This window comes from Rattus norvegicus, chromosome 3 (assembly GCF_036323735.1).
Source record: "Rattus norvegicus strain BN/NHsdMcwi chromosome 3, GRCr8, whole genome shotgun sequence".
NCBI lineage: Eukaryota > Metazoa > Chordata > Mammalia > Rodentia > Muridae > Rattus > Rattus norvegicus.
This window is the reverse complement of record NC_086021.1, coordinates 167583959-167656047: the sequence shown is the minus strand read 5'-3', so window position 1 is coordinate 167656047 and position 72089 is coordinate 167583959. Positions and strand designations below refer to the sequence as shown.

At 49.1% G+C, this 72089-nt stretch overlaps 1 protein-coding gene, 1 long non-coding RNA gene and 1 other non-coding gene across 3 annotated transcripts; 1 reads left to right on the top strand and 2 right to left on the bottom strand.

The window, feature by feature from the left end:
- Positions 1-7007: 7007 nt before the first annotated feature.
- LOC120101470 (uncharacterized) lies at positions 7008-12836 on the bottom strand. The gene is made up of 2 exons (XR_005502021.2): positions 12497-12836; positions 7008-8713 (listed from the first exon to the last, which is right to left on the bottom strand). It is a non-coding gene; the product is annotated as an uncharacterized LOC120101470 (long non-coding RNA).
- Positions 12837-17422: 4586 nt separating this feature from the next.
- LOC120102121 (U4 spliceosomal RNA) lies at positions 17423-17564 on the top strand. Its single transcript, XR_005503131.1, has one exon. It is a non-coding gene; the product is annotated as a U4 spliceosomal RNA (small nuclear RNA).
- Positions 17565-29614: 12050 nt separating this feature from the next.
- On the bottom strand, positions 29615-70383 carry Arhgap40 (Rho GTPase activating protein 40). Its single transcript, NM_001398688.1, has 15 exons — positions 70207-70383; positions 54096-54292; positions 49712-49929; positions 49121-49196; positions 48464-48609; positions 45834-45999; positions 41270-41361; positions 40664-40741; positions 40146-40305; positions 38337-38419; positions 37002-37205; positions 33860-34000; positions 32690-32865; positions 30964-31019; positions 29615-30055 (listed from the first exon to the last, which is right to left on the bottom strand). Exons 1-15 carry the CDS (start codon positions 70338-70340, stop codon positions 29964-29966), a joined length of 2019 nt encoding a protein of 672 aa, NP_001385617.1. The 5' UTR covers positions 70341-70383; the 3' UTR covers positions 29615-29963.
- Between the last annotated feature and the right edge of the window lie 1706 nt (positions 70384-72089).

Here is a 72089-nt window from a genome sequence, read left to right as displayed (position 1 = left end):
ATCAGAAGTGACGCTATTTCCCAGACTGGGGATGTGGCTTAGTGGTAGAGTAGTTGATGAGCATACACAGAGTCCTGGGTTCAAACCCACCGCTGTATGAACTAAGTATGGCTGTGCACAGCAGAACTTAGGAGCAGGAGACAGGAGTTCGAGACCATTTTCAGCTACACAGTGAGTTGAAGGACATCCTGGAATACTTCGAGCCTGGCACTATCTTAGGAGCTGTATCGTTTCTAGGGGCCCAACAAATACTCAGTGGGTTTGGGAATCACACCTGCCTCCAGTCTGTGACCAGACTGCCTCCCTCATCACGCTTGTGAAACCATCATTCGTAGTCTTCAGTATTTGGTCAACCTTGTCCTGAGTCTGCTGTCATAGCTCAATGGAGACCATTTGCCTAGAATCAACCAGGCCCTTGGTTCCACTCTCAGTACAGCAAAAAAGGAAAACAATTATTGGTAGGAAAGTGATCATTAAACTAAGTCTCTGTTACTTCCTTGCCAGGGGAACTGGGCCTTTTCCAGTGAAACCTTGGGCTGTGCATTCTTCTAACAGTGAGTCACGTGAGCGACTCCCTTAGGTTGTGTCTTATTGTTGTGAAGAGACGCCATGGCCAAGGCAACTCTTATGAAGGAAAGCGTTTATTTGAGGCTGGCTTAGACTTAAGAGGCTTAGTCCATTATCACCAGGCATGACAGGGTGCAAGCAGACATGGTACCGGAAGCGCCAAGAGTTCTACGTCTGGATCTGAAGGCAGCCAGGAGAGGACTGTCTTTTGTAGGCAGCCGGGAGGGAACTCTCTTCTTCACTGGGAGGAGCTCGAGCATAGAAGACCTCAAAACCTACCCATACAGTGACACACCTACTCCAACAAGGCCACGCCTTCTAATAGTGCCACTTCCCACGGGCCAAGCATAGTTGAACCGCCATAGTGAAATTCTTGAGTTCACTGTCAACTGGAAACTTCAATTCTTTTGCAAGTGGGTTTGAGTCAGGTAAGTGTTGTTTGATCTAATCCATACAGTGTGCAGTGTTAGTAGGTTTTACTGGGGCTGGGAAGTGACTCAGTGGTAGAGAGCCTGCTCAGCATAAGGCCTCAAGTCCAATCCCCATTATTTCAGAGAGAGAGAGAGAGAGAGAGAGAGAGAGAGAGAATTTTAAATACTCCTACTTGTCACTGTCTTCCATGAATTAAGAAATTAGTCCCCCATAATTCAAGTTCACCAAAATCTCCCACCTCCCAAGATCAACTCTGAGATTCACTACAAAATCAATGGTTTGGGGTTCACAAAACGATCAACGGTTTGAGGCTGATGTCTAAGTGTTCAGAGCATCCTCCCAGAGTTGTCCGAGTGTCGGCACACGCCTGCCGTTGCAGTGTTCTAGAGGCAGATGTGATTGCCAGCTCAAGGTTAGCCTGAGCTAAAACTGTCCCCCTAAAAAAGCTGAAACCAACCAAAAAGGAGGGACAGGCATTGCGCATGGAAAGAACCATTAGCTTTAATGTCCTAGCATAGCACCTACCAGGGTGTTTCTCCTTGGCCAGAAATGAACCTGTGAAGGAAGCCAAGGCCCTGGACGCCACGGGTCAGGCGTTTGCCTCTGAGAGAGGTGGATTCGATCAAGAGAGCCTCTCACCCAACAGTCAGTGCTTCGGACAGCTCAACCGCAATTACAGGAGTCTCCGTGGGAATCTAACCAAACGGAAAAGCATTTTTACATTATCTTTTCTCCACTTCATTATTTAAACAGGCGCCCCTGTTCATACACACGCCTTCTCTTTACCCTCTTAAGCCTTGTCTAAGACTGTTTGCCTCGCAGTCTGCAATTCCCCAGCAAAACGGCTCGCTACAATCCAAGCTTCACAAATGCCAATTTTAATTAAAAGTGCAATTTCGAAATCTACCTAAAGCTCAGATAGGAGGAGGCGGCGGGTCTGCTGCCTAGTGATCCTCCCGGCTGCTTTGTTGATTGAAATGGGTGCTGGGCTAAGTGCTTTCTCACATCTTCACCAAAAAGCGGACAGGAAGTTGACATTTACACCTTTATACCAGCAAGGAAAGTGATATATTAGATTCACTCCTATTGCAACAAAAACCCGAGTACGGCTTAAGGGAGGTGTTAGGCTGAAAGGTCCCCAGTGACAGCTCTGTTCTGAAGCGTCAGCCTTTAGGGCTCTTCTTTGGCTGCTGCTGATGCAGGGGATAGTGGGGTCAGTGAGGAGTGACGGAGGTGGGGGTAGGAACAGGGGTGGAGAGGGTGGAGATGGGGGTGATAGAGGAGGATGTGGGAGATGAGGTGATGGAGGGAGTGAGAGATGGGGTGATAAGGCGGCGATGGTGGATGGGGTTATAAGGGAAGGAGAGGATAACCGAGGTGGAGGGGCATGGGGTGATAAGGTGCAGGACGGGAGTGAAGAGGTGGGGGCGGAGGTGATGGGGAAGGGTGGAGTCGGGGTGATAGAGAGGAGGTGGGACTCACCATGTCCTTTTTGAATCTGACTTCCCAGTCAGTTCCCTTTGCTTCTATCCAAGGACCTGGAGTGGGTCCTAGTCTAGCATGAGTACATGTAAGAAAAAGTTCTTCAAAATCTCACTTTAAATGCAGGCTCCTTGAGTCCGCTTCTAGAGATTCAGACTCGGTGGCTGGCATATGGCCACAGAACATGGGTGTGGTGTGGGGGGGATGTAGGGGGATGGAAGGTGTGTGTGTGTGTGTGTGTGTGTGTGTGTGTGTGTGTGTGTGTGTGTGGCTGTGGCTGTGGCTGTGGCTGTGGCTGTGGCTGTGGCTGTGGCTGTGGCTGCGACTGTGTGTGGAGACAGAGGAAGATGTTAAGTGTGATGGCTAACCTTGGTTGATGGCTCCACTGTATCTAAAAGACAACTAGAATCCAAGCCGCTGAGCATTCCTGTGAGGGATTTTCTTAATTAGATTATTCGAGTTGGAAGAACCACCTTAAATATGGCTTAAAAGAAACCACACCTTTTGGGAGCAGACCATAGACAAGGGCTCAAGAAGGAAACCTCAGTGTTGCCTGCTTGCCCTCTCTGGCAAGTTCATCTCTCTAGCTCTGGTGGCATCCAGTCCTAACTGGGGCTTTATTGCTGTGAAGAGACACCATGGCCACAGCAACTCTTATAAAGGAAAACATTTAGCTGGGTCTGGCTTACAGTTCCAGAGGCTCAGTCCATTATCGTCAATGGCAGGAGGCATGGCTACGTGCAGGCAGATGCGGTGCTCGAGAAGGAGCTGGGAGTTCTACATCTGGATGCACAGGCAGCAGCAGGAGACTGTGTTCCACAGTGGACCTAGTTTGAGCAAATAAAACCTCCAAGCCCATCCCCACAGTGTCACGCTTACTCCAACAAGGCTACAGCTAACCCAGCAAGGCCATACCACTCACTACGGGTCAAGCATTCAAACACGTCAGTCTATTCCTAGTCAAACCACCACACATTCCTTTACCAATGTTAGACACTGTTTCTTGGGATTCCAACATGAACTGAAGACCAGCAACTCTCCAGGAATCTGCCTGTCCTTCAAGGCCTGGTTGAGGCTGTGAGACATCCAACTTCCCAGACTGAACAACTACAGATTCTCGGTTTCTCCAGTGTGAGGCAGCCTCTGTTGAAATACCCAGACCACATCATAGTCAATGCACTTTATATACATTGGATCTCACCGATTCAACTAGACTGGGTAACCAGCAAATTCTGCTCCCATCCCCATCCCTCAGGGCTGGGGTTACAGGCATTGCACTGCTATGGTGGACATGGCACAGTAGTAGGATCCAAACTAAGATCCTCAAGTTGCTTATCCCACTCTTTACCGACTGAGCCACCTCCCCAGACATGGAGCTTGGATTTCAGTGAAGTACCTAGTGATTTGATGAAGGAAGTCTTTAGATGATACTCGGAGAAAGTCTGCTTTAATACCTCCCAGGCAAGAGAGCTTAAGGCTCTGAGCTAGGGCATGGGTCTAGACATAACCCTATGCAAGGGACCCAGGAGCAAGACTCTCTCCAGCTTTGACACTTACATTCTGGTGTCTACAGGAAACTCACTGTCCTGTCAATAAAAATCAGAGATAGTACACTAGGTGACAGATTAATGATGGCGGTTGTTTGTTTTGAGGCAGAATCTCCAACCCAGGCTAGCTTGGAACTCACTATAAACCAGAAGGTGATCTCACACTGCCAACCACCCTGCTTCCATTTACCAGTGATGGAGCCACAGGTGTTCACAGTAATATTGTGGTGTGTGTGTGGGGTGTGTGTGTGTGTGTGTGTGTGTGTGTGTGTGTGTGTGTGTGTGTTGTATTGGGGAGTGGTGTTGTATTGGGGAGTGGATCCTGGGCTTCATGACCACTAGGCAAGCATTTTGCCAACTGAGCTATGTCCTCAGCCCTGGGATCATTATCTAAACATGTTAAAAAAAAATCCTCCGGCAAACCAGTAATGTAATGAGAAATCATTTGACAGAAAGACAGAAAAGAAACGAGTTATCACTCCTGGAGAAGAAAATATAACAATACGTAGATACAGGAAAAGATAACCACCATAGTGGCTGGGCGTGAATTTAAAAACCAATAATAGTTTTGGCATTGTCTGGGATTTTTGTTTCTGCATGTTTTTCCTCTTTGCTCACTTGCTGGTGATATTATATCAGGCAAGTGGGAGGGTGTGGGGGACTCCCCAAGAACTGATAACACCCCGTGTTGAAAGGTTGTAGATAAATAAGACTCTCCTGTGTCTATAGTAAATGTGTGAAGGACTGTAATCTTTGAGAGAGCAATCTGTCAGGGTTCATTAAAATCGAAATGTGAATTCTTTCACTTAGCAAGACAGCTTTGGGTATCTATTCTGCAGAAAGAAAGGCTTCAGGAGACATGGGCATGTGCAGTGGACATCTACTGAACATTGACTGGGCTGGTGGGAACTGGAAATTACCCAAGAGTCAATAAGCAGGGACTGGCCTAGTAAATTCTTCTACACCCAAACCCAGAGATATTCCACAGCTCTTGAGCAAAGAAATTGATTACTCAGAAAAGTTAATCGCAAATCATGTCCACGGTAGGTAGGAACATAGAAATATCAAATCACAGAGAAATTAGTATAATGTATGCTCTGGCTAATTTTATGTCAACTTGATACAAGCTAAAGTCATCTGAGAGAAGGGCTTCCATAAGATCGGACTGCAGGGGGCTGGGGATTTAGCTCAGTGGTAGAGCGCTTGCCTAGGAAGCACAAGGCCCTGGGTTCGGTCCCCAGCTCCGAAAAAAAAAAAAAAAAAGATCGGACTGCAGGCAAGCCTGTAAGACATTTTTTTTGCATTAGTGATTGATGGAGGAGGACCCAGCCTACTGTGGGTGGGGCCATCCCTGGGCTGGTGGTGCTAGGTTCTAGAAGAAAGCAGGCTGAGCAAACCATGAGGAGCAATCAAGTAAGCAGCATCCCTCCATTGCTTCTGCATCAGCTGCTGCCTCCAGGCTCCTGCCCTCGGTAAGTTCCTGCCTTCACTGCTTTTGGTGATGAACTGTTCTATGGAACTGTGAGTGACATAAACCCTTTCCTCCCCATTGCTTTTGGTCATGGTGTTTCATTACAGTAATCATAACCCTAACTAAGACAATGTGATACCATTTAAAAATAAATAAGCCCTGGGCTGTGTTTATATGTATGTGGGGTTGGAGCAGGTTGGCATGAAGAATATATACTGATATATTTTATGGGATGCCTGGCTTTTGGGGGCTGTGGGATCTGAACTTTGGTCCTCATGATTGTGTACTAAGCTCTCTTAACCTCTGAGCCATGCCTCTAGTCCTAATTTGGGTTGCTTTGTAAGACAAGGCCATGAGGGGGCAGGACACGACACTGCGATCTATATTTATGACTACATTGGGTCACTTGTTCCAGAAGAGCAAATAACTCTTATAAATAAACTATGTATAGCTTATCAACAGCCAAACAGCATAAGGCCTGGATTCAAGTAACCACTTAGTTCCTCTGAGCTCTGCCTTCCAGTGACGTTCATGTTCTTCCCCAGGTCTGACTCAAGCTTACTTGTGTCAAAGATCCTGAGTCACCCAGAAACAGAGCTTCATGGCAAATGCCCATCCTGGTTGTGGTAGTTAATTGCCACTGTTAGCATGGTCAGATTTAGAATCGTCTAGGTGATTATTAAGAAGCACTTACTGATTTGTCACACGAGTGTCTCTAGATTCCCCGTTGGGGTAAATCTGCCCTCAGTGTGAGTGGCACCATCCCATAGATTGAAGACATGGGCAGAATAAAGATGGGTGAAGAATGCCAAGAGATGGCCTCTGTTCCCTTTCTCTCCTTCTTGGCCAATCATGACAGGAGCTAGGATGCTCCACCATGCTCTCCCTCTATGATGGACTGAACCCTCTGAAATCATAAGCAAAACTAAAGCCTTCTTCTCATCAGTTGTTCCTGTCAGGCACTGGTTCACAGTGGACAGTAATTAGTGTTCCAGTGTATTCCTGTAGACCCTGTCAGGAGAGACAGGACCCTGTAGTTTGGTTCCACGATTACATTGCACATTTAGGACCTAACCTGTTCCAGAGACTTGCAGGTCAAAAGCCAAGGCAATGCCATAGCTCCTCGGGGGCTCACTGATCGTCAGCTGGCTCCTTCCTCAGTCTGTGAGATTCTGGGATCTGAGACTGTCTGGAGGCTAAGCCATGCATATCTCACGGAGATGGTTTAAGAGGAATCTGAAAGACTTCAGGTCTCACGAGTGTGTGTGCTTTCAGTATTTTTACCATTTTATATGTGTAGATATTTTGCCAGCACGCAGAACTATGCACCACCTTCATGTCTTATGACTGCAGAAACCAGAAGAGGATGTTGGATCCCTGGGACATGTTAGCTGTGAAGCTCCATGCATGGACCCCATGAATGTGGGTCTTGAAGAAAACAGCTTGTGAACATGGAGCCATTGCTCTAGCTCCCATTCCTTACACAAGAAATATTTCACAAATATAGATAAGTTCAAAAATTTAATTGTACACAGTTCATCCAATAATGCTAAACACCATCACAACTATAAACTTAGGTCAGTGACTAGACCCTCTTCTGGGTCTGCCCATGGGATCCTCCTCTCCTATGTCCTCTTTATCTCTCCAGAAAAAGTCACATTCTGGCTTCTGAAGTCAAGAGTTCCTTCACTTCCTTTTAGAGTCTGCTGCCCCTGTGTACATTCCCAAACAATATTTGATCGATTGATTGATTGACTGGTTGATTGATTTGCAGCAAGTTTGCATGCAGGGCCTTGCACATGCTAGGCAAATGCTATACCACTGAGCTACATTATTAATAATATTTCAGGCTTACTTGCCTGGTACTGGATACAGTTCAGCTTGTGTCACTCGAGTTTCTTGGTGTTGCCGTGAGGAAGACTTGTCATGTTGACGTGTCATGTGCTCCATGTTCCCACTGCTCTGCCATGACCACAGTGTGTCATCCCGCCTGTTTCAGGGACTTTGGTCATTTCATGTAACGTCTCCTGCTGTGTACATGTCCCTTAATGTGTTTTCTGCCCCTAGAGAGAAGCACAGCTTCTGTCAGAGGGCTTGCACACCTCTGACTTTCCTAGACAGTCTCCAGCTGGTTTCCAAAATGGCTGCATGGCCCTTTGTGGGCACATCCGCAGCAAATGAGAATTGTCAACAACCCAGCATCTCACCACAGGCCTTTCGGGATGATCTTTACTTCAAAGTCTTTGAAAGTGTTGGTCCTACTTTCTAGAACATTCCTTTTATCTAGGTCACAAGGACTCCTCTTCCCAGAAGAGCTGGGGCTCCTTTAGTCTATATCACTGCTACCCTTGGCTCCCATAGCTCTCCACACCACAGTAGGTCTCATGGTGCTTAGCTGCAGCCCCTTTCCTTCCACTCTGCCTCCCACTAGCCTTGGGACCCCTGAAGACAGAACGTATGTTGCAAAGTTGTACAGGGGCAAAGTTGGTGTCTGGACCATAACTGTTGAACAAACTGTTGAACGGTCCCTTCCTTCCCCCAACCCATGACTCTCTTCAACCACTGGGAGGCCAGGTGAATATTAAGGCTTTTCAGAGAATTGTTGCCAAAACAACAAATAATAACTCCGGGGAAATTAATTGTCAGATCTGCTCTTTCATTAGTGGCTCATCAAAGGACTGTGAGCCCCCAGGGGGACTCTTAAAACTAAGTAACCGATCAGCATGAAAGGAGGCATCTTCTCCCCGAACGCCCCCTCCACCAACACAACATGCAAACAGACACACCTCCTGTGAATTGCCGGGCCTGGCCAGTTAACACAGTTATTACCAACTCCCCCTTAGTGAATTACAGGCAAGAGCCTCGAGAGAGCTTTCAGAGTTCTTCAAATGGATGTTTAAAAGCCTGCGGTTGCTCAGACTGGCTTAGCTAATGGCATTTATTACTTGGAGAACAGGGTATTTACATAAAGCTGGATTTTTATTAGAGTGGTCAGGTGGTTCCTGAGAGGGAGGGTGGAAGGAGAAGATGGAGAAGCAAGCATTCTACTTCGGCTTCAGCAGACGCTGTGGAGCACTGATCCCACGGGAAGGCTGGTCCTTTTCACATGCCAGTACAGAGACAGAGCCTAGGGATTGAGTGTGGGGCCCTAGGCAGGAGGCGCTGGAGTGCAGGATCAGCACCATGGACAGCTCACAGGGCAGGCCAATGACTCCTGCAAACAAACACCATTAATGTTAGCTCTTTGATGATTTCACACATAATACATTCCGGTTACTCTATTTAATCTCCTCCCACGCTTATCAATTCTTACTGCTCACCACCAATCCCTTTCCCAGATTGAGGACTTTCAGTTTTGTTTTGTGACCCATTTAGTATAACCAGCGCCATCTTTGTGACCATTGGATCAGCATTCTCCGTTGCACCTTCAGGAAATCACACAACAAAGGCAGTGCCTCTTCCTCTCCCTGAATCTATCAGTAGACAACAGTTCAGCAGGGTGGGCAAGGGCCCCCTAAACTCTCCTTCCATCTGTGCTTTGCTGCTGATGGGCCCACTCTTGTGCAGACCCAGGGCAAGTCACCCACAGTTGCTGGGAGATCATGGTTGCAATGGCTGTGGAGTTCCCAGAAGATGTCAGGTTTTTAGTTTAAAGGTTTAGGGGCGGTTCCTCGCTTCTTTCAACCATAGGCTGGATTATTGCAAACCGTGAGCCACTGGCTTTGCCAGCAGTTGGGGGGAGGGGGGGTGAGTTCTGTATACTCCAGAGCATAGCGAGCTTCTGCTAACTGTCCACTGCTATGTGGGGCTTAAGAGATGGCTCAGCGATTGAGAGAATATAGTACTTTTGCAAAGGACTGGAGCTCAGATCCCAGGTTGGGTGGATCACAAACAGTTCCAGGAAATCTGATACCCTATTTCACAGGCACCTGTATTCACATGCAGATACTCAGAGAGAGAGAGAGAGAGAGAGAGAGAGAGAGAGAGAGAGAGAGAGGGAGGAGGCAGGGGAGGGGAGGGAGCGTGGGAGGGGGAGGGGGAAAGGGAGGACAAAGGGAGGGGAGAGGGAGAGAGAGAAAGGGAGGAGTGAAGGGGAGGAGGAGGAGGAGGAGAGGGAAGGGGAGAGGGAGGGAGGAGAGAAGGTGAGAGAGTGAGGGGGTGAAAGGGAGGAGGAAGGGAGGGGAGGAGGAGCTGGAAGGAGAGAGAGAGAGAGAGAGAGAGAGAGAGGGGGAGGGAGGAGGAAGGGAAGGGGAGAGGGAGGGAGGAGAGAAGGTGAGAGAGTGAGGGGGTGAAAGGGAGGAGGAAGGGAGGGGAGGAGGAGCTGGAAGAAGAGAGAGAGAGAGAGAGAGAGAGAGAGAGAGAGAGGGAGGGAGGGAGGGAGGAGGAAGGGAAGGGGAGAGGGAGGGAGGAGAGAAGGTGAGAGAGTGAGGGGGTGAAAGGGAGGAGGAAGGGAGGGGAGGAGGAGCTGGAAGAAGAGAGAGAGAGAGAGAGAGAGAGAGAGAGAGAGAGAGAGAGAGAGAGAGGGAGGGAACGCCTTGTTATTTATTCCTCATGAGTCTGTATTCTTAGGAAGTTCCTCTCCTGGACTTGCATGGATAACCCGTCCAACTGCAATCAGCTGCCAGATCACGTGGGGCTGGAGGGTCAGATCACGAGTATGGATTTAATGAAGTGATGAAAGCAAGGAGCCTAGAAGAGGGGCAGGTGTTCGTAGGTAGGCAGCACTGAGAAGAACCTTCTAGAAAGAATGAAAACAAATGACACAGCAAAAGGGCTGTCGGGAGCCATGGCGGTTGGTAAGTGGTCCAGGTGACTCTGGCAGAAGTAAGCAGGGCACCGGATACCTGGTATTATCCCACAGAATGAAGGGGCTGGAGCAATAAATATTTACGTAATTGCCACCTCTGGGATGTGATGCTGAGCAGGTGCAGTGATGTGCGCTTCTCTCAGCATCCCCAGTCTACACATGAAAACACTGAGGCTGCATCCCCATTCTACAGATGAAAACACTGAGGCTTCCCAGAGAAAGCAGTATGATTCAGAACCCAGGAGTTCTGGCTTCAGAGCTGGCAATTTTGATTACAGTGCCCCATAGCTTTTCAGAGCAGATAAAATACACATACCCGACAGCACACACACGTACAGAGACCACAAACATCCACCCAGAGCTGGGAGAGACAGCACACACCTGTGATCCCAGCACTCTGGAGACCCAGTGTTGTGTGGCTTTTCCTGGGGAGAGGGCGTCAACAACAGTGTAAACAAATTATCTCATTAAATCTAGCTTAAAGGACCAATAAGTTTAGGGGGTTATTTATGGGAGTATGTGGCGGGTGAGGAGTTACCTACAGGGTCATGCACGTCTCAGAGGCAGCTGCATCCCTGAGAAGCCACCTCAGGAAGATGATCCATTAAAAAGCCACATTAGCACAGGAGACGATTCACAGAGCCTGTATCCCTGGAGGGCCCTACCCAACTGCAGACAGCAAGGCTGGCCAGAGAGGTCAGGAGCTGGCAGTGGTGCCTAACCTTGCTCACTCTGTCCACCCTACACCAAACCTTGTGCTTCTCTGATGAGCCTGGCCCTGGCCCTCCGTGGTGACTGAGCCCAAGAAGAAAGCTCTTCCAGCAAAGACACCCACAGTCTCCCACTGTCTTCCCTCAGAGGGAGGGCTGAAGTCCCCGAAGCCTGACAGTTTTTCTTTGCTGTTGCTTTCTGTGGGGCAGGAGCTGAGAGCCTTGAGCTCGACTCATATGTCTCAGAGCCCTTCTGTGTGGAAGCACACCGTCTGTCTTCCCTGGGGTATCACTCCCCAGAGGCTGGGTGTGGTGTCTAACACCGTGTGTCAGTATCTAACACTGAGTGTCAAAATGTGACCCAAACCCTTCCTGCAGGCTCTCGTTGGTCTTCCTGATGTCCCCGAGTTCTTGAAGTTTGTACGCAGACTGCACACATCCCAGTGAGACTACTACAAAACATCCCGGAGCGCAAGCAGTTAAAAGGAAAAGACTGTTGAAATGTGTCTTCTTTTATCTGTCTGATTCTCCGACACAAACTGACAGGCCAGTAAGGCTTAATTCAAATGAAATGCACGTAGTCGGCTCTATAAAAATGACTTTATCACAGCAAGGAAGAGCGATTAGGAGAAATAAATGTGTGTGTGTGACTGAGGACAGGATGCCCAGTGACAGGAGATGGAGATGCTTCAAGCCTAGGCTGGACTGCCGATGCTCCAGGATGCTGTCCCCCTCACCCCTCAGAGGCAGATAGCCACAGCCAATCCAAGCCACACTTGGCAGCTGCCCCTCGACACAGGAAACAGCCATCTGGGTTCCCCTGGCCACCCTGGCCACCCTGGCCTCCTGATGTCGTTGGTGCAGTGAAAGCAGAAAGGAAAGTGGTGTGTGAGTTTGGATGCCAGCTGTGCCTGGAACAGCTATGTGGCCTCAGGAAGGTTGCTTAGCCTAACCTCGATGTCTCCGCTGGGAAATGGAGCAAATGATAGCATCGCGGACCTCATTGTTCTACTTTGCCACAAAGAGTAAGTACTTAACACACATGGAGTAGCGATGGGGAGGTGGCTCAGTTGACTGAAGCCCTGGGTTTCATCCCCAAGACTGTATAAACCTATTGCGGTAAAAATAACAAAGCTGTGGAACCAGTTCCCGCCTGCCCGTGTGTAACCTGGTAGTCTCTAGTTCCGGCTCCAACCGGCCATTGGAACTAGCACTAATTCATCTCAGATTAGCATCTCTCCCCGTGGCTCTCTGCTAGCCATGAGCTCTCTGTTCCAGCCACCAGGTAAAATCAAGACTCAACAAACTGTAACCCAACAATCAGATTTACATGTTAAATTCTCAACCCGCAACTCATCCACACAATAAACTTACAACCAATTGATAAGAAGATAAACCACCCACCTAGATAAGATATAGTTTGCCTCTCTAGACAGACAAGTCTTGTACACACCCACCCCTTAAGAACAGTCATAACAACCTGTAGATGCGCAGAGAGAAATCTTAACATCTGCCGCCATGTTCTCTTGCTGCCTCCTCCTCGCTCAGGCTTCCTCTGCCTCTCTAAAACTTTTCTCCCGCCCATCCTTCCTTCTTGTCCAATGGCAGGCCTTGTTCTATCCTGCACTTGCCTTCACCTGCATAATGACATCAACCTATGTGAACCCACTGTGGTAGCAGATGCCCATAACTGCAACGCTAGGGAGGTGAATGCAAAAGGGTCAGAAGTACAAGGACATCCTCAGCTACATATCTAATTCAAGGCTAGCCTGAGCTATATGAGACCCTGACTCAAAAAACAAAACAATAACAAAACAAAAAAAAAACAAACAAACAAACCCAAAACAACAACAACAAAACCGTGATGTTCCTATTGTGAAAGCCAGGTTGGATAACAGTGCTAGCCTTTTTAGTCATTCTACTACTGCCCTTCCTGGCCTGGGCAAGGCCACTCTGAACCTATATTAGCTAGGAATGCTTGCAGTGGGGCAAGCACACCCCCAACCTGCTCCCCCAAGCAACAGCAGCCATGCAGGAAGCTGCCTGCCAGCAAGACAGTTGTGGGGGACTAACATTGGCAGGTCAGAGACTCCTGGCACTTGGTAGCTGTGTGACTTTAAGCAATTCTTCTACCTCTCTGAGCCTCAGCACCCAGCAAGCCTCATGTCATAGGGTAAGGACTGATAAGCTATTGCAACAAGCAGCTCAATCCTGAGAAGGAAGACTCGATAAACACCAGCAACTATCTATCCATTATCCTACCTGTCCCCTCTCACCTCGAGTCTAGATATTATGTATCGGGTTGGTTTCCAAAGGACCACATGCTCATGAAAGTATCATACAAAACATGAAACCTAGTCGCCCACCCTCCCTGCCTCCTCCCTGCTCTCTCCATCCCTTCCTCAGATGCTAGATAATGCTACCTCAGACCCAGCTAAACCGCACAGAACCAGAGAACTGAAACATCTGTGGGTGGTCAGTGCTGTGACAGTGTTCAGACCTGGCCCAGAGCAGTGCCTCCTCCCTGTCCCTTGTCCCTGAGTGTCATCCTTACCCCTCCTACCCCCAAATGACCATGATCTATCTAGAACATAAAAGTAACCAATCCCATCTCCTCTTGACTGACCCATCCCTCCTCCATCCCCTTCCTGGGATGCCTGGTACTCTGTGCAGAAGTCAGGGCCCTTCCTGAAGGAGCCCCCTTGGTCCCCAGCTGTGGGTCCTGAGGCCTGGGTCCCACAGGTTTTATCCGGGCCTCAAATGGGAGTCCGCACAGAAAGAAGGCGCCTGACTCTGGGTCCTAGAGAGCATCAATCTAACGCTTTTTCCCAGAGGAAAAGAGCGGGGATGGGGATGAGATGGCAGCCAAAAACAGAAGCAGGGTAACAGGCTGCACATAGGCTAGCCTGATACTAATGAGGACCAAAACAAAAACAAACAAACATGCAAAGGGAGCATTGGTCCCTGATCATCAGAACCCCTCTCCGAACCCCCTTTGAAGCATGAGAGTTTCCCCAGGGGAAAAAAACCGGGAGTAAGGTCTATCCTGAGGCACAGAGCCTTCGGAACACAGTGTAGGTCTCAGCCCCTGACAGGCTTGAGGCCAATGTCGAAGTCCACACCACGGAAACCACGAAATCCTAGGCACACTCATCATACTTCATCTGTTCCTAGGCAAACTGCCTCTTTCCTGTCTCATGGCTGGAAAGCGTGGGCCCTGCAGACCCACCCCTCCTTCAGCATAAACGTCCCCTCCTCTCGGCAGCCTTCCTGGCTAGCCCGTCAGAACCGAACTCTGTTCTTTCGGATGTCTTCTTTACTCCTTCCTCCTTCAAATCTTTATGAGGAAGGGTCTCTCTCCTCCCCCTCCTTCCCCTCCGCTCCCCTGCCTTTCTTTTTCTTTCCCCTCCTCCCTTCTCCATGGATGGTGGAACACGGGGCCTTTGCATATTTAAAGCTCTGACTGCTGACCTAAACTGTGCAGGTTAGGGGTGGGGTGAAAATCCTATCCCTACAGACGCTTTGCCTCAGGAGAAAGATGAAAGGACCCAGGTTCCAAGTGTGATGGACCCAGTCCTGGTGCAGTGAGGACACTTGTTATCCAGCCTCTGCCAGGCGCAGCTCAACCTTGGTGTCCAGTAGACACAGGGGAGGACGTGGTGCTAAAGTCCACAGAGAGGCACAGCAGCAGGAGCCCCAGCCCAGGGAAGGGCGTCAGTGCAGACAGGGACTGCAGAAGGCCCAGCAGTGCATTGGAAACCTGATCTCAGCCCTCTCTGATTTATGAAGCAGAGTTAGGAGTTCTTAGGCAATGCCAGGAGCAAAAGCCTTAAGTCCTAAGTGGTTCCTAGTGCTGCGCGTGATCCTTTAATACATTGAGTTCCTCATGCCGTGGAGACCCTCAACCATAAAATTGTTTTTGTTGCTACTTCATACCTGTATTTAGCTACTGTTATGAATCATATGGTGAGTATCTGTATGTTCCGATGGTCTTAGGTGACCCCTGTGAAAGGGTTCTTTGACCTCCAAAGGGGTTGCAACCCTCTGCAAACTCAAAGAAATTAGGACATACTCAAGGCTGAGCGTGTGGACTTCTGTAGGAGAGAGTTGCCTCCTCCTGTGTGTGTGTGTGTGTGTGTGTGTGTGTGTGTGTGTGTGTGTGCATGTGTAGGGTTCATGGTGGGGGGGAGCATTCGTGTTTGTTTGTTGCTTGTGATAGGGTCTCACTATGTCACCCAACTGGGTTTAACCACCTGCCCCAGCCTCCCCAGTGCTAGGATTACAGGAATTGGCCTGTGAAGCCTGGCTCAGCCACTCTTTTTAGTCTTGGGTCTTTGGGAGAGTTGATTGGTCTTTCTGAGCCTCCGTTTTCCCATCTGTAAATGGGGCAGTCTGGGCCTGACTTTAGATTCAAGTAGGAACTGAATAAGAGCAAGGAACCAAGGTTATCTCTGATCTGAGTGGCAATGAGCAGCCAAGAGCAGAAGCTTCCGCCCTAGAAGACATCACAGCAGCCAACCCGAGCTGCCCCATGGGTGCTTCACAGCAGCCCTACCCTGAAGGAACAGCGTTGCTGTCTTCCTCCTCTTGACTGCAGCCCCGAGAGGTTAAGCAAGTAGCCAAAGGCCACACTGCGGGAGGGGGTGTGTGGAAACTGAGGTGTGAAATTGGATCTGAATCCCCATGGCTGCGCTTCATAGCCAGTCCTATTCCTAAGAGTCAGGCTGGGTGACCCAGAGCTGACTCATTGCCTCCTAGTGAGATCTTCGAATTACAAGGAGAAAGTGGTGCAAATTCAGCCCTGAGACTTCTTTAGTTTCCGTCTGCTAACACGGTTATGAGTGTTATGAATGTCCAATAGGGAACGGTAAATGTGAGAGCTGGCACATTAGAGCTAGAGGAGTCCTGGAGGGCAGAGCTGGGACCCTGGCCTGGCCAATCACCGGCACGCTCCTCCCCTTTCTCCAGAAAGACCCACAACCCATTGCCCACAGTGTGCCAGGCAGTGTGTGAGGTTTTCCTCAGCAGGGTGCAGCTCTCTAGGCAGGGGTGAGAGGGAGGAAAGACAGGGCCAGTGCTCTTTTTTCTGCGCATAGTTAAAAGGCAATTATGATGCTAATATGTAGTGCTTAAGGGAGGGCCGGAGCTGAGCTGTGATAGGCCCGCTCCCTGGAGAGCCCCGGGCCTGGCATAGAAGCCGCACACACTCTGCCTCCCCGGAAAGAAGCAACTCCTTCTCCTTCACAAGGCTCATCTCCTCCAGGCAAAACCAGAGCCCTGAAGTGAAGATGCTTGGGGACAGCTCTGCTTTTTCCTTCCTCAGGACAATTAAAACAATAGCACAGGCTCTTTGTGTGTGTGTGTGTGTGTGTGTGTGTGTGTGTGTGTGTGTGTGTGTGTGTGTCTGTGTCTCTGTGTGTGTGTGTGTCTGTGTGTGCCTGTGTCTCAGTTTCCTTGTCTGTAAAATGGGGATGATGTATCCATGCCAGGACACAGAGCCTGAGGCTGAGGGAGGAAGCTCACACATTCAAGGTGACCCTGGCTACATAGTGAGTCAAAGCCATCCTGGGCTACATAGTCAGAGCTGTCTCAGGCAACCAAAGGAAAGTGAAAAACAACATGTGTAGTGTCTGTCCATAAAGGCCTCAGGAAGATGCTTGGTCTGCCGGAAGTGTCGTCTGGATCAGTACAGAACGGTGCCTGGCATATCCTGCTACAGTGTCCACGGTCCCATCCTTGTCCTGGAGGAACAGACAATTATGAGATTAGGCAACAGGTAGGGAAGGCTGAGAGGTTATGGATCAAGACAATAGAGTGTGCGTGCCGCTGGCTGGAAGAGAGGGCTTCATGGTAGAACACTTCAGAAGCGAGTCTCCAATGGGTGGTGGGATGATGCACGCCTTTAATCCCAGCACTGGGAAGGCAGAGGCAGGCAGATCTCTGAGTTCAAGGCTAGCCTAGTCTACAAAGTGAGTTCCAGGATAGCCAGGGAGGGATATCCTGAGAAACCCTGTCTCAAAAGAGGAAGGAGGAAGAGGAGGTGGAGGAGGAAGATAGTTCAGCAGACAGAGGCTAGGCTGAGGGTCGGGGCACTGCCAAGACACCCGCTCACCACCTGTGTCCTGTAGTCCATACACACAGCCACAGGGGGAGGCCACTTATCACGCACACGCTGGCAGTTGACCGCATGCATCTCAGAATTCAGGCTAGGCTGAGCCACTAGAGTGGTTAATGCGGCTCTCGTTCACAACATGGACTCATAAGGAAGGGAATTGACCACAAGTATGTCCTTGTGACAGGCGCCGTAGCCATGATCAAGAGCCCTTGAGAAGAGACAGGGACAGAGATTAGCATCAGGTGAGGCTAATTTATATTTATTTCTTTTTTTACAATTTAATAATTATTAAGCTTTGAGCGGTGGCAGCATCGTAGCCAATGAGGTTTATCCGAGGGGCGGTTATTGCTAACTGAAAACTTTTCCCAATACCCCCACCATGACGGCTTGAAATACAGTCGGCATTTGCAACTTTTGACAGTCTCTACGGAGACTGAACATTTTAAAATCTGCTAACACAACATGATATTACATATTATAAACATGCAACATAATTAACATGCACATATATTTATATTATATGTAAATATAAAATTATGTTTATCTTATAAATTATATAAATTATATAAATATATAAATAAATTATATAAATTATAATTTCACAGATTTATATTTACACTACATCAGAAAGGGTCTGGAGGAAAGGACAGCCTAGCTTCCTTCCTCCAGGATCAACTCTCAGAGCCTGTCCAGGAAAAAGGAGGATTTACAGCCAGGTACCCAAAGTGTTCAAGAATTTGTTGTTGTTGTTGTTGCTGCTGCTGCTGCTGCTGCTGCTGCTGCTGCTGCTGCTGTTGTTTTAAGACATTTTCTCATTGTAGCCTTACCGTGCTCCTTTAATCCTAGCACTTGGGCAAGTGGGAGGGGCAAGCAGAAGCAGGCAGGTCTCTCTGAGTTCAAGGTCAGCCTGACCTACAGAGTGAGTTCCAGGACAGCCAGGGATACACAGAGAACTGCTGCCTCAAAAAACCAAAACTAACCAAGCAAAAAACAATAATCATTATTTTAAAATCAAATAATAATATTTTTTAAAAGATAGGGTCTTGTGAAAAAGCTCATGCTGGCCTCAAACTAGCTATGAAGCGAGGTGCTTGAATTTCTAACCGGCCCCACCTCCCAAGGGCTGCGGTTGCAGGCATGGGTGCCTTGCCATCCAGTCTGTGCAGTGCCCGGGGAACAAACCCAGAGCCTTGTGTATCCTGGGCAAGCACACTATATATACAGAGTGGGAAATTCTGTTCTGTTACCCAGCTGGCTGAGGCTACCCTGCCATCCTGACCCCAGGCTGGCCCGCCTTCCTGAACACTCAATGTCCATCACTCCACCAGAAGACAGAGGACCTTTCCAGCCCCGAGCCTGGCAAGTGGGAGGCGAGGAGGTGAAGACTCGAAGAGTAGGAATGTCATAGAGGGTTATCAGTGTATTGGGGGTGAGGAGGTTGCTTCCTGCAAAATGGCTGTGACGGCCGGGTGGCTGGGCTGCCCCAGGCCCATCTTCTGCTCATTCATTGATGGAGACTTGGAAAAAAAATACTGGTTTTTTTTTCCTAGCACTGGAGACAGAGAGCAATCTGGGTTGCTATGCAACCAGCGCCTGTGCCCAGCAGATAACACCAGAGGAATTAACTGTCCTTGTCCTGCTCAGTCTCCGGAGGAGGGGTTGATGCCAGTGGTTGGACCGTAGCCTCCCCCACCTGCCAACCTCTGGCTCCATTATAGAGGGGGGGAACCTGGAGCCAGGTCCCAATCCCTTGCTTCTAAAGCATCTGAAGGGACCCCTTGCCTCCAGCTTAGGGGGTGCCTGGCTTCAGGGTGAGGAGGGGCCCTCTGAGCCCTTAGACACTGGACCTCCCTGCCTGCTTTGATCTGCAAATGAGCTGTGAATTCAAAACAACCCTGGACTGGAAGGGAAGCTGTGAGGAGGCCCCGGCTGTTGACAGGCTGTTGAGGGGCTAGCCAGGGCTGGAAACAAGATGGGCAGAATGAGGCCATCTCCTGGGGCTGCAGAAGGCCTATGTGCGTGCTGGCCTCACTCCTGTACCAAGCCTCCAGGCCCAAGGAGGGACAGGGCTGGGGTGAGAGCCAGGTCATTCTGGACAAGACAGGACTTCTTGGAACTGCCAGGGCCTTGGCATTCTGGGAAGAAAAAGAACTGTCAGACCCGAGGTCTGGAGAACTGAATGCAGCCAGACTAAGGGACTTGGGAGCAATGGGTGGGACCTAGGGAGATGTAGCATACCTCGTGGGCTTCAGTGAGTCAGTGATGTAGCTCCCCGCAGAAAGCCTTGTGCTGTTGGTGAACACGATCCACTCAGGAGCCAAGGACTCCAGAAGCCACACAACTCTTCCCAGGAGTAAGGCGCCTGACCCTGGAGATGTAGTATCCTAACTTCTGTTTCTTTGTTTCTATCCTGGGCAATGTGGAGTTGACTCAGAGTCTCTTTTCTAAACTTTAGCCCCCAGAATGGTAAATAAGTTTCTTTTTCCACTTTCGTATAAGTAATGTTATTATTTAGTGTGGGCAAGTGTTCAGACCCAGAGTCAGACTGTGTGGTGGCAAGACCTGGGGTCCAATGCACTCAGAGCTGTGTAACCTTGGACCAGTCACTTGACCTCTCTGAACATCAGTCATGTGTGTCTCTTCCCTGAACGTGTCCTGAGGATGGAAGGGATTGCGTGCCAGGTTGAGCTCATGACAAACTGCTTTTGCTGTGGGTGAAAGCAGGCTGAGTGTTGGTTCTTTCTTTTGGTTCAGACTCAAGGGGTAGGAGTGGAGGGTATATGGTGCATGGAAGTCATGATTGCTGTCTTTTTGACAGGAGCTAGGTGCCAAAGGATTGCAAGGTCTAAGCTGCAGGTCTCTACTCCCAGGGCCAGAAGATGTAGACTGGTGATGAGAGAACTTCCTCTGGCCCAGGAGAATTCCGCAACCTCAGAGGCCAAGTTGACAGGCTTTCCCTCCAGGCTGGCAGGAGACCCCATCCCCACCTTCTCCTCCTTGCCCCACTTACTGAGCAAAAGTCTTGTTTCCACGTTGCCATGGCTACCATTTACTTGCACACTCTCACACCAGGCTCCAAGCTAACAGGCTTGGTGGGCATTATTAACTCATTTGTTCGGAACAGCAGCTGAACTTGAGCCTTATTTTTAACCCTTTGAGGTCATCCTAAAACTTTATTTCGCATAGACAGCGTTTCTGAAGAGTAAACGCTCTTGTTTTAACCGCATGGCTCCCAGAATTTGGACAAATGTTAAGCTAACCCATGCAATCCTCTCAGCTCTGTTAGCCCTCCAGATCGCGCCATAGATCCTTCCCTCCCACAGGCTGTCTGTCTGTCTGTCTGTCCTCTTTTCCTTTGTTTTATGCAGAGCTAGAGGTGAACCCAGGGTCTTGGACACACTAGGCAAGCAATTGAATCACTGAGCCCATAAACGTGCTTTCTGTCTCATGGGTTCATTTTGACTTAGAAAGTTATTTTATTTATTATAATTAGTGTGTGTGTGTGTGTGTGTGTGTGTGTGTGTGTGTGTGTGTGAGAGAGAGAGAGAGAGAGAGAGAGAGAGAGAGAGAGAGAGAGAGAGAGAGATGTATCTCTGTGTGGGGCTGTGTGCCACTTCTTATGTGAGGCAGTCAGAGAATAACTCTGTGGAGTCAGTTCATTCCAGGAACCGAACTCAGGTCATGAGGTTTGTGCAGCAAGCACCTTTGTAGGCTGAGCCCTCTCACAGGCCCCTCGTTTAGACTTTTCTACATCATAAGGACAGAACCAGTGTCCATTGCCTGCCTGCCTTCTCCTGCCTTGGGCTTGTCCCTTTTCAGAGGATTATTTTTACATGAACACTGTGCTTTAATTATACCTGCCTGTCCCCTTTAATTATGGAGTAGTTGCTTCGGACTGGTTTGTGAGCAGAGAAGCCCATGAGGAACCCACAGATGCCAACCTCTGTCATCTTGGGCCTCTGTCCCTCAGAACTATGAAGACCCTTTCAGATGAGTCCACAGCCATGGTGTTAGGCTATGTCCATCTATGAGCATTCACTCCAGGACCTGAGACCCAGCAACAACCAGCAACGCGCCCAAGGCTCTGAAGTTCCACTAAGAGCTACGGGGCTTCCTCAGCCCCAAAGCCCCTGGCTGCCCAATCTTCAGCAGCCTTTGGATGTAAGGTTCCTACTGCCTGCCCATAGGTAAAACTCCAGCCATCGAATCTTTAACAGTTTTATTTGAAGATCTGGCAACCTGAAAAAGGGATTGGTCAACACCCCCAAAGACCTCTCGTCCACTTCTTTAGCCAGTGGATTGCATAGGGAGGGCAATCAGTAGATTGTTTTAAATTTAGGCTTGACCCTCGGGGGGTCATAAATGCCACGACTGACAAATCAAGTCTTCTATTCCTCCCAAGTCAAGATGGGTAGTCTGGATGCCTTCTAGGCTGAAAGTTAGCTCAGAACAAGCACGTTCTCCACATATGCAGGAGAACTTGCCCTCCAAATGAAGGGCAAGTGTGCCTTGTGCTGGAGAAGATGCAGTATTACTGACTTCAGACCCTTACCAGCCCTAGGTCTCAGCAGAGGAGGCTGGGGGATGGCCAGAATTGGAGTTCTCCTGGCCATAAAAACTGCAGAATATTAAACCTATGAATGCTGATGTAGTTAGGGGTCCATTTGGTCTTGGCTGTCAGGTGTTTTAGCTTCACCCGGCAGGGTTATTGTCTTGGTTTAGAGCTTTACTGCTGAGAACAGACACCATGGCCAAGGCAACTCCTATAAGGACATTTAGTTGGGGCTCACAACCATCTGTAATGTGATTCGATGCCGTCTTCTGGTGTGTCTGAAGACAGCTACAGTGTACTTACATATAATAAATAAAATCTTTAAAAAATATTCTTTGAGACAGGATCTCACTATGTAGCCCCGGCTATCCTGGAACTCACTATGTAGACCAGGCTGGCCTCAAGCTCACAGAGATCCACTTGCCTCTGTCTCTAAAGGTGTGCACCATCACCCCGGGTTTAAATAGATAATTTTTAGAAACTGGTCACATGGTGTGTACTTATACAACATTAAAAATGAACAACATATGTCAGTGTTGGGGGGTAGGAGGGGAAAATAGAAACGACAAGTCAGCGTCTCACAGAACATAAAATATGCATAGTATTGGTGGTGAATATTAGCATTTTTGTACTAATTTGAAAGGTCTACTACTGATTGCCAAATATTAAGAAGACTTTAAGACATTACTTTCTGGCAGAATTTTTAAAGATTTATTTATCATTTATTTTATGTATGTGAGTACACTGTCTTCAGATGCACCAGAAGAGGGCATCAGATCCCATTACAGATGGTTGTGAGCCACCATGTGGTTGCTGGGATTTGAACTCAGGACCTCTGGAAGAGCAGTCAGTGCTCTTAACCACTGAGCCATCTCTCCAGCCCCATAATTTTTAAAATCATGTGCGTATGTGTGTGTGTGTGAGTATGTGTGTGTGTGTGTGTGTGTGTGCACATGCATGGGCACATGCATGCACTCTGTGATACACATGACATGTGGAGGTCAAACCACCATCCAGAGTCCGTTCTGTCCTTCTACCATGTGGGTCCCAGGGACTGAACTCAGGTCATCAGGCTTGGCACCCAGAGCCTTAACCACTAGGACACCTTGCTGGCCCTCATAGGTTTCAAAGGGCATGTGTAACGCATACCACAAATGTGGTTCAATAAGTATGACACCACAGAATTTCTTTAAAATTGAACCTTAATAAAAGTTAAGTAAGTTAACTTTTAAAAATTAATTTTAAAAAAAATCTGGCCACAAACCGAGGGAATTACCAAAGGAAAAGCCAAAGGCTCTCTCTGAGATCTGTTATTCTCAAAATGTCTGCTTGGCCAGACCAGGCCTGAGCAGACCCTAGCATCCCTTGGGGTTCCAAGTGGAACAGGGTTAGGGTAGCCCAAGGAAAGCAGCATGGAGCCGGCATCTGGAATGTGCAGAGCAAGAAGAAATGTGAGCCGCCCTCATGGAAGGGGAGACCAAGGCTGCTGCTGGGGCCAGAGAACAAGGCTTGCCAAGGGCTCTGCTCAGGGCCTGGCTCGGAGCTGGGGCGGGGCTGTTTGCCATTTCTCCACTTCTTACTTTGAGCTGTAGCCTTAAGGCACAGGGTTCCATGAAAGGTAAAGAATACAGAGGGTGTGTGTGTGTGTGTGTGTGTGTGTGTGATATTTTTCATAAAGAAGAAAAATCTTAACGAGAGGGGAAAGTGGGGTTTCCTGCACTTCCCCATCGCTTGCAGCCTTTTTCTGCTTGCTCCCACCCACCCCTCTCTGTGACTCACTCCCACCCTCCCCTCGGATCCATCAGGGCCCATTGTTCTCTGGTCTCCTCAGTCCAAAGCTCTTGATGGATTTGGTAATTGGGGTAATTACGGTAATTTTTACCTTAAAGACAGACAGCTGCGGATTCCCTATTGGGGAGCCCCTCCCTGGGCCGCCTGCCAGTATTCAGGGACAATGACAAGTGGCTGGGAAGGGGTGGGAGCAATGCATAGACTGTCCCTCTGGCAGCCCACAGTGGGGGCTGGGACAGCACAGTCTCATTTTCCTCTCTACCACTCTGCCTTGGTTGTAAGGATTTGTCAACACACACACACACACACACACACACACACACACACACACACACACACACACACACTTTTCCCTTTCAGCCTAAAAACCCAGGCAGATGAACCCCACTGTTCCCGGTGCGCGGATAAAGTCCCTGAACGACGCCTAAAAGGTTCCCTTGCACTCATCCTTGTACTCTCTAAGGACGAGGGACGAGGGACGAGAAAGAAAGACGTCCTTGAGTATCGTTTGCCCAAAACCTGGAAGCACCTGCCAGGCTCGGAGGAAGGAGAGCCCGCGCTGCTCTGCCCCCAGCGGCACCATGTGGAACTGCATTCTAATTCACTGCCCGAGTCGCCAACAGCGCTGGAGAAGATCCCTGAACCCTGAACTCTCGCTCTGCCTTCGGAATTTCAATGTAGAAGGGGTCTCAGAGAGCAGAGGTATCACCCAAGGCCACCAAGAATGTGTGACACCACATACGCACACACACTGGATTTTGACAGTGAGAGGCCCATGCAGATGCCAGCAGGGTAGGCTTTTGCAGAGACATTAGGAGTTGTGTTTAGGGGGAGCTGAGGCAGCCCTTCAGTACAAGTTGGTGGTTTCCTTCTTCCAAACCCTCCTGAAATCATCTCATCTGCTCCTCACCAGGCAACTCACTGTTCATCACCCAGGATATCCCAGCCTGCAACATCTGTGTCAGGAAACAACTTCCTTACACTTTAGTTCCGAGCACACTTGGGGAGAGGGGCGCGCCTTCCACCTGTCGCTCGCTTACCCGTGAGCCTCCCCTTAAACTCCACTGTACATAAGCATCACATCTCTGGAAGCTCCCCTCTCTCCATACATTGCCGGGGTGGGGTGGGGGCTCCAGAACTGTCCAGCTTCCCCACTCCACATATTGAGGGACCCTGCCCCCTTCCACCACCCCCATCCTGTCCTTCTCGGTTGTAATCACACAGCAGTTTGTGAGGTGCCGCGTGTTAATGTTTCTCATTTCTTCCACCAGACTGCAGACTCTAGAGGAAATGCGGCCTCTGTTCGGTATCCTGTAGCTGAGAGAGGTGGTCTGAGCTGTCCCTCTGCCCCAGCCTCCTGAAGGCCTCTCTGATTCATACACCCTGGGTGAATTTCAAGGCGACTCTGGCTAGAATTTTTCCAGCTCCTTCTATTTGCAGGTCTTTGCGACCAGCAGTCCCCGTGGCTGCTTCCTTTACAGCAATTTGGAACCTGTATGTCCCTGTTGATCCATCATCGGTCTATTCCACTAACCACGCCTCCTGGGTACCCATGACGTCTGTTCATGTCACCGGGTGCTCTATCCAAGGTCTTGTCTGTCACGGAGGTGGTTAGCTGCACTTGGGCAGCGCTGGGATTGCGGAGAAATCTGTCCCCTCACCAACCTCCCCCCCCCCCCCCCGTCGTCCCCACCGTCTCACCCCCACCTCAGTAGCTCTTAACCTGGAACAGGAATCCGCAGGACACAGTCTACCGCTAGGGGGACGGACACACGACTGAGGCGCAGAACTCCCAGTAGCTTTGAGCCCGAGTTGACCTCAGGCCTGCTTTGCATGGCCCATATCTGGACCGCTCTAAACCTCACACGTTCCTGGCCTCCTCTCTCCTCTCTATCCATTTGATTTTCTCAAAATGTGATGCCTTTCATCTCTGGATTGATGTCTGTCTCATCTATGAACTCTGTGCATGCTGGGTCCTTTCCTGCCCTTTGCAGCACCCAGAAGTCTCTCACCACAGCTGCTGAAAGACTTCAGACCCTCACTCCATCCCCCCCTGTTCTCTCTGTAGCTTGAGCACAGAGTACTGGGCAGACTACCTGCAGCCTGCACGGACAGAATAAGATCCGAGGCTGTGTCTGATCCTGTGTAGGCCTGCTAAATGCTGCCTCTGTCCTAGAAGCATGCCATTGGTCACCAAGCTATTCTCATCTCCTACTTGACATCACCACCACCCTTTGCTTTTCCCACTTGAGGACATCTGGCTAATTCCCATCATTCTTCCTCTCAAATATGTGGGAGTGAGGACCTTAGCAAACTTATGTCAGTCCCTTTGCAGGCGGCACAGTGTCTTGAACATCTAGACTTTCGACCTGCCGCCATGTGCTTCCTAGTGAGGGCTGTCTTCCTGCCTTCAGGCTTCTGCCCCTTCTCTGTGTCCTCACCTGGCCTTTCCTGTGTGCTTTGGGTGGGGAGAGGACTCCCATGAAACCCCCTCTTCCTGTCAGGGCACCAATAACATTGGCTAGCGCCCAACACTATGGCCTCTTGGCACTTTAATTAACTTTAATTTGGACATGAAGCACCTTAAAGGCTCCCTTTCCAAATACAGTCACTTGGGGGTCAGAGCTTCAGCATATGGGTCTGGGGAGGATGTGGTTTGGTTTCTAACAACGCTGTAAGAGACTTGGGACTTCAGCCCAGACTGCAAAGAGCATGGAGGAGCTGGGCTCCCACTGTGAGTTGCACTAAGCCGGCAGAGGGGTAGCTGTGGGATCATTAATCATGAAGATGGCACTGACTGGAGAACGATGAGTTCTCAGATACCACGGAAGATGAATGGGGTAACGGACATGTGATTAAACTGGGCTCCTCCCCCACCGCCAGGGCTTACTGCCTGCAGCGTAGCACACAGCCAAACGGGGCTCCCACAGAACATCCAGCGCGCGTGCCCACCTCCTGCCAAGGTTAACACCATTCCAACTACAGAACTTTTGGTCATTCCTGCTAGTTGAGGAGAAAGTGGACGTGGTATGGACTGAGACCAACACAGATGCTGAGACCCATGAGAGTAGAAGTTACCACTGCAGGCTGCCTGGTTCCCCTTAAGGGGGTGGTTCAGAGAACGGTGCTATGAACGAACGTTTCCCATGAGTTTTCTCTTCTGTGTCTGCCAAACAGGCAGGTCAGAGTAAGGTCAGGTGGAGACAGAGAACAAAACATGAACACATTCGTTCATCCAGGAGACCAATTTCAACTGTGCATTTAGAATGTTGTTGAATCCGCAAATGCAACAAAACCCCTAATTGGTGTCTGCCCCTGAGGGGCTGCTCCCCAGTCAGGGAGACAGAGTGAAAACTCAGTCCACAAGACTATTGCAGGCAGTGCTAAATGCTAAGAAAAATTAACAGTGGAAATACACATGTATGAGAGAGAGACAGAGACAGAGAGACAGAGAGAGACAGAGAGACAGAGAGAAACAGAGAGAGACAGAGACAGAGAGAAGGACAGAGAGAGACAGAGAGAGGGACAGAGACAGAGAGGGGGACACAAAGGAACAACCTCAAGTGGGGTGGCCTCTTGGAGAAGGGACATGTGACCTGAGACCTGACATGGGAGGAGCTGTGGGAAAGGAGACACGTCCAAGGGTAGAAGCTCTGGAGCAGAAATGGACTTGGGTTCCCTGGGGACCTAGAAGGAGGTGCATGCATCCAGTTGTGCAAAGGCAGATGACTCTGGAGAGGTAGAATCAGGGACATAGGCAGTCTGGAGGCTGGGGAACGGATCGGGACACTGTTTTAAATGCTTGAGAGGTTGTCAGTGCAGAGCTTTTCCCACGATTGAGATTGTCACCATCATCATCATCACCATCACCACCATCATCACCATCATCACCATCACCACCACCACCACCACCACCATCATCATCATCACCACCATCATCACCATCATCACCATCACCACCACCACCATTATCATCATCATCACCATCATCACCATCATCACCATCATCACCATCATCATCATCGTGGTCATTATCAATTACTCCCCCCACCACCATTATCCTCACTAATCACGACCATCACCACCAATCACCACTTTAACCCTCACCACCAGCCTCCATTACTGCCGGCACCTCTGTTACATACACTGGGCCTGAAGAAGTGCTGTCAGTTGCATGTAAGTCTTTCTACAGAGATTTGCAGCACTACCCCCATGAAGACCTAACTTAGGAGTGTGCAGTGCACACCAGTGGCATCTCAGACCCCACCACAGCAGCTAAGCGTCCCTCAGGTGCCCATGAGCAGCTGACGGGAAGGCAGAGGCCATGCTAAAAGCAGTTAACCTATCTTCACGCCATTTCGGTTTCTGCCCATAATGTCTGACCTTTGTCTTCTGTCCGTAATGTCTGACCACATTCAGTTCCCAAGTTCTTTAAGTCTGTTCTGATTTGGAAGCTTGCACACTTCTAAAAATCACATATAAAGCCAATGCTTTCTGAAGCTGAAAAAATGGCCCACTCTTTCAAAGAGCCTGGCTTTGATTCTAACACCCACATGGCAGCTCACCACCATATGTAATTCTAGTTCTCGGGGACTGGATGCCTTCTGATCTCTGTGGGCGCCCGGCATGCAAAGGATGCATAGACATTCACGCAGGCAAAATCCCCAAGCACAGACAAAAAATATTTAAATGGTCTGTCTTTACACAGTCAGAGCATCCAACAGAGAAACACCATTGCCACCATCACCACCATTGAAATCATCACCACCATTGCTACCATAACCATCACCACCATCACCACCACCACCAAAACCACCACCACCACCATCACCACCACCACCACCACCATCACCACCATCACCATCATCATCACCACCACCATGACCATTGCCACCACCACCACCACCACCACCATCATCACCACCATCACCACCATCACCATCACCACCATCACCACCACCATCACCACCATCACAACCACCACCACCACCATCACCACCATCACCATCATCATCACCACCACCATGACCATTGCCACCACCACCACCACCACCACCACCACCACCACCACCATCACCACCATCACCACCATCACCATCACCACCATCACCACCATCACCACCACCATCACCACCATCACCACCACTACCAGCAGCAGCCATAGGATGAAGCAGATGTTATCAGTGAAAACCCACGTCCATCCCTCCAGCATTCACAGAGTCCATGTACAGTAACTAACTAGTTTGAACTGTACCATTATCCCCAGTCAAGACCTCTTTGGCAGTCAGAGTCACTCTGCAAGGCCCTCAGATGGCCTGGAAGTGCATGGGAGCCATGCCCATCATAGTCGGGAGCAGCCTGTATTCAGTGCCTGGACTTGACTCCTTCCTCTGTGCTCCTCATGTGCCTGCCATCCTTGTTCTTTACCCTGGGATGGGGTGACTCAAATGGACAGCATCTATATTGTTTCTCAGGGTCCCTCAACAGAAGTAAGCTCTATGTGTCCATTGTGACAACTTGTTTGATAATGTACCCGCTAATGATGGCTTCCGCTTCCTTCTCATCTACTCACTCTCCAGACTCCCGGGAGCACCACTTGCTCTTCCAGCTTTGTCTCAGAGTCTACTGAGTACAGCTGAAATGAAGACACTGGAGATGGAGTTTGTAAACTTTTGGCATAAATTAGATGCTCAACATAGTCATTATTGAATGAATGACTAAATGGATGGATGGATGGATGGATGGATGGATGGATGGATGGATGGATGGATGAGGCTTTACTTCCCCTGAAGAGAAGACAAACTTGGGCAGGAAAAAGAGCTAGGGTCATGAGTGGTAGGTGTTGGGAGTGCCAGAAGTTCACCCTTGACCTTAAGCAATTGCTGCCCTTCCTGTCAGGGCTCCCTACTCTAAGCACTGCCCCTGGCCCTGCTGAACGGGGTGAAGGTGTAACCAGACCCAGAGGCATAGCACAGAAGTTTTTCACAGCTCCAGTCAGCTGTCACAAAGACTACCCCCACCGGGAGCCAGGCTGGGAAGAACAGCTTTGAACTAGCTGTGCGTTTAATGCTGAAGCAACTTAACTGTGCTACAAGATAACACAGTTCTGTAAAACAGCGCTTAAGACACAGGCGTGCAAAGTCCGTCACCTGTGCAGCTATCCTAGGGCTGTCCGTGGCATCTTTAGGGTCTCAGAGAAGACACGGGGTTTCCCACTCCACACTGTGGGGATGCCTCCAGAGCAATATTTTCTGGAAACTTCTGCCTGTTCCAGAGAGTTGCCACAGTTTTTACTCCCCTTGTGTCTGGAAATTGTGGACAAACCCCTGTAGAGATGCAGGTACCCGTGTGGTATCCTCCAGGGCTCTCCGTATGTGGCGAAGGGCAGGCCGGCTCTGTGCTGTTGGCCATAGAAGAGGTATTTCCTGGAAGGGGGACTTTGAAAGAACTGGTCTTTCCATGTGAACAGCTCTGCTCCCAGGCTGTTTCTTAGGTGGGGCTCTGTCTAATGACCCATTCGCCATGGGGGTTGGCACGGTATAAATCCAAGAGGTAGGCATCTGGGTCCAGGCGATGTTCACCTGTGGAGAGAAGGGATCACAGGGGTTGAGAACATGGCATAACATGTTAACATGCTGTTATCTTTCCAAGAGCCTCTCCCAGGGCAAGGTACCACCCTCTGGTTATAGGAGCTCGCCATGGCTCACAGTTACCCTTTCTCTGAGGAGACTTCCGTTGGTAGAAGATGCTTTGCTAGGAAATTTACTCTCTTCCCCAGGCGTCCACACCAGAGGTGCCAAAGACCAGCAGCCTTTAGCTCCAATATGGCCATAGAGCATGAGTCCCAGAGGCCCCTGGTGGATCTGGCAAGCTCCTGAAATGCTTTCTCTAGCCTCCTCCACTCCTTCCACACAAAGCCGTCTTTCAGTCACCCAAAACTCCTGGACCTGGTGTTGTCTCCCCTTCTTGACCACTGGCTCTCTGCTCTCTGAGGGAAGTCTGGTCCTTGGACCAGCAACTTCAGCTGCATGGGGGAACTTATTAGAAACAAGTTCACAAGATACCACCATTTCTCATTACAGCCCTGAGATATTCTAATGCCCTACTCAAGTTCCAGGATCACCGTGTGTGTGTGTGTGTGTGTGTGTGTGTGTGTGTGTGTGTGTGTGTGTGTGTGTGTGTGTGTCTGGTTCTCACAAAGCAAGGGTCCTGAGAGCCAGATGCTGGAGAGCCTACAGCATCCCTAAAGGCACCCACAATCAGGGCTAAGATTCCTCTCCCCTAGAGTGTCCTTGAGGCATCGTGGGAGCACTGACAGCTTTCACACCAAACACCAATCAGTCTTCTTCCAAACAGGAGTCAGCTCTGGGTGGAGCTGCCCACGAAGGAAGAGTTTCTAACTCAGTCTTGCTCATCTTGACCCTCACAGCAGGGAAGATGAAGCCTGCAGGGTCCCCACTGTGGACTCACTTCCCACCAGGGAACTTACCAATATTCCCCCCAACTTCATAAACAAGGAAGGTGGCCGGCTTCTTCTTCGTGTTACTGTAAGACAGAGAAAAACCCACTCTGGGCTCTGCTACGGAAGGCAGAACCACCCCAGGTCTGGAAGGAGCATCTTTAAGGATTTGTGGTCTTAGTAGGAAGGGCCTGGGGACTCTTCTGAGGGAACTGGAGCCAATGAAGGAGGCTGGCACCAGGGCAGGGAGAGGCAGGGAGAGGCAGGGAGATGTTAGTCCTTGGGAAAGATCAGCCCCAGGTGCTCTGCATTGGGGCATCAGAAGTGGGCCTCAGGGGATGAGGTCAGGGTGACACAAGGAGAGAGCACCCTGCTGTGAGAGGCAGACTCTGCACCAAGGAGGAATGTAGACATTGTGTGATCATGTGCGAGTTATAATGGTACAAATATATAATTATCTGATTATAATTATAGGTATCCTGAATTCAGCTCCAGGATCTACCCCTGACTAGCTTTGTGCCTGGACATTCCCTAGCCCCTCTGGGTCTTTGTTTTTCTCATCCGTATCAGAAGGAATTGGGTCAGACACTGGCTAAGGGCTGAGACTCTGGGGGTCTTTTGCCCACCCCCATGAAGGAAGCTCGCAAGGGCTCCAGCTACTCCTTGTGCCTGGGAATGACAGCCACATATCAGCCCCCTGATGCACTTGGCCACGCCGTTTCTTGCTTCCTTGGGACCGTTGCACATGTGATTTTTTGTGCCCGGAAGCCTCGTTTGTGCCTTAAATTGCAGTAGGCACCTCAGGGCACATTCACAGTGATCACTGTATTTCTTATAAAGGATGGTTTTTAACTTGATTTGGCTACTTAATATAAGTTAATTAGCCTGTCTGTCTGTCTGTCTGTCATGGCATAAGCCTGTAAGGCCAGAGTCTTTGTTGGTTATTTTTTTTCTTCATTTCCTCTTTCTTTCTTTCATTTCTTTTTCTTCTTCTTCTTCTTCTTCTTCTTCCTCTTCCTCTTCCTCTTCCTCTTCCTCTTCCTCTTCCTCTTCCTCCTCTTCCTCTTCCTCTTCCTCTTCCTCTTCCTCTTCCTCTTCCTCTTCCTCTTCCTCTTCCTCTTCCTCTTCCTCTTCTTCTTCTTCTTCTTCTTCTTCTTCTTCTTCTTCTTCTTCTTCTTCTTCTTCTTCTTCTTCTTCTTCTTCTTCTTCTTCTTCTCCTCCTTCTTCTTCTTTGACACAGAGTGTCTCTGTGTAGCAGCTGTCCAGGAACTTGCTTTGTAGACCAGGCTGGCCTCAAACTCACAGAGCTCTGCTGCTCTGCTTGGGCTTAAAGGCGTGCCACAAGGGTGCCGTACATGCATGTGTGTGGGTGTCTGTGGAGGCCAGATTGTTGTACACCCTGGAGCTGGAGTTACAGGTGATTGTGAGCAGCTGGGAACAGAACTCTAGTCCTCTACCACAGCCGTCAGGGCTCTTAACCACTGAGCTGTCTCTCCAGCCCCTCTTAAGGACTTTCATTACCATTTTAGCATTATACATGGTGTCCAATCTACAGTAGCCATAACGAATGGTGGCCCTTTTCATTAATATTTGGAGCCAAGAAGCTCTAAAAAGGCTGACCACCACAGAAAGGGGAAGGCCATGGACAGACATGTGTGACTCCTCATGGCCAACAGCTGGAAGGGACCAAGCCCCACCCCTCCTCACCCCCTGCAGGCCAGAAGGGAGGCTCCTGCCTCAGGGAGGTGGCACTTACTCTGAGAGAAGGCTGTTTGAGGTCTCACTGCCCTCTTCAGGCTGTGAGCCAGGGTTGAGGTGCTCTGTGAACAGCTTAAGGACATGGGTCACCCTGGTGCTAGGACTCAGAGGCACCTGCAGAAGATCCATGCTAGGCCCGGTCGCTGGGACCTGGATTGTTGCCACTTTGGGAGTCTGGAGGTGGAGATGTGGGATGAACAATGAAAGACCCTTCCATCCCTGGAATCCATGCACCCGTGAATAGTTAGACCAGTATTCAACGTCACGTGCATACACAAACCCACATCTACATCCAGGTGTGGGAATGCATGAACACAGTAGCACATACGAGCTACATTCGAGCTACATATGAGCTACATACAGATGTGCACATGTACACCCAGGCTCGTCAACACTCAGTCACAGACACACAGACACACAGACAGATACACAGACAGACATACACACACAGAGACACAGATAGTGACAAACACACAAAGAAACACACAGATACAGACAGACATACACACACAGATACAGACAGACAGACACAGACAGACAGACACACAGAGAGACACAGACAGACACAGACAAACAGATAGACAGACACACACACACAGACACACACACAGAAATAGACACACAGACAAACACAGACACACACACACAGACACACAGACAGATAGACACAGACAGACATACACACAGAGAGACACAGACAGACACAGACAGATAGACACACACACAGACACACAGACATAGACACACACACACACACACACACACACACACACACACACACACACACACTCACACGCAGCCTTGTTGAAGACTCCTTCCTGTTCTGTGTTCCAGAATCTTCAATTCTTCCACATCCCTGTCCTACAAAGCAGCTTCATTCACTTTCCGAACCCTGAACCCCGCCCCAGGCACACAAAGGACCTTCTAAAATTAGGGCCAAGTCAGTGGCCTCCAGAACCCCCCACCAGGCCAGCTTCCCATCCCTCGCCCCCCTGCCTCTGGTTTCACAGCAGCGGCTCCTCGATCGTTGAAATGCGGCTCGGGCGCCGCCTGGCGGTCACAAGCGGTTGTTCATGGCAGCTTAGCGGCAGGGACGAAGAGAAACCCGGATGCCCACCCCTCAACCTTTTCTCCTCCTCTCCCTTCACCTGGTGTGGGAAGCACTCACCGCTTCAAGCCCGTTCCTAGCCTTGTCTCTGTCTACGTGTGTCCTCCGCAGCCAAGTCTTGAGGCCCCCATCACAGAGCTGGGAACGACGGCAATTACTGTCATTCAGTTTTCGCACTTGAGCTACCAAGAAAGAGGCGACCTGTCCAGAAAAATCATGTTTCAGCCGAGTTGCTGTGATAGTGGAAAGCAGGGCCCATTCCAGCCACGGCCACGTCTCTCCCACACAGGGCTTGAAACTGACTCCTTGGAGTGGCTACCAGAGCATTAGTTTGAAGGAATGGATGTTAGACATTTAGCCCCAATGAGGACCCCGGAGTATTGGATTCAAGATAGAGCAGTCCTTGAGGCTTCTGAACAGGGCTGTGCTTGAGGGAATCTGCTCATTGGCACACCATGCAGAGATGTCCAAATGCATCTGGACTGGACTCAGGCTCTCAGAACCCTAACCTGCGGAGTGCGCTTGCGGAGTTCCTGGAGACCTGCAGGTCAGTTCAGTCACTGTGCAGTGAGAATCTACCACAGATCCAGCGACCCTCTTCCCAAGGTGCGACAGACAATGGGGTGTAGAAACCTAATTACAGTGACACACATGGAGAAGTCGATGAGATACCTATCTTGCTGTATACATCTGTGCTGTCTAAAACTTAAAAACACTAGTATTTAAGGAATTTCTTTTTAAAAAAAACTTCCTAAAACAGATAAAAAAAAAAAAAGTAGTATCCAAGAGCTGGCTCAACAGGTAAGATCTTCCACAAGAGCCTGGTTTGTCAGGCTGGAGAAATGGCTCGATGGTTAAGATCACTGACTGCTCTTCCAGAGGTCCTGAGTTTCAAATCCCAGCAACCGCCTGGTGGCTCACAACCATCTTTAATGGGATCTTATGCCCTCTTCTGGTGTGTTTGAAGACAGCTACAGTGTAAGTAAATTTAAAAAAAAATCTGGGGTTGGGGATTTAGCTCAGTGGTAGAGCGCTTGCCTAGGAAGCACAAGGCCCTGGGTTCGGTCCCCAGCTCCGAAAAAAAGAACCAAAAAAAAAAAAAAAATCTGGTCTGTCCCAAGCATCCACAGTCACCTGGAACTCCACCTCTTGGGATCTGAAGTCTTCTTTTGACCTTTGCAGAGACCAAGAACATATGTGGTGTGCCCACATACATGCAGGCTAAATGCTCATACAGATAAAATAAAAATAAATCTTTAAAAATTGCAATTCACTATGTTCTAACAGCAATGTAACTTGCAGAGAGAAAAGGGAATCATGGGAGCCTGGGGGGCAGGCAGGAGACTCTCAGCAGAATAATTGACCCTGAACTAAGTCTTAAGAAAATAAGCAGAGGGCTCTTAGTACCAAGCTGTGCCTTTGGAGAAAGGGGATGGGAAGAGGGAAGGGCTTGAGCAGAAACCCAGGGTGCATTTGAATGCTTTGCTGAAATGTATTAAGTGTGTGTGTGTGTGTGTGTGTGTGTGGTGGTGTGAATATGCTTGGCCCGGGGAGTACCACTATTAGGAGGTGTGGCCTTGGTGGAGTAGGTGTGGCCTTGGTGGAGGAAGTGTGTCATTGTGGGTGTGGGCAATGAGACCCTCCTCCTAACCATGTGGGAGTCAGTCTTCTTCTAGCTGCCTTCGCAAGAACAAGAGGTAGAACTCTCAGCTCCCCCTGCACCGTGCCTGCCTGGATGCTGCCATGTTCCTGCCTTGATGATAATGGACTGAACTTCTGAACCTGTAAGCCAGTCCCAATTAAATCTTGTTCTGGTCTTTTCCCAGCATTGAAACTCTAACTAAGACAGTGCCTCAAGTGTGTGCCTGATACCCACGGAGGGCAGAAGCGGACATCAGAATCCCTAGAACTGGAAAGTGGTAGACTGCTGTGAGCCGCTGTGGGTGCTAAGAATCAAACCCAGGACCTCTGGAAGAGCAGTATGTGCTCTTAACCGCTGAGCTCTCTCTCTGTCCCCCAACACTCCCCACCTCCCATGATGCATTTAAAACAGCGGTTGGCTCAGGACAGGAGATCTGGGGCTCCTCAAAGAAAACTGCATTTGTTCGGATCTGGAGGGATCAATCTAGCTTGTGGATGGAGAGAGGGATAAGTGAAGGACAGGGGGATGGGCGGGTACATGGTGGGTAGGTTGGGGTAGATGGACGGGAAGTGAATGGGTGCATGATAGGTGGGTGGGTGTGCAGGTGATGCAATGACGAATGGCTAAGTGGGTGAGTATTTGGATGGTATATAATGGGGATAGCGGGTAGATAGCGGATAGTTAGGTGGGTGGGTGGGTGGATGGGTGCATGGTCAAGTAGGCAGGGGTGGATAGAGCGATGAGTACATGGGTAGATGCACATTGGGTGGATGAGTGGGTAGATAACGGATGGATGGGTGGCTGATCAGGTGGATGGTGGGTAGAATATAGGTAGATTGGTAGATAAGTGGGTCCGTGAGTGAGTGGAGCATATGTGGGGATGGTTTGGACAAATGGGTAGGCAGATGCCTGGTAAGTGGATAAATGGGTAGTTGTGGGTAGTTGGATATGGGGGAGGGGTGAACGTTTGGTCCAGTGGGTGAATGGACAGGAGGCTGACGGATTGAGCAAATGACCTGAGCAGCCCCCGAGGGTGATGCCAATTGTGTGGTGGGAATGCAAGAGCAGGGTCTTCTCAGGGCTCCTGTCCCACCCCCAACTTCCACAGACTAGGACCTGGTCCCCCTCTGCGCGAAGCCCACCCCACCCCTGCTTCCCTGCATGTTTTCAGGGCAATGCTCTCGATGGGGGCAAGGATACCTCTGATGTCTAGTTTTGGCCCCCCCTTGGGCCAGACCTATGCCCCTGAGCCTCAAAGCTGGACTAAACTGGGGGGGGGGGGATCGGAGTGCTGTGAGTTGCCTGAGAGGTGAGAGGTGTGGGTTGTAGGGAAAGAAAATATAGATTTCTTAGACTTGAATGCAGGGAAGGAAAATCCTGGCCTCTGCACAGTCCTGCAGAGTCCCAGGGATTGCTCTAAGTAGCAGCATGAAACATGGTGCCCATGATAGAGGGAGTGGGCAGCTGCACCAGGGGAGCGCAGAATGTTGGAGACTGTGGTGGACAGACGGACAGATGGACAGACGGACGGACGGACCCGCTGCCACTGCAATCACTCACCGTCCAAAGCAGGTCCTGGTACTGCACCATCATGCACACCACTTCAGCTGCACCCTCTGCCAGCTGCTTCTCACCCTGGGCGAGCTTGGGAGGCCGCCCTCGGGGCAGGAAGAGATTGGGGGCCATCACTGTGGAAACATTCCACAAGGTCATCTTGTTGTGCTGCTCCTGGGCTGCCACCTTCCTGAGGAATTCCAGGAGTGCCTAAGGAAGAACACAGAACCCGCCTTAAACTCCAGCACAGTCCTCTTTATTGGAGTCTGAGCAGAAAGGGGTGGATCAGAGTTACCGTCCACTGAAGCCTTGTAACTCTGACCCAGCAGCTGCCATTTCACTAAGTCAGCCTTGGTGTGCCTCGGGAAGTTTTACTGTTGGACCCATTGTACAGAGAAAGGATCTGGCTTAGAAAATGTGCCAAGGGCCACATAGTAAAGATGAAGAGAGAGAGGGAGGGAGGGATGGATAGATGGATAAATGGATGGATAGATGAGTAGGTGGGTGGGTGGGTGGGTGGATGGATGGATGGTTGGATGGATGGATGGAAAGATGGATGGGTTAATGGATGGATGGATGATGGAAAAATAGATGGGTGGATGCATGAATGGATGGAAAGATGGCTAGATAGAAAGAAGAAAAGGAAGGGAAGGAAGAAAGGGGTGGGAAAGAAGGAAAGAAGGAAAGAAAAAAGGAAGGAAGGAAGGCTGTCCATCCATTGAGCTCCTACGGGACCCACATCCTCTGTCCCATGACTTCTCCTGTGCTAGATCCCATAGCACCAAAACAATCAAACGAAATACTGCATCGTCCTCAGTGACTAACGGAGTAGAAATCCCAAGGTGAAGATCTCAGGCCCTCTGCAGGCCCCTCAGCACCCACTCCCAGATCACACAGTGAAGGGCCCCCAAGGGGACCATTTCCCAAAGTGGCTCTCGGTGGGACACTAACATCACCACACCTCCCACAGCTGAAAAGGACAGTGAGCAGTGAGTCCGGGATGCGCTGGCTGCTTCAGCCCCACTCTGAGAGGCACAAGGCCTTGGCATACCAAAGCCTCGGAGAGGTTCTCAGGGAACCGTAGTCTGAACGAGTGCATCTCTCCCCTGCTCACCAGACTTCTCAGCACACAGAGCCCTTGCTCTGGAAGATGCTGGCACCTAGTGGATCAGGTGTGCTCTGAGAGCTCTCCTGCTTTCTTTGGAGAAGACTCTCAGACAAGGACAGTGTAGGCCAGTGGTCACCACAACCACACCTGGTATGGCCGTGTGATGAAGGTATGAACAGAAAAGCCAGCACTGAGGCGGAGGCCTGAGACCAGGACATAAAAGCCACTTTTACCTTCAAGGTGTTGCGGTTGGGTTCCGGCAGGAGGAGGACAAGCAGGTGGAGAGCCTGTAGGCGCTGTTTCAGGTCAGGGATGTCTGCAGAAGAGGGAGGTAGGGAGGAAGACGCTCAGGGATGCTCCATTGATGATCTAACCTCCTTCTGGGGAAAATTCCAGGCTGGAAAGCCTAGCAGGACCTTTTCCCACAGGGCTTACCACTGCTTCCTGGCTAGCATGCTCAGACAGAAACCCAAGCAGGGCTGGTTAAGACACTCACCACACTTAGTAAAAAGCGAGCACACATGTTCAAGGCATGTGCACCCACACATGCATATGTGTGTCTGTATGCATGCCCAGACGGACAGACAGACAGACACTGAGCTGAATTATGGCCCAGTGTCAGGAATGCCAGAGGCCAGAAAGTCAACCCTGGGAGGGAAACATTGATAGCTCACTTGTGCAAGACAGAAAGTTTCCTGACACCTTTCACAAGATGAAGGTTGGAAGGGAAAAGCTAGCCAACCCCTGAGGTCAGAGTCTCCAGGAAGAAGAGGGGCGGAAGTCACAGAAGGGCAATATCTCATGTCAGGTCAGGGGTCCCCTGAAGCACTGACGTTTGAATGTTGGCAGGCTGCAGTGAAGTCGTTTGGGGGAAGCCCCTTCTCGTCAGAGAGCAGCAGGCTGGGAGTATGAGGGGACAAGCTGAGGAGGGAGGATCATTCCCTGTGGGTGTCTTACTACAGGGAGGGAGGGCCTAGGAGGAGGTGGGTCAAGTCCTTTGCATGTGTGTTGAGGACAGTTGGCATGATGCATGTTTTGAGAGGAGGCTGTGAGACACAGAGGTGTGAGAGAGAGAGAGAGAGAGAGAGAGAGAGAGAGAGAGAGAGAGAGACTCAACTCAGAGCCCTGCTGCTGGAAATGGTAGAATTCATGTGGCCTGAACATGGATTATAAGTGTGTGTGTGTGTGTGTGTGTGTGTGTGTGTGTGTGTGTGTGTGTGTATAGGCCAGAGGTGGACATATGGTAGGGTGTCTTCCTCAATTGCTCTCTACCCTATTTTTTGAAATACTAAAGCTCACCGATTGGCTAGGCAAGCTGCCTAGTGAGTGCCGGGGACCCCCTTGTCTGAGTCGCCTGTGCTGGGACTGTGAAGGCCTATGACTCCATCTGACATGAACTGGGGACATGAACTCAAGTTTCCACGCAGTGTGTGGTGAGCCCTCTGTTGACTAATTAGCCCCATGTCAAAGCTTTGGAGAGAGAGAGAGAGAGAGAGAGAGAGAGAGACTGTTGTGCATGCGATGCAGGAGGGTCTGACCTCTTGTACATAGACGGAAAGGCCAACACACTCAGGTGTCCACACTTACATTCACCTGACAAGCTCCAGCCCATGGATGTCAAGAACCCCAGACACCACGAGAAACCAGACTCCTGAAGGTTGTCCTCTGATCTCCACAGATGCTCCATGGCGTCTGTTCCGCCCACCCCCCTCCCCACACAAGACTTTTAAAGCGTAATAAACCTTTTAAGAAAAGAGCTGAAGCTAGCTAGTCCCTCGTCCATGTCAGGACTGATAACAAGGCCAAAGCCTCAGATCTTCCTCCTCTCCTGTCAGTCTGTACACACATGTACAAATACATACACTTGACAGACACATGCACCAATAGCCACCACACACATGCCTGTGCATCCATGGGCATGCTTACATACATGCAAACACACTTCCAGCCCCATCAGATATTTCTGTACAGCTCTGCCGCGATTCTGCACCTTCCCCAGCCTCCCTCCAGCCCCTGCACATGCATGCCACTGTCACACGCACTGGGCACTGCTGCAAAGGCTGGGAGGTATTCGGCTGTGAGCAGAGGTGCAGGCAGCTTCCGGAGGAACCTCTTGAGCAAGTCAGATGCATCATTGGGATGAACCTTGTCCCAGCTAACGAGGCCAGCATAGAAGTCTCGCTCCAGCTTCTGCTCCAGCCCCTAGAGAAAGGAGGGCCATCAAGAAGTTGCCCACAGCTCCCTCATAAGCCTCTCACTCTGTCTGGTCCTCTTGCAAGGCGGAGATAACAACAGCACTTCCCTGACATCATCGCTGTGAGAATGGGATGCCATCCCGTGTTGAACCACAGTGTGCAGGGGGGCTCCGCTCTATGGGTATTGACAGTGCGACTCCAAAGCCCACTGCTCTGTTGGGCTACCCTTCTGTCTCCTGGAACCCCACAACCATACTGAAGTCTGGCCACAGACTAGCCGGGACCACGAGTCTCTCCCAACCAAACACAACACAGGGCTTGGAGAGGTGAGGCAGCCTTTAGAGATGGAATAAGCCGGCCATTACCTTGACCCTGGCCTGGGATCCAGGCACTCTGAGGATGCCTTCTGTGTCCAGCCCTCTTTTTTCCAAACAGGACAGCAACTATTAAAGACAGAAATCATCATTCTAGCTAACAGCCACTGACAAGTGGGTCTGAGCAGGGCCTATTGGTCTGTCATGAAAACCAGGAAGGGAGGGCGCTACAAGGTTCCTTCAAATGACAAGAGTCCCTGTTATTGTTTTCATGGTTCTGGGGATGGAGCCAAGGTCATGGCCATGTTGGGCAAGGGTTCTACCCCTGAGCCAAATCCTTAGCTTATCCGAGCTTATCCGAGCTTCCCGGACCACTGTGTGAGAAGTGACTTCTGAGAGCTTCGGAGACATTTTTTCATTTAATCCTCAACTAAAGGAGACTGTTGTTAGAACTCCAGCTCACAGACATCAAAAGGAAGGATCTAGAAGGTCAGAACTGCACCCAGTTCTCCGAGCTAGCAGATACCAGAGGCAGGATTTGAACCCAGATCCCCTTCTCTAAAGCCTTGGTTCTTTCCCCTGTGGTAGGCATCTCCCAGATGCTCCTCCGAGCCAGTCCTCCAAGGGCTAAGCAAACCCAAGCTGGGGACAACTTACAGCTTGCAGGAGCAGTGGGACCTGGGTGCTGGGGAAGACTCTGTGGTCAGCTTCCAGAAGGCTGTGAAGGGGCACCCCAAAAAGGCCGGAGTCTGCAGGAGATCAGAAGAGAAGAGGGTGCATCTCAATAATAGAATCAGACTCATTTCTCCAGAGAACCGAGCTCTAGAGAGAGGTGGAACTGAAGCACCTGGCCTCAGAAATGGTGGTGACGGGCTGGAGAGATGGCTCAGTGGTTAGAGCACTGACTGCTCTTCCAGAGGTCCTGAGTTCAAATCCCAGCAATCACATGGTGGCTCACAGCCATCTGTAATGAGATCTGGTGCCCTCTTCTGGTGTGTCTGAAGACAGCTACAGTGTACTTATAAGGAAGGAAGGAAGAAGGAAGAAGGAAGAAGGAAGGAAGGAAGGAAGGAAGGAAGGAAGGAACGAAGGAACGAAGGAACGAAGGAAGGAACGAAGGAAGGAACGAAGGAAGGAACGAAGGAAGGAATGAAGGAACGAAGGAAGAAATGGTGGTGACATCAGGCGTGCCACATCACAGCCCACCCCCTGGATAAGGAAGAACTAAAAGGAAAACATCCTGCCGCCTTAGTGCGAGCCAACAGACAAGGGTGGAGCTACCTAGTTCTGCAGGACTGGGCCAAGACCCAGGGGTCTCAGCCATCCTGGCTTAAGGTTGTCCCCAGACAAATTCCTTCACTGTCTTCCTTTCCGCTCTTTTTTCCATCAGCCTTCTTTTCTCTACTTGACCCTTCCTGCCACCTTCCTAACCCGCCATCCCCCTCTCTGAAGAATACCAACAAAGCCGTGAATGTATGGTGCTGAGAGCGAGACAGTTGGATGAGCACACACTAAATGATAACGTGTGTCCAGAAAGTAATAAGAACTGGGTTCAGCAGCTCATGCCTGTAGTCCTAGCACTCCCAGGAGCTGAGGCAGGGGAATAGAAAACTAAAAGACAGCCTGGGCTACATTTTGTTAGATTCTGTCTCAAAATAAAAATTTTTTTAAACTTTGAGGCATTCAAACTGTTAGATATAACAACTGGTGCAGGGAAAATATGGGTATAGTGCTTACCCTCTAGCAGGGAAATGGTTAAATAGACTACAGAGTAGCCATGGGAAGGAACATAGTGTCAAGGCTGAAAAAAACACTTTCCTTAAAACCACTGAAGACATAAATTGAGGGAGACATTAAAGGACAGACAGGCCTCCTACATTTGTGGATTAGCAGAATTAGTATTGTAGAAACGGCTATATCACTGATTGTCAGTACTCCAATGACACCCTCCTCATAACTAAAACAGGCAATCCTAAAATTCACATGGAAACACAGAAGAATCTGAGTGGCTAAATCCAATCCCGAGCAGAAAGAGCAACATCGGAAACCTCACAACACCTGATCTAAACTACACTATAGAGACGACCTGACAAAATGGCAGATGGAAAAACAGACACACAGACAGCTGGGCTAGAGCACAGGGCCCAGGAATAAAACCACCCAGCTATGGCCGCTTAACGTTTGACAAAGGCAGAGAAAAGAATCCTCTTCAACAGCGTCAGGGAAGCTGGATTTCACAGGTAGAAGGATGAAACCAGAGCCATTATTTTCCCCCCAAATACACTCAAAATACATCAGAGACCTTAATGTGAGACCAGAGCTCTGACGTGGTTGGGAACAATACTGCAAGAAAGAAAAAAATCCACACAAAGAAGGGAACAGTTGACAGACAGTCTACAAAGCAAGAGAAAATCATGGCCAAACTATACACACACCAGGGGATCAATGTTTAGGATATACAAAGAACTCCAAATATTGAATACCAAATATCCAAATTGTGTCATCAGTAACAGGCTAACACATTGACTAGACAATTCTGGGGAAAAATACGAATAACCAGTAAATATTTTGGGGGGAAAGTTCAACATCCTTACTCATCAGAGAAATGTAAGTCAAAACTGTACTGAGATTCCATGTCATCCATTGGGAACAGCTGTCATCAAAGCTAATGAGTGCTGACAATGCTAGCAAGGATTTGGGGGGATGAACCCGTATACAACACACGACTGATAGGAACCCCCGCTGGTGAAGCCACTGTGGAAAACTTACAGCGATTCACAAAACAAAACAAAAAACCCCACCACATAACTGGAGCTAGAGAGGTTGCCCGACAGTTACGAGCACTTGTTGCTCTTACAGAAGACCCCAGTAAGGTTTCCAGCACCCACGTGGTTGGTGGCAACTCCAGTTTCAAAGGATCTGATGCCCTCTTCTGACATTAGCAGAACACTGCACAGGCACACACACAGGCAAAGCATTCATCCACATAAAATAAAAAACAGGCCTGAACAAAACCTACTAAAGGACTACAGTAAGACACCCACAGGAAGCTAAGCCAGCAAAATACAGACACGTCCACACCCATGGTACTGCACAGAACCGGCCTAGATGCCCGTCAGTGATGTGTATGAAATTGTGGTACCTGGGTGTGATGACCTGTTGTTCAGCCAGAGAGAAGAATGAAATGCCATGTGCAGGAAGACTGACAGAGATCATCCCGCTATGTGAAATAAGCCAGACTCCAAAGGACAAATGCCTTGAGCTTTTTCTCATGTACAGAATCTAAATTTAACACACACTCACACGTACTCTTACATATACACACACTCACACACTCACACATACATATTCACATATACACACACTCACAATACACACATATACATACACTCACACATATACACTCACATATACACCATACACACACTCACATATACACACACTCACACATACATACTCACATATATCACACATGCACACTCACATATACACACTCACACACATACACTCACATATACACAATCACACACACTCACACTCACGCACGCTCACACATACACCCTCACATATACACACTCACACACATACACACACTCACATACATACACACATGCATACACACTCACAATACATACATGCACACACACTCACAATACACACACGCACACATGCATACTTACATATACACACACACATACACACACATACACACACTCACACATACACCCTCACATGTATACACTCAAACACACTCACACATACACACTCACACATACACACTCACATATGCATACTCACACGTACACTCACATACTCACACATACACACATGCACACACTCACAAGACACACATGCACACACACTCACAAGACACACATGCACACACTCACAATATACACACTCACACTTACACACACATACACACACTCACATATACACACACTCACCCATATTCGCACACACATATACACACACTCACATGCACACACACTCTCACACACACTTAGATATACACACACTAGCACATACTAACACATATATACACTCACACACACTCACATATACACACACATTCACACATACACACACTCATACACATTCACACACTCACACATACATACAATCACATACACACTCAAACACTTATACACTCACATACATGTACACAGTCACATATATATATACACCCACATACTCACACATTCACACACTCACACACTCATAGACACACATAACAGAAAGAGTCTGTAGGGGGAGAAAAGGGTCTAAAAGTTGGTTGTTTGGGAAAAGAACAGGTGGTGATTAGGGAAAGAAAAGAAATCACATTTTCTCTCATATGTAGAAGGAGAACTACAAATTCAACACTCCTCCTGTACGCCTTCTCTGATGTATGAACCTGTGCTGTGTCCCCACTGGAGACACAGAGTGCCCCTCCACCCTTTGTGTGCTGCCTGGCCGTGTGAACAGTGGAGCTCGCTGACACAGTAGCCTACACAATGCAGACAGAGGCTTCGGATGTGTTAGGTGGGCGTGCTTGCCCTCTGTGTTTCTGCTCTTGCCAGGAGAATCTGTTCAGATGGACTGGTGGTCCAGAGAGGAGGAAGAGGAGGAGAGCTAGACCGACCCACAGCTAAAGCAAGCATCGTCCAGCTCACCCATTTGGCAAGAATGGCTAAGTCACAGTGTTGGAAGCTGCTCATTATGGAACAGTACTGTAGAAAGGGTGCAGGGTGCAGGACCGGGAAAATGGAAACTGTCCACACACAATTGTATCATATTAAGAGGAAAAATATACTCACACATACATGAGGTGCATGCGTGTGTGTGTGTGTGAGAGAGAGAGAGAGAGAGAGAGAGAGAGAGAGAGAACACTGAAAGTGAACACTGCTTGTATCTGTGCTGTAGCTTCCATGATGTATTTACTCAAATAGAAATGGGGTAAAATGGACAGGAATTGGGTTTTGTTTGATTGGTTGGTTTCTTCAAACAAATTCTTGCTATGTAGCCCAGGCTAGGCACTAATTCATGATCCTCCTGCCTCAGTCTCCCAAAAACTGAGATTACAGTTTCACTATGCCACTGGCTAGGAACTGTTTTTTACTTGCAGAAAAAAAAAAATCTACAGGTACCAAAACACAGACGCTAAGTTCACGGGGCAAACGGTGGGTACAGAAGGTGGCAGGTGGGAAGGGGCAGCCAGGTTGCTGGCACACATGCTCACCTGCGCCTTTCCACTTCCTGCCTTTGCTTCTCTTCAGGTCCAGGCCTAGGATGTCATAGAGTGCTGTCAGCTCTATCAGGGCCAAGGGAAGGATCTTCTTCATGTCCCTCGAAGACAAGTCTCCTATCCTGGTCACACCCAGTCTGCCTTTGGGAATTCTGAACCTCTAGGGCAGGTGGTAAAGAAGCCTATCAGGAGGTGTGTGGGATGATGGGTAAGATCCACGGGTCCCTGGGCATTTAAGTGGGAGAAGCACAGAGTGGGTAAGACCCCGATCAGGAACCACAGCGCATTCAAGTCTCAGCTCTGCCTCTTGCCGAGTGATGACATCTGAGCCCAGTTCTCCACCGGGAACTGTAAACTGCACCTGCCTCAGAAGGCCTCTGTGGGCAACACTGTATCAGACTCAAGGCTGCAAGGCCTCCGTATGAGGTTGCTTTGCAAGCTACAATCAGACAAAAGGGCCTGGAAGAAAGGGACCGCCCATGGATCTCTTATCATGCTTCTATTCTTGCCTTTTGTTCCTCTCACCCATGTTTCTGCTTCTGTTCCACCCCTTGACCTCCACAGTCAGAGCTCTTCTTCCTGCCTACGAGCCAGCTGAGAGAGCATAGACTGAAAAGATGACGGCTGCTCAGCTGCTCCACCTAGAGGCCACTTTGGAGCTCTGCAGGCAGCGTTTAGCATATGGTGGCCAGAGGGACAGGTCTTCTGCCTCTCTTCCTGACAGGCTTGATCAGATCACTCCACAGTGTCCCATTAGAGCGCCCAAAGGAGATGGAAGATGTTTTTTTCTTTTGCCATGTATGCATATATAATACACATACACGTGTGTGGAAGTAGGTACACACATGCATGTGGAGGTCAGAAGTTGAGTCAGGTGTCTTCCTCCATCAGTATGTATGTATGTATGTATGTATGTATGTATGTATGTATGTATGTATGTATGTATGTATGTATGTGTATGTATTATATGTGTGTATGTATGTCTGTGTGTATGTAATTATATATGTGTTGTATTATATATTTATGTATATGTGTGAGTATGTGTATATGTATGTATTTAAGCATGTGTGTATTATATGTATGTATGTATGTATGTATGTATGTATGTATGTATGTATGTATGTATGTATGTATGTATGTATTGGATACAGGATATTACTATGTAGACCAGGTTGGCTTTTAATTCACAGAGCCTCCATGACCTGAGTGCTGGCATTCAAGCGCTTGTCAATCACTCATCATTTTATTTATTGAGGCAAATTTTATTCCACAGCTGTATTTTATAATTATGACTAGCTGTAGCACATAAATCATGGGTTCCTACTTCATAGATTCAAACACTGACTTGCCCTTTAATCTCAACACTCTGGAGGCAGAGGCACTCAGAACTCTAGTGTTTGAGGCTAGTCTTGGCTACAAGCAAAGCCCAGGCCAGCCATGGCTATGTAATAAGACTCTGTCTTAAAGTGTGTGTGTGTGTGTGTGTGTGTGTGTGTGTGTGTGTGTGTGTAATTCCTATTTGGATGAACTGAAGTGCTTTCTTTTTTTTTTTTCTTTTCTATTTTTCGGAGCTGGGGACTGAACCCAGGGCCTTGCGCTTGCTAGGCAAGCGCTCTACCACTGAGCTAAATCCCCAACCCCATTGAAGTGCTTTCATTCTGTGATAAAGGTCACTACAGGCAGGAAGCAACCCCCCTTAATGGTAGGGAGTAGTGGTCAGTGGGTCAACTTGGACCTGGCAGCTATAAAGCCCAGGTTCTGGCTTCTGTGCCAGCCAGCTCACCATTTCATATCTCTAAACTCATTTCTCTTTTATCTGCCAAAAACTGAGGGCATAATGGTATACTCATCTTCCAGGGAAGCTGAGACCACAAGCATGTGTGCAGGGAGCCTAGGGACTGACGCCTCCAGGAGGTGGCCCTCTGTAAATGATCCCATGGTTATTCAAGAACATCATGCTGTGGCAGGGAAAACCTCCGTTGGTAACTGCAGGTCCTGGGAAGACTGTGTCCCTTGAAAGAAATCAGAATACTGCTGACTGTCTGTGGGAGGGACTGCTTTAAAAGGATATTAGGGGGAGTGCTTCATGGAGTGGAGCGTTCCGGACCTTGATCTGCATGGAACCTCCCATGGCTACAAACACGTATTTTATCACTGCATACATTACTGAGTTAAATTTCAATCTATTTTTATTAGTAGAATGTATTTAATATTTATTTATTTATTTATAGCCTACATGTAAGTGTGCTTATGCTTGTGTGCATATATGTGTTCTCGTGCGGTGTATGTTCTCACATGTCTGTGTGTGTGTAGGCATACATGTGCCACAACAACATGTGCTAATCAGAGAACAACTTGGAGTAGTCCGTTCTGTCCTTCTACCATGTGGGACCAGGGACTGAGCTCAGGTTGTCAGGCTTGGCTGCAAACACCTCTGTCTACTGAACCATTCCACTGACCCCCATTCCTGCTCCCCGACACCCAAAAGCCACCCAGATAACAGCTGCAGGGGGAGTCAAGTGAAGAAATGATCAGCAACTTCCCTATAGGCGCCTGGCAGCCTGGCAGCTATGAGGAGCTGAAGAACAGGGTGGTGCTCAAAGACCTAGGGCCAGCCTTCTCACCGGCAGGCATCCCTTGCCCCAGGCACGGGCGCCTTCTGGCGATGACCAGGTCCTCTGTAGAAGCACTGCAGCCTGTTCAGAGTAAGCAGACTCCATGTTGAAGACCTCCTCCATCCCAGCCGGCTCCTGTGGTCCCCCAGCAGGTCCTTTAAAATGAAAGCACAGGGGTTGGGGATTTAGCTCAGCGGTAGAGCACTTGCCTAGGAAGCGCAAGGCCCTGGGTTCGGTCCCCAGCTCCGAGAAAAAGAACCAAAAAAAAAAAAAAGGAAGAAAGAAAGAAAGAAAGAAAGGAAGAAAGAAAGAAAGAAAGAAAGCAAGCACAGAGACAGGTTTGACTAGGAAAGCAAGTTCTTAGGCTAAGGACTCAGGCTCACTGTCCAGGAAGTTCTAGCTGCTGCCCATTGCCTAGGAAGTGAGTTCTTATCTGAAGCCTGCAAAAGTGTTCACCTAGCTACAGATTTTCTGGACCGAGGCTGGTGGGCCTGAAGGAAGTGGCCCATTTACAGAACAACGTGTCCCCTTGGGGTTTCTTCCTCATAGCCCCGTTCATGGAGGGAGAGGAACCAGAGGAAGGTGCAGAGGTGTGCATTCTCTTGCTTCACAGAGAGGCTGAAGCAGCCTGGATTGCCAGTGCCCTGAAGGATGAAGCCCACTTACTCAGGGGAGATGCAGAATCCTCAGAATTGAACTCGGTCCATTTCATTCCTGAGTCCCCATTCTCTGGAGCGGCTTCCTATACAAATTACAGACGGCACCCGGTAAGTTCTGTGAGAAGGTAATACACAGAGCCTGGGAGATAAGAGCCATTCACAGGGAGAGCAACCGAAGCCCTGAGGGGCTGAGTTACTTAGCCACGATCCCACAGCAGCTGAGCAGATGGGAAGAAATATGGGGGCCTGACTGTCTAGCTTCGAGCCTGTCATTTTAACCACAGGGTTGTGCCCTTCCTATGGCTCCCAGAAAGAAGATGCCCACAGCTTGATTATCAGGCTTCGGCGCCAGCAGAACATACAAGTAACAAGTAACAACCGAAAGCGTTAAGTTTGTATTGGTAATGACTGCGACAGAACCTAAGCTTGCAGATGCATCCAGGGACACGGTGGCAACCAACACACACGTACTGGGCAGGGCAGCACCCAAACACCCCCACCCAGCACGGGGACATGACACACTGTTGTGCACAGAGGCATATGAGAGAAGAAGCGACATCACAGAAACCTCAGGAAGACAGCTCCTAGTGGCTCTTACCCTTGATGTGAAGACCCCGAAGATATCCCTGACGTCTCTGACGGGTGCCTTCTGTCGCCTTCGGGCTGAGCGGGCATAGATGTCTAGCCGGCGGCACACAGCAGCCACCTGGGTCTGTGTCAGTGTAGACAGGAGCCCCTGGTGATCATCATCCAAGCCCAGACCACCAACAAGGCCTGCCAGGCCTGTGTCCTGTAGCCACTGGGATTCAGCGTCCCCTTTGACCGACAGAGGGAGGACATCAGATAAGCACATAGAACTCCATATGTGTCTTAGCCATGCTCGATAATGTAATAAAACCACATGTTCATACAGATGTGAAGAGATTCTGCAGCAGTCATATTGAGGCACATGATTCACCCCAGGTGAGAACTGGGGGCACTTGCAACATTGGCCAGCAACCAGATTTAAACTCGGATGAATGAACTCTTAGAGGCAGTAAGCCGGGGAGGGCGCCATGCACTCAGGTTCTGGAATATAGGCACGGAATCACTTTCACTCCCAGTTCTGGCAAAGACACTAACCACAGGGTCACGGAGGGTCACGGATCTCCAGCTGTGCACAGCATGGACCCTCTGTTCCAGACCTTTTTATGTTGGAATAGTGCTCTTGGATGGGTTTCATGCCAGGATCCCACTGCAACACCATGCTGGGACTGGAGTTTCTGATCCCACCTGCTGGGACTTTGTCCCAGAAGCTTAGGCCAGGGGCTAGGATGCTGCACCCAGGCCACTGGTCCCGGCTACCCTGACTTGGTGCTTTTCAGATCACTGTGGGGAGACACTGCCTTGTCGTGAACTCCAAGCATTCACCAAGGAAGCTGTGTAGAACTGCGAGAGGGCTAGCTGAGACCTCATGGATTGAACAGGTTAGTCTGGACGGGGATGATGGTTTCAAAAATAACCAAACAAGAGTCTGGGTTCAGTGGTTAGGAGCACTGGATGCTTTCCCAGAGGACCCCAGTTTGGTTCTCAGCACCCACGTGGTCTGTAACTCCAATTCCAGAGGAGCTGATGCCCTCTTCTGGCCTCTGTAGGTTCCATGCACACATGTTGCACAGACAGACATGTAGGTAAAGGGCCCATACACATAAAAGTAAATAAATCTTTAAATACCGTAAGTTTCTGTAAGGTACTCTAGCATAGCACTAAGAAAGGTAATTAATACATTCATGTAATATTCATTTATAGCTAATTATTACTAAGTATTTCCCCTTCGTCACCAACTATACTTTTAACTTTTTTGTTGTTTTTGGTTTTAAGCTTGGGAACAACTTCATTAGAACTTAAAAGAAAAACAAAAACAAAAACCCAGGGGCAGGCAAGCCATAAACCTCAGCAGCTGTCCAGAAGAGGGAGGGAGGGAGAGAGGGAGGGAGGGGGGAGAGGGAGGGAGAGAGGGAGGGGGGGAGGGAGAGAGGGAGAGAGAGAGAGAGGTGGGGAGGGAAGGAGGGAGGGAGACAGAGAGAAACAGAGACAGAGAGAGAGCATGCATTGTGCAGTTTGAGTTAAGCTGGCACAGAGGTCAGCCTGAGAGAACCAGCAGAGAGAAACAGAGACAGAGAGACAGAGGGAGACAGAGAGACAGAAAGACAGAGACAGAGAGACAGAGAGAGAAACAGAGAGAGACAGAGAGACAGAGAGAGAGTGACAGAGAGAGAGACACACACACAGAGAGACAGAGACAGACAGAGAGAGAGAGACCACGCCATGCTGTTTAAGCTAAACTGGCACAAAGGTCAGTCTGAGAGGACCAGCAGGCACTGGTAGGTGGAGAGCTTTAGAGAATGAATGGTAAACACCAACTCCTCCCAGCGGAAGCCTAGGCTCTGGGCAGCACTGCGGAGAAACAGACGGAAAAGGAGAAAACAGGAAGTCAAGCCTTCCTGAGTCCCAACTCAAAGGTAGGCAGCCGACCCAGCAGAGCTTTTCAGTCTAAGAATGGGATTGTGAGAGGAGAATTCTGTGTGCTAGCGAGAAAACCCCAAGACAACAAGGCCAGAGTGCTGTGGTCTCAGTTTCTTCAAACTATGGAGGGTTTTGGGGGGAGGATGTGCTTTCCCGCCTCTCCCAGGTATAGTGGGTAGGAGTGAGCTCTCGTCAGATTATTCATCACAACTGGCTATTGTCATTTGTCCAGATGCTCCTACGGGAAAACATGGTTTCCCCACATGCAGCTTGTCCTTGTGATTGGACGCTTTCCTCACGTGACTCTTCTTAACCCTCAGAGTATACCTTGTCTGATGCTCTGAATAAAGCTGGCTATGAGACTTTACTCTGTCTTATTGGGGGCTCCCTTCTCCCAGGTCCACCTACCGACAAGATCGGTAAACAGTAGGGACCACCTCAAGGCTGTTGTAAAGGAGCAGCATCCGTGTGAGAGGAGTACTTGCCATCACCTGCCACAGGGAGGAGTTAAAAGGAAGATGAACCACAGAAAGGACCAGCAGGAGCAGGGACAGGAGAAAGCATCAGCTGGCTATGAGAAAAGCAGAATGATGTGCGTGTACAAACACCAGTACAATGAAGCCCATCATTCCTGGGCTGGAGAGGTGGCTCAGTGGTTAAGACAGCTCTTCCAGAGGTCCTGAGTTCAATTCCCGGTACCCACATGGTGGCTCACAACCATCTGTAATGGGATCTGATTCCCTCTTCTGGTGTGTCTGAAGACAGCAACAATATGCTCAAAATAATCAATGTAAATATTTTATATCTATATTATTAATATATTATGTCATATAATAATATAAATATAAAATAATTAAATAAATATTTTTAAAGAAAGAAAGAAAGCCCTCATTCCTACACTAACTAAAATAGGACGATGGTCATGGACTACATATGCTCTTAGTTCCATCTATCCCGAGTCTACACAACTTCTCCGTTTATTCTGCTGTCTGAAGAGGCTCCAGCCTTCTCATCCCAGCTCATGTTGGGTTTTGGATGCACTTGCTGGCTATAGAGCAAGGCAGGCAAGCCCATCTCCTGTGTCCACCTCTGGCCTCACCCGAGATTTGCATATCTTGGAGGCCCTACACCAAGAAATCAGCAGCAGCCTGTAAAGGCCTGAAAATCTCAAATGCCCGATTTGACCAACCGAGGCCCGTGACGCATAGGCCAAGTCAGAGGGTTTCCATGTGGGCAGCACCGTCACACCCTCCTCGCTCCCTCACTTGCCAAACGAGGAAGGATGGGGCATTGGGAATGTGGCCAGCTGTTCCAGATGCCAGCACGAAGGTGACGTAGGAGGGGCTGAGGATGTCCTGGCCTTGTGGAAAGTGCACGGTGGCCGGGAATGAGCAACTGCTATGGTACTGTCAAGGCATGAGAATTGCTACAGCAGTGAACAGCATCGGCCAGGAGTCCTGGGGTTGTCAGAGTACTGCAGTAGAGAGGGAAGCAAGGAAGCGCTTTCTGAGCTCGGCTAATGGCTAAAGGCAGATCATCTTGTATGGTGCCTGAACAAAGAATATTCTAGAAAGAGGAGGCAGCGAGGACAAAGGCAGGGGTATGCTTTCACGGTCAGAAACGGCAAGGAGGCCTCGGGGGAGAAGAGCATGGTGGAGTGACAGACTGGAGGATGAGGCAGAGACAGGCCCCAGGCCAGTTCTGGGAAAGCTTGTGGGGTTAGGGGAAGTATCATTCCGCCAAGAGATAGGGTCCTCTCCCCTAGACTGTGGGTGCACATAGGATGATAGGAAGCACAGAGCAATGATGGCTGTCCCCCAAGGCTGGCTGGGAGCCTCCACTGTGGCTCTTCCTCAGGTTTTACTCTTTAAACCAGATGTCATGTTGTGAGGAGGCCTGGGCCACACAGAGAGGCCACGTGGAGGCAGTCTAGACCAAGGTCACACTTGCTCCCAGGCACGTAGGTAAGAAGTCCTTTGAGACGACTGAGCCAGATGACCTTGGGCTTGTCACTGAAGAAGATCCAGCTGAGCCCTGTCACCCCCAGAAGAGTGAGACATGTTAACGATGGCTTCTGATGCGGTCACCACGGGGACACATGACTGCTGGTACCCTGAGAGACAGAGGGAGTTAAGAGAACTGTACAGGGTGCTTAAAATCTGTAGAATGTCAGGTCCTCATAGGCTGGATTCTCCATTGTATCCCAGAGTCTAAACACTCAGCCTGGCAGACAAGAGACACTCAGTAGGTATTTCCAAAATTAGTTCATCAAATGGAGACAAACCGAGGGACCTTATAGGGTAATCCCTTTTGACAGTGCAACAGAAAACAGATGGCAGGGAGCTCAGTGGAAAGATTGCTGCAACAGTCCAAGCAAAAAGAACTCCTCTGTGCTCTAGCTCGTGTGTGGGCCCTGACACGTTGCTTCCCTTGGAACAAGGCCTGAACATCCAGCTTGCAGATCCAGCTAGCCTCACCTTCTAGGAGCTGGCTTCTGCTTCCACCACAGTCTTCCTTCTTCCTTTCACCCCTCTGTTGGATCCGTTCCACCCCCGGCCAGAAGCCGTCCATAGACAAGCTCTCTGCCCAGGACAGCCTGGAGTAGGCACAGTCAGCAGGGCGTGGCTTCAGAGGATACCGTGGCAGATTTGTGGGGCCTGTAGAAGGGCCAGGGCTATGCAAGTAAAAGGAGGGGGTGGTCAGGGCAGCTCAGATCTTTCTAGGCCAGGCCTGGGTCCCTCCTGAAGTTAGTACAACCCCAGATACTAGACGCTGGCTCTCAGTAAATTGACCCGTGACGTTTTCAGAATCCTTGGTCACAGGCAATGCTGCTAATGCCAAAGACAACTAAAGGGCTGGAGTGCTCCCTTAGCATGGCCAACAGTCCTTGTTTTGTGTGACAGTCAATCTCAACCATCAACTTAATAAGAGCTAGAATCACTGAGGGACTGGTGTCTGCAGCCACAAGGGGTGGGAGTAAGGGTCCCAGTCCCAGACTGTCATGACCCAGACTGTGCAGTTTGGGAACTCCTGCATCCCTTCCTTGACCCTCCTGTCCGTCTACATAACACGGAATGGATCTGCACTTTGTGCAGCCAGTTAACTCCAGAATGAGACAGTCAGGCTCCTGGTCCCAATGAATGACAGTCCAGGACTACCAATAAGCTTGGGTTGCTGTTTCTCTGCTCCCATCAGAGCCAGAGGCTTCAACACCTACATACTAAAGTGCCCCAAATACTGGCCCTGACACCCACTAGCTGTTGGACCATTAACCAGCCCTGTCAGGTGAGAAGGAGGGACGATACCTCCAGGTTCCTCAGTATATCTAGAAAATTCTATAACTGTTTGAGCTTAGTATTGATAACCAGGCAAGATCCCTCTATTTCTCTGGTCCCTCTAATGAAAACAGTAAATGTCTTCAAGCTTTGAACTGCCCAGATTTAAAAAACAAAACAAAACAAAACAAAAACCCCAAATCTCTAAATGTTCAATTTAAAAAAACTTCATGAAGACGCTGCTTTACAAAGGCAGGAGAGCTCTGGCCACACAGGAAGAGGACCTGAGATCAGATGCTTAATATCCACCTCGGTGCTGGGTCTGTAACCCTGGTACTCAGAAGGCAGAGACAGTGGGTCCCCAGGGGCAAGCAGGCTAACTAGACAAGACCCTGCCTCCTTTTATACGGTAGAGAACAACCAAGGCAGACACCCACTGTGTCAACCTCTGACCTCCACACACATAATCTGCAGAGACACACACCCCCCAACACACACACACAAAAACCAAAAACGAACTAACAGGCTCATACTATAAAACGGCAAAGGTTAAAAGTGGAAGGAAGTTTGACTGGGGTTGTAGCTCATTTGTAGAACGCTTGCTTGACATGTAAATGTGGGGTGATGTCATACAGGTGAGGCAGGTACAAGAGAGACTGAGGCCGGTCATTGGACGAGAAGGAAGGATGGGCGGGAGAAAAGTTTGAGGGAAGAGGATGATACTGGAAGAGAAAGGATGGGGGACTGGAGGAGACTGGAAGAGAAGCCGCCGAGAGAACATGGAGGCTGAGGTTAAGATTCCACGCTGCACCTTTACAGGTTGTTATGAATGTTCTTAAGGGATGAATGTGTACCAGGCTTTGTATGTTTAGGTGAGCAACTATATCTTATCAATTGGACCAAAGGTTATTGTGTTGTGTGTTCTTTCTTGTGGCGATTTGATTTTGGGAGAGCGTGTGGCGGCAGAGACACTGGTCCACCACGGAGTTGGAATGTGTGTTTCTGGCAAGATATCTAGCAGATATCTTAGGGCACTGTGGTGCCGGATCTAGTGGGGGGTAAAAGAAAACCTTTTTATATAATTTTACAACAAATTTACAAATTAACAAATTTACATGGAAAAGGCTGTAGGTTCAGTCCCCAGTACAAAACACACACACGCACACACACACACACACACACACACACACACACACACACACACACACACGGAAGGGGCAGGGCAGGGTATGGGCAAAGTTGGATGAGCGTTAACAAAGACAATGATCTCAATTCACTTCTAGATTAGGATGCATTCCAGGAAGGGGGAACACTTTCGGGAAGAACTTCGGATGGGAATTTTCATGCCTGTAACTGCATGGGAATAGCCAAATCCAAACCCAGCAACCGCGCAAGGGAACAAGCACAGATAGAAAACCGTGAACCTGGTGGGATGGGCGGGCCTCTTGTCTAGCCATTTCCCACTATGCACCTGGCGCTGCAGTCACGGCATTTAGACTACTACAGCTCATCTTCCTAAATTATAGAGGTAAGATCTGGAACCCACGGTCAGCTCCATGGATGCATGACCATACACCCCACCCAGGGAGAGTATGCACAGGAAATTTTTACTCCTGGCTTCATGTTCTGCTGACATCATACCGGGATGTTATTTTATTTTAGCCAGGGTCTCATGTAGCGTAGGTTGGCTTCAAATTCATAACGTAGTAGAGAATGATCCCGGTCTTCTGGCGTGTGGGAATTACAGGTGTGCGCCACCACACCGAGCTTTCCGTGGTGCTGAGGATCAAACCCAGGGCCCTGTGCAGGAGCCCTAAGGAACCTCACCTCCAGCTCCACCATCTTGGAATTTCAATCATTCCTGCATAAAGACCTTTACACTCTCTTTTACACATAGCTTGTCCTACCTGTACCTCAGCCCAGGCCTCTGGCTGTGCCTTCCCCTATCACTGAGCTCCATCTGGAGCTGTCAACTGTTCCACCCCTAAACGCACTCAAGTGGACGGAAGGATGAGTGTTTCGGGGCCTGGAGGAAGATTTTGCATCTCCTGCTGGCACATAGCTCTGCTCTTAGCTGCCTCTCGTAGCATTGGAAAATTCCCCGCATGCATTCGTGTGTTTTCCTGACACTTTGAAAACTGGAGCGACTAAGCCCAAACAAGGGCCAGCCTCCGTGCCACCTTTCGCTAGCTGACCGGTGAGAGTGGAACAGTCATCCCATGGTGAATTTTCTGGGGAGTTCAGAGAGAGCAAGGGAAAGCATGGGAAGAAACCACCGCACACTTGCAGTTCCTGAGGTCACACTATGCTGTGTGGCCATGAGTCCCCTTTTAGCAAGAACGGAACTTCCAATCACGGAACTTGCTTGGAACTTCCCAACAAGCCTTGGTTTGATGCCAGTGCCTTGTTGCTGCGTGGAGTGTACAGGCATGCAAAGCATGGCTACTTCCGGCTCCTAGTCCGGGTTTAAACACAACTGCGCATGCGCACATGCCCAACAGTAGACCCAGCCAAATTTCAAGTTGATATATCAGTTCCCTGTACGGGGATACTATTAATGTACAGACAAGGAAATAGTTCCAGAGAGACAAGGGGAGCCACTAAACTTATCCAGTAAGCAACGGACCGACAGATCCAGAACCAAATACCAAGTTTCAGGTTCAAAAGCTCTTGATGTGTGGTATGTATGTGCTGTGTGTGTGTACAGTGTATGTGTACATGACCATGTGTGGATGTGTGGTGTAGAGCTCTGTCTCAGTCAATTTCCACCTTATCATTTATTATTATTATTATTATTATTATTATTATTACTACTACTACTACTACTACTACTACTACTACTATTATGGCGTTTTGTGACAGGGTATCTCTGTGTATTTGAACTCAAAGATCTGCCTGCCTCTGCCTCCTGAGTCCTGGATTAAAGGTGTGCACCGCCACCACCATGCCTAGATTTCACCTTCTTGTTTGAAACAGGGTCATCCATTGAGCCTGAAGCTCACTGGCCCAGCGAGGTTGGTTGCTCACTGAGCCTCAGAGTTCCCCCTGGCTGCAGAGTGCTCCATTACAGATGCAGGCTGAACCGGGGCTGGGTGCTGGGGATTGAACACAGGGTCGCCTTGTGTGCCAAGTACTTTATCTACTGAGATATCCCCTGGGTCTTAATACCTGCACTGGATGGTTTAGGGGCCGTGGGTATCGACGAGGGGATCTGAGCGCATTGGCTGCCTCACAACAAAGCTGCTCCTCTCTGAGTTCCCAATGTCACCTTCTTTTTCTCCAATGTCCCAGGGTTGAGGCAAGGGGCCCTAGAAGTCCTTAGTGGTGGTCCAACTTCACCAGTTCTCTATGTGACGGTGGATATGTTTTTACTCTCTGGTCTGGTTTTTGTAACTGTAAAATGCAGCATGAAAATGTCTTGGGGGCCGGAGAGATGGCTCAGTGGTTAGAGCACTGCCTGCTCTTCCAGAGGTCCTGAGTTCAATTCCCAGCAACCACATGGTGGCTCACAGCCATCTGTAATGGGATCTGATGCCCTCTTCTGCTGTGTCTGAAGACAGCTACAGTGTACTCATATATAATAAATAAATAAATTTTTTTAAAACGCAGCTCTTTTGTGCTCCGTTCTTTCCAGCTGACAGGGGCAAAGGCCTCAGCTGAAGAGCAGTGTGGAGCTTTGGAAACACACAAAAGGAGCTCAGGGAAGGGAGGGAGAAACTCCTCAGGGGCCAAGGTCAACATGACCCAGGGGCCGGGAATGTGGCACAACCCGGTGAAACAGGACTTGGTAGAGGTGTGGCTGGGTTCCTTTCGAGAAGCCATTAAGCCTGGAGCAGGACAGGTGGTTCAGCCTGGCACACGGGGAGTATGAGCCTGTACGCCGCAGAAACAGTCACAGCAACAGTGCCATTGTCCTTGCCATAAATGTTAGAGGACATTGGCATAAGGAACAGGCTCTTGTCACAGATGTAGCTGATGTGGCTATAATGGCAGCTGACCCTAACACAGCCCCCCAGCGAACTGACATTAGCATTTGCCTGTGCAAGGCTCTGCTCTGAACCCCACAGTGTGGGTCCCAACCTGACCCTGGCGGATCACTTGTTTGTAATGAGGGCCATCCCTCGCATTAGGACTGTTTAACAGCATCTCTGGCCTCTGCCCAACTGGACAGAGAACATCCCTCTGTGGTGACAACCAGAATGTACCAAATGTTGCCCAGGGAACAGTCACTCAGCATTGTGAATGGGGATGCTCCCCACTCACCTGGGTCAATTCAGTCAGTCCTCACTACTTCCCGTTGCTATTATCCCATTTTGCAGATGAGAAAGTAGAGGTGCAGAACAGGAGGGTAGTTCATCCAAGGTTTCCTGCCAAACCAGGGCAGCCCAGGCATTCTGACCCCATAGACTGTAATCTCCAGCAAGGCAAGTCCCCTGTGCACCTTAGCTGCTAGGTGTGGCTTCTCTGTCATTGGCTGGATACAGCACCTGGATGGAGAGAGAATGCCACCCTCCCACACAGGCCCATCTTGGCTCTGTCAGCTGAAATCCCTGTGCCTGTCACACCTCACACCAGGCACAGGGCCGCTGGTTGGTTTGGGAGCCTCCTCCTGTCTCATAATTGTTGTTATGCAATTATGCAATGCTAAGCTGGGGCGTATGAACTGAGACAGACCCCAGTAGGGAATGCTGGGAGCACAACAGGCTATCCCAGCAAGCAACGGACAGACAGATCCAGAACCAAATACCAGGTTTCAGGCTCAAAGGCTCTTGATGTGTGGTATGTATGCATATACATGCTGTGTATGTGTACAGTGTATGTGTACATGATCATGTGTGGTGTGAAGCTCTGTCTCGGTCAATTTCCACCCTACCATTTTTTTATTATTCTTCTTTGGGGCAAGCCCTGTGGAGCCCAGGTTAGCTTAGCTAACCTCAACCAAACTGGGACACTTGAACAAGAACAGATGATTGTAGATTTTAGAAATGACTGATGGTTGAGTTCAGGATCATTTGTTATGCAGCTGACTAATACAGTTTACTGCTGAGCTGTCAAACCACTCTGCCAAGAGGGGCAGGAGCCTACGTTTTCCCACTCATACACATTCCCAGATGCCACATGCATGGCACCAGCAGTGCGTACACTTCACGGATTCCCATGGCCAACACTAATGGGTGACTCAAGTTGAAAGAAGGGCAGGAATCAGCCTCTGAGAGTGGAGACGTAGCCATCTATAGTGAACTCAGGACATAGCCATGCGCACATGGCTGGGGTAGGGAACCTGGGGTGCATGCCCTTCCATGAGCATGTCACCATGCACTGTCAGGACTCAGCCTAGGACCACGGTATGAATGGCATACCTTTGGTGTCACATCCTTATGACACAATCTGAACCTTACTGCGCAGAGCACAACCTGCACATCAGAAATGCTGTACTGCCCTCTGTGAGGCCGTGCTCATGTGGGGAGGGCAGGGGGAGTGAGAAGCTGGTTATAAAGGCTACAGATGTTCGTGTATCACCTGCCAGGCTCCTCAAAGCCCTCTAAGGCAGGAGCTTTCCTTTTAAGACAAAACAATTAAAAACAAAGTGTGACTTGACCAGTGTACTCATTCTTTGAATTATAATGGGCTCTCTGGGCTGAGGATGTAGCTCGAGCAGAATGTTTGCCTATCCTGTACAAGGCCTGGACACACACGCATGAATGCACACACACACACACACACACACACACACACACACACACCCCAAACACATGCACACAGATGCACACACGCACACACATACATGAATTCACACAGAAACACATATGCATATACACACATGCACACATGCAACACACAATGCAACAAACATACATGCACACAAATGCACATGTGCACACACATACATGAGTTCACAAAGAGACACACACATGCATACACACACATATGCACACATGCAACACACATGCACACATGCAACACACAATGCAACAAACATACATGCACACAAATGCACATATGCACACACATGAATTCACACAGAAACAAACACATGCATACACACGCATTCACACACATGCAACACACATGCACACATGCAACACACAATGCAACAAACACATATCACACAAATGCACATGCACACACACATACATGAATACACACAGAGACACATATGCATATACACGCACACGCACACACACACACACACACAGCATTCATCTGTCTCTGCCTGTGTCTTCTATTCCTTCACACAGGAAGCCAGATGGAACCTTCTTTTCTTAAACTGCTCTTGTTGGATACCTTGTGACAAGGAAAAGGAGCTCCCATGGCATGGAGGTGTGTTCAGGACACCCTGGAAGCAGGAACCCATTACCTCGCTGTAACCCTGTGAGCGCTCAGTGCACACGGAAGCTTCCAGACGAGAAAGCAGCACCACAGTGGATGAAAACTAGGTGCCAGATTCAGAAGACGCCATGTGTGAAACGTAAAATGACCATCCGTTAGTATTTCATAGTGGTTACGTGCGAAAATATTCTGGAAATACCAGGCGAAAGATGTATCAACCACACGAAGCAGACACCACACCCAAATCCCACCAAAGTCTTCCCTGTGTCCTGATGTGTTGTCACCTTGATGGCCCGACCAACCCACAGGGCCCTGGGGGTTACGGCTATCTTTAGGGAAGGAGGTTAAGGAGAACTTTTAAAATCTCTGAGAGGAACTGGAGGTGGTTCTGTGAGTAGCGTGATTGCAGTACAAGCACGAGGACCTGAGTGTGGGTCTCCAGAAGCCAGGAAAAGCCCCAAATGGTATACACACTGGAACCCTAGCATTGGATCAGGGGACATGGAAAGACAGACCCCCAGACTTGCTGACCAGATAAGCTAGCCATACAGTTCACGGTAGAACCCAAGAGAGGAAGACACCTGATGCTAACTTCTGGCATTCACACATGAACACGTATGTGCAATTACACACAGGAAACACATGCACACGCAAACCCCACCCATGCTCAGTTTTTCGTTTGTTATTTTTTTTTTTTGGTTCTTTTTTTTTGGAGCTGGGGACCGAACCCAGGGCCTTGTGCTTCCTAGGTAAGCGCTCTAACCACTGAGCTAAATCCCCAGCCCCATGTTTGTTGTTTTTGAAGAAAAACAATCTCCACGATTTGTAGGTTTTCTCTCCAAACAGTGGCATGCTTGTAGATGACCAACACTGAAGGTCTTCCCGGCTCTTAGATCTTGCAGGGGCCACCCTTGTTTCCAAAACACCCCCTCTATGAAGCAGCCGGAAACCAGTGTCGCACCGGCTGCTTACCTTGAGGGCTTGGCTCTTACCTTGCTTCATTGTAGGATTCTTACCTTTCACCGTTTCCCTGGGATATTCAAGGGCTTAAGAGGCAGACTGTCAGGGCTGGGAGGTGGCTCGAGGGATAAAGTGCAACCTGAGGACCTGAGTTTGGAGCCCCAGCACCGACCAGAAAACCAGGTGTGGTAATGTGTGTCTTTATACTTGGCTGAGGATGGGAGGATCCCAGAGGCTTGGAGGCTCTCAGTCTAGCTAAAGTGGTGAGCTTAATTTAGTGAAAGACACTGTGCTAAAAAAAAAATAATAATAAGGGGCTGGGGATTTAGCTCAGTGGTAGAGCACTTGCCTAGCAAGCGCAAGGCCCTGGGTTCGGTCCTCAGCTCCGAAAAAAAAAAAAAAATAAGGCAGAGAGGGATACAAGAAAAACCTCAAGCGAAACTCTAACTCCACACCCAGATGCACAGGCAGGCACGCACACACACACACACACACACACACACACACACACACCTCAGAGAGGTATATGCATGCACACACATATACCACACATACATACACATGCATATACCACACACACACAAATGCATATATACACACACAAATGCATACACACACACCTCAGAGAGGTATATTCATGCACACACATATACCACACAGATACACATGCATATACCACACACACACAAAAATGCATATATACACACACAAATGCATACACACACACCTCAGAGAGGTATACGCATGCACACACATATACCACACATACATACACATGCATATACCACACACACACACAAATGCATATATACACACACAAATGCATACACACACACCTCAGAGAGGTATACGCATGCACACACATATACCACACACACATACACATGCATATACCACAACACACAAAAATGCATATATACGGGGTTGGGGATTTAGCTCAGTGGTAGAGCGCTTGCCTAGCAAGTGCAAGGCCCTGGGTTCCATCCTCAGCTCCGAAAAAAAAAAAGCATATATACACACACAAATGCATACACACACACACACACACACCTCAGAGAGGTATACGCATGCACACACATATACCACACACACATACACATGCATATACCACACTCATACCTCAGAGAGGTATATTCATGCACACACATATACCACACACACAAAAATGCATATATACACACACAAATGCACACACACACACACACACACACACTAAGCAAATAAATGTAATAAAAAACTAGATGACAATGCCTTATCTAATTTAGACAGAGTTTCCAGAAATAAAATATCAATAGGCTAGGAAAGTTGATATATTCCGCTCACTTTGGTAATGAGGCATCAGTGCTCTCTTTGAAAGGATGCAGAACCCCCAATGGGCAGGAAAACGTACGTTCGAACTGGTGAAATATTTCACCCACCAGAATGACAAACAGCCGAGGAAATCCTCAGACCTGGCGTGAGTGTGAGTCGCAGCAAAGGCGGTCCAGTCTCACACTGCATGAGCAGCTGCTGAGGTGTTGACAGAGTCACGGGTGCCTGAGGAAAGGTGTGTAAACAGGGTCCACACTGCAGGCAGGAGGAAAATCCCAGAGCACTGGTGGGCAGCACCCTGCAGACCAGCCTACAGCCTTGGTGCCTCTCCCTCTGGGTCCCACAGTGGAGATCCGAGAAGATGGTCGTGTGGATGACAGCTACTCTCAGAGTGGCACAGATCTGAGTATCAATGGGTGGGCTTGGAGAAGAGGGGCTGTCAGAAGGAGGGTGTGGATTCATAACTCTAAAGGAAACTATCTAATGTTGCAGGAAACCATGGGTGCTGGATCTGCTGTTCCCATGGCAACAGGCCTCCAAGCATGCTCCCTTTGACCGCTGATGGCTGAGGTGCATCATTCACTGCGTCAGTTGCTGTGCCGAGCATAGACTCCGTTTTACCCTCACAGGGAGCCCATGTAGGCACTGCTGCTCACAACCATTTAAAGCTGAGGAAAATTAGGCTCCAAGGGGTTGAGCCATCTCCCTCAGAGGCCCACAGCCAGCAAGTGATGAAGGCACAGAGATACAGGTTGACCTTGTCACTCCCACTGTGCTCTTGTGAGTCACTCTGATCTTGCATCTGCAGACATAGGTAACTGAAGTATGAGTTGAGGATGTTAAGGGTGATTTGGCTCATGAGCTACTTGGGTGTCGCCAGCCAGGTTACCTAGCTATAATTGATGGAGAGAATCTGACAGTCACTCTAGGATCAAAATGGATCTTCCTGCCTCTCGGCTCCAGCTTGGAAACTCTGCCAGGGACTGAGTATGAGAAAAGCTGCTCAACCTATGGGCAGCGATCTTAGAGAGGCAAAGATGGGGCTGGAGATCCAGCTCAGTTGGTAGAAAGCTTGCCCTGAGAGCACTATCAGACTGCAAACACCGCCAAAATGGTGTACTGCTGTGCACGCCTGTAATCCCAGTGCTCTGAGGCAGGAGGATTACAATTCAAGGTTGTCTTTACCTACATTCTGAGTTTAGGTCAGCCTGGATGGCATAAGACACTGTCTCAAAAGACAGACAGGCAGACAGACAGGCAGTGCGCACACATACACACACACACACACACACACACACACACACACACACACACACACACACAAATGCACTGCAAGTATATTTGGATTCAATTAACAAAAACTAAATATTACAATAACTTAATGTCAAGAATGCCTTTAATCCTAGCATTCTAGAGGCAGAGGCAAGCAAGCAGGTCTACAGAGTGAGTTCCAGAATACCCACAGCTACATAGCGAGACCTTGTCCTTAAAATAAGGGCTGGAGAGATGGCTCAGAGGTTAAGAGCACTGACTGCTCTTCCTGAGGTCCTGAGTTCAAATCGTAGCAACCACATGGTGGCTCACAACCATCTGTAAAGAGATCCGATGCCCTCTTCTGGTGTGTCTGGAGACAGCTACAGTGTACTTATATATAATAAATGAATAAATCTTTAAAAAGTAATAATAATAATGGGAAGGAGGTGGTACAGAGGGTAGAGGAGCTGGCTGTGCGAGCCTCACGACTTAAGTTTGATTCCCAGGACCCTCATAAACATGGAAAGACAGAACCGACTGCACAAAGTTTTCCTTTCCGTCCACATGTGCTCTGGTAAATAGCACATGGCATTAGAAAAACAAACAGACAAACAAAAATGACCCTTACTGAAATAAAAGTTTAAAAACAAGAATGCCAAGACATATTTCAATATCCTCAGAGTTTACATTTCAAGGTCAGTGATCCCTGTGGAGGGAGTTTGTCACAGGGAGAAATCTCCCAAGGTACAGCATCTCAGGACACCTTACCGCAGCACCCCAAAGAAAACAAGAGCCAGAAAAGGACCCCAAATTCCACTCAGAGGAGGCCACTAAACAAGGCACAAGAGGAGCAGCCAGGCAGCTATGGAGAGGCGGTCGACCTGTCATCAGGTAGAAAGGCTGTTCACTGGTAAACGGCACCATACACCAGGGATTATGTGCACGTGTGTAAACAAATACATGCAGCCAGATCATGAAAGGATCATCTGTAATGTCTTAGCTACGTAATGAAGAGCTTCCCGCAATGGTGGTAAACTGGCAAAAGCAACTTAAAGGGGTTGGGGATTTAGCTCAGTGGTAGAGAAAGTGCAAGGCCCTGGGTTTGATCCTCAGCTCTGGGGAAAAAAAAAGCAACTTAAGGATGGAAGTCTTTCCTTTGGCTCAGGGTGGGAGAATGTGGTCCATTCTGGCACTTGGTTACATTGTATCTGTGGCCAGAAGTGGAGTGATGGATACTGTGTCTTTTTTAAAACTTTTGTCTGTCTATCTGTCTGTCTGTCTATCTATCTATCTATCTATCTATCTATCTATCTATCCTTCTATCTATTTATCTATCTATGCACTTTGTTACATTGTATCTGTGGCTAGGAAGTGGAGTGATGGATACTGTGTCTTTTTTTAAATTTTTGTCTGTCTGTCTATCTATCTATCTATCTATCTATCTATCTATCTATCTATCTATCTATCTATCTTGTGACAGGGTCTCACTATGTAACTCTGACTGACCTGGAACTCTCTATGGAGACCAGACTGGCCTTGAATTCCCAGAGATCTCCCTGCCTCTACATCCCGAGTGCTGGAGTTAAAGGTTATGTGCCCAAGACCAAGTTTCTTCTTGATGTTTTCTAGGGAATAGTGCCTGCCTCCCTTGAGGGTAGGTCTTCATCCCTACTCAAGACAGCCCCTCTGAGGCATGCCTAGTTAGAGGAATGGAATCTAAACAATCCCTTATAGTGGTGATGGGGTTTTATCTCCTAGTAATAACAGATCCCATCACCATGACAACACGAACCATCACATAGACATTCTACATATACCTTTACATAGAAATATACATATGTGTATTTACCAAGCATAACATCCTACAGGATGTGCACTAAACCATTCTTGGTGACTGTCCCTGTGGGTTGGAGGTGGGAAAGACAGGTGAAATTTGCTTCTAATTTTTTTTTTCACAGTTAACACTGCTTTCTCATGGCAGTCGTAGGTACAAGTCAATAAACACTGGTACCCAAAGAGGTCAAAATTACTCAGCACGTCCTTGGTCCACATAGAGCTGGGTGAACGGATGATGTGATGACTAGGACCACAGAAGTGGATACTGCTTTTAGAACTGCAGAAGTGCATCCTGCTTTTGGGAAATGAAGCCACGGGCACAGACATACAGCATATGCTGTCCCCACCATGAAACTATGGAAGTTCTCTACCAGAGGGCACTGGCCGCCTGTCCTTCAGATACACTGGCTTATGCTATCAGATAGCTTGTGTTGCCCTGATTTTGAAGTGTTGATGCTCTCACAAAATCTAGGCAAGAGTCAGCAGATGCTATACAGCATCTTGGCTCAGTCACTGCTCACCAACCGTGATGAGTGGCTTCCAGGAGCAAAGACACCACATGGCTGTGGCCAGCGAGATGGCTCGGCTGGTAAAGACGCTTGCCACTAAACCTGACAACCCGGGTTCCATCTCTAGGTCTCACAGAGTGGGAGCAGAAAGCCAGCTCATGGCAAACTGTCCTCTGACAACCCCCACACACATACACACACAAGTAAGTAAGTGTAAATATTTGCTAGTTTCCACGTGGGAAATGGAACTTCCTTTGCGATTTGGGGTAGCTAACAAAATATATTTCTATGGAGGAGTAGAAAGAGATCCTACCAAAGCCACCTTCATAGGTGGGACTTTAAGGCTCCTCCCAAGATCAACACTGTAATGTTGTACGGTTTTTAAGATTCTGTGCCTTGGCCCTGTTCACTTTGTAGAAAGTCCTACTAGAAGGACTACTGACTTGACGCATGCTGATGCGAACCTTTCTGTCTTCCTCCCAGACTACCTGTTTGGACTTCCACCTCCCTGCCCACCAGCAGTGAGATTTAATTCATCGAATGACTATTTCCCTAACAGAATGACTATTTCCCTAACAGGTCTGAGGGGCCAGCCCTAGACTGCCACATTCAGACACGTAGATGAGGGGAGCCATGCTGGATAGAATGTGACCTGAAGGTGGTTGTGGTCTCACTGGAATTTTCTGGATAAATAAATGATTGAGTGAACGCCTGGTGAGAGGAATAGTCTCGGTGCTGGGAGACTTGACGTGGTGACTTGTGGACGGTATGTAATGGCTAGCCTAGAGGGATGCAGCCACAACCATCCCCGGGAAGTGGTTTTCAGTTGGGGGACAATGAACTCCATTCTCAACAGAGAAAGAGAATCTGCTGCTCATCGTTGATGGTTGAAGTTCACTGTAAAGTGCCCGCTGATCATATACTTAATATCACCTTGATGAACAAAACTATCCATATATTGCACACAGGAGGACATGTTTTGGGTGGTAATTTATTATTTTTCAGTTTTATTTGTGTGTATGAGTGTGTGTGTGTGTGTGTGTGGTGTGTCTGTGTATGGGTGTGTGTGTGTGTATGTAGTGTGTATGAGTGTGTGTGGTATGTGTGTGTGCCTATGTGTGTATGTGGGTGTGTGTGATATATGTGTGTCTATGTGTATATATGGGTGTGTGTGGTATGTGCATATCTATGTGTGTATATGGGTGTGTGTGCATGTATGTGTGTATGAGTGTGTGTGTGTGTGATGTGTGTGTGTCTGTGTATATATATGGGTGTATGTGTGTGTTTGTGCATATGGGTGTGTGTGTGTGTGTGTGTGTGTATGGGTGTATGTGTGTGTGTGTGTATGTGTATGTGTGTGGTGTGTGTGCATGGGTGTGCTCACCTGCACAGGCCAAAAGTGGCCTTTTGTATCAGGTTTCTGCCTCCACGTCCTGCACCTGATATTCTTGAGACTGAGCCTCTTGCTGGGTCTGCAGCTCCCAGTTTCAGACAGACCAGCTGGCTGGCTGATGAGTTTGGGATCCACCTGGCTTTACACAGCTCTGGGGTTAGAAGCGCACAGCACTGTTCCTGGCTTTTACCTGCATGGATCTGAACTGAGGTCCTCATGTTTGCACAGCGAGCGCTTCACCCACTAAGCCATCTCTTCAGGCCCCTTTACTGGATTTTCTTTAAACACTTAAAAAACTATGACAGTGCTGGGCATGTGTGACCTCAGCACTGGGGAGGCTGATGCAGGAGGACTGAAAATTCGAAGCACGCTCAGGCTCCGTGTAGTAAGAGGGCGTCTCGAAGATGATACAAATAAAACTGAAGACGATGCTTACATAACCCTGTTGTCTGGGAAGCCGCCGTTCTGAAAGCGAGCACGCCGCTCTTGTTCCTCTCGTATTGTTGTAAGTAAACAAAGGGGATACTATGAAATTTCACACTCTTAAAGGATCGTTCATTCGTTCATCCAGCCATAATCACCGAAGCACATTCAGCGGCCAGACGTTCTCACAGTTGGATCAGGATTAACAGACTCAGGAGATTAAGGCCGGGGTGGGAGAAAGAAGAGCCACCTTAGTAGACAGGCTGTTAGGTAGGTTGGTAGAGATTGTAGGTAGGTCGATAGAGGGATGGACAGACAGATGGGTTGGACAGATAGATGGCTAGTGATAGAATGATTGTATAATAGATACACAGAATAATGGGGGCCCCTCGTTCAATGTTCACATTTGGTCCCCAGAAATCGTGACTATGCTCTGGCGAGGTGGCCATGGGAGGAGACTTTACAGACATGGCTGTGATTGGTCAGGCCCTCAAGATGAGGGAGAGCCCGGATCATCTGAGTGGGCACAAGGCCATCACTGATGTCACCCTGTTAGTGGCAGAGGCAGACAGGAGAGGCCATGGGGACAGAAGGGAAGATCACGGCCAAGAGTAGAAGGTGCCCGATGGTAGCATTGCAGATGGAGGAAGGCTGTGAGCCAAGTAACATGTGGGTCCTTAGAGTCTGGGAAAGGAAGCCAGGTCTCCAAGAGCCTGAGGGTGGAGAGAGAGTCGTTGGTTTGGGGACGCCCAGCACACTGGACTCAAAGACAGTAACTGTTGCCTCACATCTCTGAACAGCAGTAGCAGGGAGCCAACCCATCTGACAGACTGACCGGGGGCAAAGTGGACAGACAGACAGGTTTCACCTGTTGAGCCCATTTCCCTCTGACGGGACAGAGCCCCCACACTTCCCCCACAGGCGCTCAAGGACTGTGCTATGTGGCACAAAGATCTATCTGTATGTGTACCACTCCCAGCCAGAACCCTAAGCTCGCCCCATCTGAGAGGACCAACCCTGCTTCCTGAATCTCATCCTGGGGAAGGGCCACATCCAGCCTCCAGCCAAATGTGTCTTCAAGCCAAAATGTGTGTGGCAGGAGCTGTCACACCTGTAAATTATCCATCCAAGAATGGATTTTGCCCAGGCTAGTCCCCAGCATCACTTAGAATCGCTAAGAACCAGGACTAGCCTAAAGGTGTTCTTGCCTCACAGAACTGTTGTGAAGACTGAAGTGACACCTGTTCCCGACACACAGCAGATCCAATCCTCCCTCCACCACCCTTGACACCGGTACCTGCAGCCCAGGTGGGCCCATCGCCCTGGTTGCCTGGAGATGCGGGCTCGTGGGATCCGGGGACAGGGTGAGGCCAGGGGCAGCAGAGCCAGCCCCTCCATCTGGGCAGCAGGGAGAAGGGACGGCTCTGTCATGGACAGGCACACACAGCTACTAATGCTACCTCTGGGACAGAATGAATCACGGTGAGAGCCGGAGGAAGGTGGCAGGGCCTGTGGCACACCCTTCCAAGACACCCCCATATTGAGGTGGGGCTGACTCAGCCAGCACCGCCTACAGGCAGGTATGTGTGAGCACACACTTCTTGGCCCCTAGCCAAAACAGAAATGACACAAAAAAGAAGCAGACATAAATTAAGCATGTTACATATGCCTATAATTCCAGAAGTTAGACGGTAGTGAAAGAGTATGGTGAATTCAAGGTCAGCCTGGGCTGACCTTGAGATGGCTTAGCAGTTAAGAACGCTGGTTGTTCTTCCAGAGGCCTGAGTTTCGATTCCCCCGGCACCTGCACAGCAGCTCACCGACCATCTGTAATCTCCAGTTTCAGGAGATTCAATGTCCTCTTCCGGCCCATGTGGGCTTTATATGCAAATAGTACAGGCATATATGCAGGCAAAATATCCATACACTTTTTTTTCTAAATCTAAAAGAAAAAGAAAGATTAAAAACCAATCGACAGGGGTTGGGGATTTAGCTCAGTGGTAGAGCGCTTGCCTAGCAAGCGCAAGGCCCTGGGTTCGGTCCTCAGCTCCGAAACAAAAACAAAAACAAAACGATCGACAGCTCAAACACATTTGCACCAGACATAAAACATTCTATTGGTGTGGGCGGTCTCAGCTCCCGCAACTTTCCCAATTTCAAAACCAAACCAAACGGAACGAATAAAGCTAGTGACTGGTGGTGGCCTGAGGCTTCTCCTTGGCTTAGTCCCTTCCCATAAGCCTCTGGGAGCTGTGGCTTCCTCCTCTGGGAAATGGAGGTGGCAGTTGCCAAGATACAGAAAACAAGCAGGCGGACTGTACCAAGGGCGGTGGGACCGAGGGAGCAGAGGAAGCAGCACCCAGGAGCGGCAGAACCAGAGGTTCCCCGGGGCCTCCTGGGAACCAGCAATAGAACTGAAAGGTGAAACAACAACTGGACAAAAAGGCTGAAGGGGAGGAACTGGGGACTTAACTCCCTGCCTAGCTGGCTAGGAACAGCCACAGGAGAGCTTCTGGGCATGTGGGCAGGGGTGGAAAGGAGTTCCTGCAGGGGGTGTAGATGTGCACCTCTGGGTCTTCTGAGGATCATGAGCCCCTCCTCTCTGACCAGACCACACAGCCTCCTCACACGGAGACCTGGCTCTCTCGGCCAGTGACCTCCTCCGAAGCATATTTACCTTCAAAGAGAGAGGTCCCAGGCACTGCCCAGTCGGGAAACCAAATACACAAGGAATCAAGAAATGGAGTCAAAGAAACTGGAAATATGGTCCTATAGGAGCCCCAGACCTAGAACTATGCATGGTCCTACATCATGAAAAAGGGGACCACGGGAGCTCGAATTTAAAGGCGGCCCTCGCTGGTTCAGTCACACCACGCAAAGGAACAACTAACCACCTTCCCAGCACTCCTTCCTCAGAAGGAGACAAAAGAACCACACATCGGGGCTGGGGATTTAGCTCAGTGGTAGAGCGCTTACCTAGGAAGCGCAAGGCCCAGGGTTCGGTCCCCAGCTCCGAAAAAAAAAGAACCAAAAAAAAAAAAAAAAAAAAGAACCACACATCCCAGGAAGCGGGAGGAGGTTGGGTCGGAAGCTCCTGTCTATAAAGTGAATCTGCGTGGAGGACAGGCATGAGGCTGGCGCTTGGAGCTTTGTGTGAGGAACACAGTAGGTGCTTAATGA

Coding starts and splice junctions, on each gene's coding strand:
- Arhgap40 (NM_001398688.1), bottom strand. CDS start 70,340: ATGACAGAGCCGTCCCTTCTCCCTGCTGCCCAGATGGAGGGGCTGGCT. Junction 40,306..40,663: donor GATCCCAGGCCAGGGTCAAG/GTAATGGCCGGC, acceptor TCCTTTCTCTAG/GGGCTGGAGCAGAAGCTGGA. Junction 31,020..32,689: donor TCAAACAGCCTTCTCTCAGA/GTAAGTGCCACC, acceptor TCTGTCTTACAG/TAACACGAAGAAGAAGCCGG.